The sequence below is a fragment of the Helianthus annuus genome, chromosome 11 (assembly GCF_002127325.2).
Source record: "Helianthus annuus cultivar XRQ/B chromosome 11, HanXRQr2.0-SUNRISE, whole genome shotgun sequence".
NCBI lineage: Eukaryota > Viridiplantae > Streptophyta > Magnoliopsida > Asterales > Asteraceae > Helianthus > Helianthus annuus.
The window spans coordinates 151,757,590-151,829,678 of NC_035443.2; the positions used below are offsets into that span (position 1 = coordinate 151,757,590).

A 72,089-nucleotide genomic window follows, 5' to 3' on the forward strand; every position below is an offset into this window, starting at 1 on the left:
CACAGTATTGTAAATTACTGGGTTTTATCCCTAAATTATGTAACGTGCAGTTTTAAATATTAAAAGATCCTGTTTTAAAAAGACTTCCGCTGTCGCCTAAATTAAATACCGCAGGATTTCTGTCCCGCGGCTCCTGGAACGGGTCAAACCGGGCCGGGGGCCGTGACAGAAATAAGGTGGTATCAGAGCCACTGATCAAGCCACTGATTTAAGCCAATTAAGTATTTAGAAAATACTTAATTTTTATTAATTGCTATTTCATGATTATGTGTTCTATTATCTGAATAAATGTGCCCAGTATGGACAAATCTTTATATGTTAGCCAAGGTAGCAGTTAATGCAAATTCTTAAATAATTTGACTCAAGTATTAGTACCTTTATTATCTACAGTCTAGAAGTCTTATTCGGGAAATCATAAGAATTACAAATAAAACCTAATGTGTTTTAAATTTTAGTTGTTTTAATAGTTACCCAGTATAAAATAATATTTCTATAAAATTTTGTTATAAATTTTAACGTAGTAATTATGTGTATTTTGATAATAAGCATGAGTAATTTGTCTGAGGCCCTTCAGAATTTAAATCTCTATCCAGTAAGAGTAGAAGTTTCCAAAGATTTCAATAGGTATATACCAGACATAAAAGAACCTATAGAATTCAACGTTTCACCTCTCGAAAAACCCGAGAAAATAGAAATTGGGGAAGGTTCTAGGCAAATGGAAGAGTTACCATCTCAGGAAGAGCTAGATTTTATAATGGCAAACTATAGTATTATTAATCCTGATAATGAAAATGTTTTTATTCATTCTCTTGAAACACAACTACCGATGAACTTAGAACCAGCTATTCCAATTTTTTCAATCCACTCGCAAATAGACGAATGGTTGACTAATGAAATACAGTTACAAAACCATCCCTATAAGCTTTTTCCTCAGTTCAAATCGAAACCTTTACCAAATCCACCAATAAGTAACGAGAATACGGATGAACTTCGCTGAAAAACTAATGGATACTGGGAATAGAATCCAAGAGATTGGGGGACAGATGAGAGGGAACGCCGTTACTAGAATATTATCTAACAAAAGGATAGGAGATTATGGAACTATGGTTATGTAATAGTAATAGTAAAATCAGTATGTGTAAAATAAATAATAAAATGGTTGTATATAAAAGTATGGTATAATCAATAAAACAAATGAAATTTTAGAAAATTTACAAATTTTGTTCGTTTACGTGATTATGTGCAATTAAGTGTAACCTTGGATTATTTCTTGTATACTAAATTGTTTATCTATAAAGTAGTTATCAGATGGAAAACGCTAATAACGAACCAGTTAACGAGATTAATCAATCTGAACGACGATCAGGGGAACAATATATGACAAGGCAGGATATAGAAAATATCGTTGCTCAAGGAATCGCCAACACTATTCCAACAATGCTTGCTCAAGGGATAGCCAACGCTATTCCAACAATCGTTGCTGCTGTTAAAAACCCAATAGAACCACAACAAATCGTTCCTAGCAAACGTATTTCTGAAGACAACTTCAGTAACAGCGTAAACGGAGGCGATGATCATGTTAATCATGATAATGAACCACGACAAGCTCCGCTCCCTAAGAAAATAAAAGCTGCAACACCTGGTTGCACTTACAAAGGATTCCTTGCTTGTAAACCATTTGAGTTTGCAGGCAATGAAGGAGCGACTGCTACACTACGTTGGTTAGAGAAAACTGAGGCAGTAATTGCCATAAGTAAATGTGCTCAGGATGATCAGGTCATGTATGCGTCAAATCTTTTCAAAGAAGGGGCGCTAGAATGGTGGAATACGGTGTTACAAGCAAAAGGAAGAAGGATGGCGTATGCTATGAACTGGGAAGAATTTAAGAGCTTTGTAGAAAGAAAATTCTGTCCCGAATATGAAAAGGAACAAATGACAAATAAGTTTCTAACCCACCGGATGGTGGATGTAGATTGTCGAGGGTATACTTCGACATTCTTCGAGTATGCTCGAGTAGTACCAACCCTGGCTTCGCCAGAGCCGGTACTTATTTCTCGTTATATTTGGGGATTGATTGCTGAGATCCGTAATATCGTCAAGGCTACGAAACCTCGCACAATTGATGATAAGGTAGATTTAGCCAATACTCTGACTGACGAACTAGTACGGACAAGAGAAGAAAATAGAAGAAAGGAAGTAGCCCAAAAGATTAACTAAGTATTCCATTCGGGTAACCATAACAATTTCAAGGAAGGAAGGAATGGGCAATCTTCCACTAGTCCATTTTGCAATTCTTGTAAAAGAAAGCATTTTGGAAGATGCAAGGGATATTGCAATTTTTGCAAAATTCCAGGGCATCAGGAAGAAGACTGCAGGAGGAAGAGATCTTCAGTCTGCTACAACTGTGGAGAAGCTGGACATCTTAGGCCAGATTGTCCAAAACTGAACAAACCATCTGACAATAAAGCCAAACCTACGGAAGGAGCAAAGAGGAATGTAAGAGCCTTCCAACTGACTGCTCAAGAAGCAGAACTCATTCCAGATGTGATAGCTGGTACGTTCTTAAGTTTACAACGGTTACACAAAAGTATTATTTGACTCTGGTGCAAACCAAAGTTTTATAAATACTTCATTCTGTCAAGATCTTAACTTACCTTTAATCAGCATTAGACAAATCTTTACAGTCGAAACGACAAGCGGAAATACCCTCATCTATTTCAGTAAATCTCGAGGACGAGATTTTTCTTAAGGTGGGGAGGATGTAACAACTCTCACTAAAATCCATCATTAGGATAATAATTATCTATTAAGAAAACCCTAATTGAGACACCCAAGTAATTCTGCACAAACCCTGAAAGTTTCAGAGCAATCGGAATCAGGATCAGGGCCCCTAAAACTCAAAGGGGGCAAAACCTAGTTGACGATTATCCTTATAAATTATTATAAAAATCGAATTTTATAAAACTACTGACTCATCAGGGCTAGTCCCGTAAGGAGCAAGCAAAAGAAATTTAGGTGTCCCTTACGGACCGTAAGGGGTCAGGCTTACGGTCCGTAAGCATGTCCCAAAAATTACTATAAATAGCCCACCTTGGGACTTGAACAGAGAAGTCGAAACGACGCACAAATTCTATCTGTACGTCGAGTTAGAGCTGTAATATCACAATTAAACACACACGATCACGAGGTGCTGCCGCAATCAAGGTAATCACTCAATCGTTATTACGATTCATTTTCCGACTGATCAATATATCCAATGGATGTTTAAGTGCCGCCCACATAGGGTTATACTTTGTCGTTCGTCGTTAAATCGATGGATGTTTAAGTATTGCACTTTGTCGTTCGTTGTGAGAATTTGATCTCGTGAGTTATCGTAAATGCTGTATTGATCACTAACCCGTTTGTGTGTATGCATTATTATTTGAATTAGGATAATCAAGGCTAATCAGTAGGCTTATACACTGCTCGTTAAATCTGCAATGTGAGTCCATTCTCTTTTCTCACAGTTTGTGAGTCATTCTCTTTTTATCAACTGTTTTACAATACTCCAAATTATTTTCAAGAATTATAATTACAGGGACTAAGTCGTGGATATCTTGAATTACTGGTTAGTTGGGGTATTGTGCACATTACTAATTTTCTCCCAGTTAGGTTCATTGGCCTACTTGGGATAATCACTGTTAGGTTCATTGACCTACAGGGATAATCATCACTATTTAGGTTCATTGATCTAATAGTGGTATGACCATCGTCACCATTGTGGCAGTGCCAGATAAAAATAAGATATAAACCATTGTAATCGCTCTTATGCTGTAATTAATAACTACGCATCATTTTATGTAAATAGAATGATTCACTCAGTATTTCCCGCTGACAAAACCTTTTTCAAACATGTTTCAGGTGAACTGTTGTGAGCTAAGAAAAGTGTCATGAAGCACTACCAGCTTAGAGAAGTGGCTCAATGTAAATAAATAAATAAACATGTTTTGAAAAATAAAGATTTCCATTGAAATCACAGTATTGTAAATTACTGGGTTTTATCCCTAAATTATGTAACGTGCAGTTTTAAATATTAAAAGATCCTGTTTTAAAAAGACTTCCGTTGTCGCCTAAATTAAATACCGCAGGATTTCTGTCCCGCGGCTCTTGGAACGGGTCAAACCGGGCCGGGGGCCGTGACAGGGGCGCAGACCGCAGTACACCGTGACGGTACGTAGGGGCACAAAAGGGCTGGAGGCGTGGAGCAGGTCGCATGCGTGGTGTCGATTTTCTATTTATTTGTTTTTTAATTATCAAATACCATATTAACCAATCATGTATAGCCACCTTAACCCACCATTACATTTCACCTCTCTACAACATAGAGTATTAGGTGTGAAATATAAAACCATTCAACGTCTATGTGATGCTTACGTGACGTTTTTTCTTTTTTTATTTATCTGACATTCATCAAAACATATCATAAAAAAATATTCCTATTAGTTCTCCAAGTTATCATATTATACTGTAACATAACTTAAAGGATAAAGTCGGTGGACTTTCCATCACCTTCTCCTAAGGTTTCATGAAAATGCATAATAGCCCCTTGCCTTATTACACCCATCATACTATTATTTAACTTTTAGAGTAAACTTCCGTTTTTCTTCCTGTGGTTTGGTCACTTTAACGGTTTTGCTCCAAACCTTTAAAAATAGCCATTTTACTCCCTGATGTTTCATTTTTTTTGCCAGTTTGCTCCCCGCCTCTAACTCCATCCAAATTTTTTGTTTTTCCATTTTGCTCCCCGCAGGGAGCAAACTGGCAACAAAACCAAAACATCAGGGAGCAAAATGGCTATTTTTAAAAGTTTGGGGTAAAACCGTTAAAGTGACCAAACCATAGGGAGCAAAACGGAAGTTTACTCTAATTTTTAAAGATATAATTCTAACCCCTATACTATTAGTACATTTTACACCCTCTCAAAAGTCCGCGACATTTACAATAACGATCCCTCCTTTTTCCACCGACCATAAAGGATAAAGTCGGTGGACTTTCCATCACCTTCTCCTAAGGTTTCATGAAAATGCATAATAGCCCCTTGCCTTATTACACTCATCATACTATTCTTTAACTTTACAGTAAACTTCCGTTTTGCTTCCTGTGGTTTGGTCACTTTAACGGTTTTGCTCCAAACCTTTAAAAATAGCCATTTTACTCCCTGATGTTTTGGTTTTTTTGCCAGTTTGCTCCCCGCCTCTAACTCCATCCAAATTGTTTGTTTTTCCATTTTGCTCCCCGCAGGGAGCAAACTGGCAACAAAACCAAAACATCAGGGAGCAAAATGGTTATTTTTAAAAGTTTGGGGCAAAACCGTTAAAGTGATCAAACCATAGGGAGCAAAACGGAAGTTTACTCTAACTTTTAAAGATATAATTCTAACCCCTATACTATTAGTACATTTTATACCCCTCTCAAAGTCCGCGACATTTACAATAACGATCCCTCCTTTTTCCACCCACCATAAAACTCAACTTTTGAAAATTGTTCTTTTAACCGCTACACTATTACTTTATTTTACAACCACCTTAACTTTTGAAAATTGCAATTTTTATCTAATCAAAAATAATCCTTAAATATTTAAGTAAGTTTTCTTTCGCTAATTTTCTTTTTAAAATACTAATAATTTGTCGTTGTATTTAAGAACTTTGTAAAAATATCATTTAAACCAACCCGAGTTTCTAAAGCCCTCCGACTTTACCCCTTTCGTTCTTTACTTAAAAAACTATTTTTACGTGCGTATTTCTATTTATGTGTTGGTATAAATTTGATACGTTTCTACATAAACTTTTTTGGCAAATTGGATTTAAATAATCCCAACTCACTGTTATTGGCCAATAATAATCCAACTCATTTAATCACCAATAATATTCCGAACTTTTCACTTTTGTTTGTAAAATACTCCCACGTTAAAAAACACTAACTTGGTTAAAAAATTGCTGATGTGGCTTGACATGTGTTGCTGATGTGGTTGGTTAATTATAAAAGAAACCCAACATTAAAGCCATCTGTGTATAAAGGTTTTCACCCCCAAATTACAACTATCTATCCCCAAATAACAATCGCAGAGAATCACGATTCCCTTAAACCCTAATCAATCGAGAGAGCAAATGATCAAGTCATTGTATTAGGTTTGTTTTTTAGTGCATTCTTCTTGTTTAACTGTGATTCAATCCTAATCCACTACTGAATACACTGCCGCCGGAAACGAGAACCCACTTCCTCTGCCCACCATCTCCGGTCAACAAGCCCGTGACTAAAAAGAAGAAATCAAATTCGTCAACGAGTCTGAGTTATATCATGTTACCTGATCGGAAGAAAACCAAGATGTCTTAGCGGAGTTGAAGTCCAAACGGTTCAGTGATCGATCGGACTGAGATATACGGAGGTGGTGGCTGGCTCATGGCGGTTCAAGAGCTGATTGATGGAAATCATAGATCGATGGGTTCTTTTAACCAAAAAAATATCAAAAACCCCAAAACCAAAAAATATACAAAACCCACCACCACAAACCACCCCTAAATGTTACTAAAATTTCTAAAGACACAAGTACAACTTTAAGATGTGCAAAGATATGCCTTTGTGATTCCGGCCACTATTATACCGCCGCCGCAAACTTTTGAATCTACAAACAACAATATGCCTTTTCTGAGATATTAGGTTGTTGTATGAGTGCAACGATTGGTAATAATGAGGAAAATTTGAGATGTAGTGGTGATGGTGGAAGATGATGGTTCTGGAACTAGTATAGGTAAAGAGAGATGGAGTAGAGAGGGAAAATGGGGCTTTTTAGAGAGAGAGAGACATGGACTGAGTTATATATTACTTTATTTTAAGATACCAGCCATGTCACTGCACCCATGTCAAGCCATATCAGCAATTTTTTAACCAAGTTAGTGTTTTTTAACATGGGAGTATTTTACAAACAAAAGTGAATAGTTCGGATTATTATTGGTAATTAAATGAGTTGAGATTATTATTGGCCAATAACAGTGAGTTAGGATTATTTAAATCCAATTTGCCAACTTTTTTAAGCAAGTTATGTCAAATATAATACGTTTTCGTGCTTATTTTATATACATTTTTAGTTGGTCTACATTTCATTGTAAATTTTGTTCTGAATCGAATGAGGTCAAATATAATACGTTCTAATTCGACAGTATAAATTTGAGTTAGTCTACGTTTCGATCATGTCGCAACGTGCTAGGGGTAAAATTTCTACCGTTGATGTGAATATGTTTTTTGAGTACACGTGTCAGTTTTCCCTTTATACACTTTTTAAGCTTTGTTTTGTACGTTTCTTATGTATGAGTCGGATCACATATAAATACGTTATGATTGTACTGTATAAATTCGATTACTTTACATTGGATCCAATCACAAATGCTATTGAGTTAAATCAGATATGTTAAAGCGCATGTTTTTAAATTATGTATGCATCACATAACGCTTGAATTAATTCATTCAATGTTTGCAAAAGAACATCAGTTCGGTATCGATATTTATTTTTATTGTTTTTTCTTTCAATAAACTGACATCGTATTTTTAACATACGATGCATATATTCATTTTTATGGTTTCTGGTTTCAAAAGTCTTTCATTTTTACAACTCTATTTGTGACGATAAATGAATATCGGTACTAGTACCGTGACAATCTGAATTGAATCGTACCGGTACTGTAACGAACCGAACCGATACCAACGCCTACAGTAACATACCATCACAATGCACAAGAAAATAACTTGGAATGTTAAAAAAATAAATAAACATAGATATAGACTTAGATTTTTTTATTTGAAAATTTAACGAATGTACATTATTACTAAAAAATCATATTAAATGCTAAATAAAATATTACTGTTAAAAGATTAAAAAAATAAATATCTAAAAATCATCTATTGATATCAAATGAATAATAAATTGTTTGTTTACGTTTGAAAAAAAATATGTAAAATCAATTAAAAGAATGATAATAAAATAATTAAAATTTAAAAAAAAAATAATACTAAAAAATCTACAAACACTATTCATGGCAAGTTTGTATCAATATGTATATATATTGGTAATAGTCCGCGCGTTGTGGCGGTACATTACCGACACCGTGAGCGTTTGATCGGTATCGGGTCGGGTCGTTATAATACCTGAACAATACATGCACTTAGTATAGAAATCAACACCTAGTTTACATCGACAGAAAATGATTAAAGTGAACATCGACACCAGCACTCATGTTTGATATAAAAGGCAGCACATGTTTTACATCCATATAGAACGATAAAAACAACAAACATTAGTACCAACACCAAGTTCGATAGAGAAATCAATACGTGTTTTACATCGACATAAACAATTAAAAACGAATATCGGTACCAGCATCGATGTTATTCGAATGATATCGATCGAATTTGAGAGACTAGTCGGTTCCAACTCACATGTATTCTTATAAACAATACCCATAAAGACAGTGGCGGACTCATGATTTTTTTACAATGGGGTCCATTTTTTCGGTGTTCAAAATTTTCATAAAAAAACGTTAAAATTTTCGGGTCGGTCATTAATTGGGTTGGGTTAGAGCGAGGTTTGAATTAGATTTAAAAAAAAAAACAGGAAAAACGGGCTATACAAGGATTGAACCCATGACCTCTTGTTGATAAAAAGAAGGGTTTGTCACTACACCAGCTTTCTATTTCTTTTAATGGCATCCACCTAATTGTATTTATGATGTCCTTATAAAATTTAATATATCGGATCTACTAATTTTTTAAAAAACATTGAGATTCGGAAAACTCGACCCGTTCAATGTGGGTCCGCCCCTGCATAAAGAATATATGAGAGACTAGTCGGTTCCAAATACAAATATCCGCAAAATGCAAATAGTTTCCTTTTCTACAAATGTTGATGTGTTTTCCAAGACTGGTGGGTTTGGATTATTCATTTCAAGAAAAAATTAGGGTGACCCGAACACGTTTTTTTCCCTCCTAGACTACCCACTATGGTGATCAAATTGCACAAACGGTTGCCACATGGCAGATAGGACAAAATTATAGGAAATTATTTTAATTAAATAATTGAAATTGATGGACAACCAGGTTGGTATGGCAACCAATGGTTGCAACCAACAACCAACATAATATTAATTCTTTATTCTTTTTTCTATTATTTAATTCTATTTCTTTATAATATTTAATTCTTTTTCCTTTTTTTATATAATAAAATTTTAGTTTAGGTTGGATTGTGATAGTGGATGAAAAATTGGATTGGATTGGGTTGTGTAGGTAGAAGAGAAAGAAATTAGTATTTTAATATAAGATTGGGTTGGGTTAGGTTGTGATAGTGAATAGTCTTACCCCCATCACCTTATGTGACATTCTTCGACCATTAAACAATAAAATATATTTTACATATAATTTAGGAGTTAAAAGGAGCAAATAGACATGCCATGTTGAAAGTCGTTTAATGTTTATTCTAGTCGAATTATTGTAAGCTATGTATATTTTATTATTTTTGTGTAGGGACTAGGGACGTGGTTTTATTATATTAGTATTGTAAAAATAAAAATATTAAAAAAATAGCGAAGATGCTGTTATAGTGCTAGTGTTAGACAACCTATTTAAAAAGAGAAATCATGTTTTCATATGTTTTTAATTTTTGTTATGATTTGTGAGTCATGATTATGGGGTGATGAAGGAATTATAATTAGAATCTAGTTAAAGTGTTTTTGCAACAAACTCGGTTTCTAAAGTGTATACAATCTTATTTAATTATCAGGGACTTTTCTCAATTGTTAAATACTTGTATGTTATTTTATTATTAATCTTTATTATATTTTTATAGTTGATTACACGTATAGTAGTACCACGCATACCAGTCACATTTAAAATCTGCTTTTAAAAAGCTCAGTTAGACCATCTTTAGGTGAACTTGAATGTTAGAAATTCAACGGATGAAAATAAAATATTATATTTCTATTTATATTTTTATACCATACATTAAATGAGTAGATCAATTGAAAACGTGTTATATTTGACCCGACTCGTTAAAGAATGAAAATACCGGGGAGGGGGGGGGGGGCTTGAAACATTATAAAATCAAAGAGGTGAAAATGACATTTTATAAAGGCTCATTCTATACGCACCCCCCTCTCTTCCTGATTACACCCCCCTTTGTGAGAGAAAAACTGTCGGTCTCACGCAGGCCCCACCTGTAAGTATGTGAGAGGAGGGGGGTGAAAAAAGTAAATAGGGAGTGTAGAAAGTAGCACCCTTTATAAAGTCCTTAGAAATGTACGGTTGATCAATATTAAATTTCAAAGTTTAGTGGTTGTTTTAAAAAGGTAATGTATAAACATTACAAAAGAAAAGCTTAGGGGTGAAATTGTAAAAGCAAAAAAAACCAAGGGGTGAAAGTGTAAAAGCAAAAAAAAAAGGATGTGAAACTTAATAAGCACCGAAATTCATATTTAAAATATTGAGTAAACTGTTATTTTGGTCCCTGTGGTTTGGTCAATTTTGTCACTTTAGTCCAAAACTCAAACTTTTTGTATCTGGGTCCCTGTGGTTTCATTTTTATTGCCATTTTGGTACAAAAATGAAATTAGGTCATATTTGTCTTATAAAATCCTGTTATTTTGTCATTTTCCGCAGGGGCAAAATGATCATTTCTTTTTTATAAATAAATACCATATTTTATAAGACAAATATGACCTGATTTGCCCATGAGGAAAATGGCAAAATTGCAGGATTTTATAAGACAAGTATGACCTGTTTTCATTTTTGGACCAAAATGGCAATAAAACTGAAACCACAGGGACCCAGATGCAAAAGGTTTGAGTTTTGGACTAAAGTGACAAAAGTAACCAAACATCAGGGACCAAAATGGCAGTTTACTCTAAAATATATATAATGGTGATGCAACTGCAACACATATGGAGAGAAGAAGTGGTGGGTTTCGTGGATTGTTTGGATATTAATTGACTACTTGTGAAAGGCTGGTCGGAGTTTAGTTGTTTACAAATGCGTTTTTGACGCACTGATTGTGGAGAAGATGAAAACTCCATCTTCTAGGAAGTCTCTACTTAGGTAAAGTTTTCTGTGGGTGAAACGAACAATATTAATGATACGAGAGGTCGGATGTTACACTTATTACTAATCGTAAATCTCGCTTTAGTCATCTCATCACAATAAAATAACATCAAGAGTATGTGATATGAATCATGTAAAAACTCGTTACCTATGTAAAAATCAATAACCAAAAGCCTTTTAGCCTAGTAGTACCAAGATGTTGAAAAAAGTGTTACTCGTTAAGTGATGGGCGGTCAGTCAAGTCCTACGTATAGGGGCGAAGGTATAGTATTAAGAGGGGTATCACGGCCTACGGCTCAACCCTCATCTTCGTAATGTAATTGTTTTTTTTTTTATATAAAGGATACCACTTAACAAATACGGGAATACACCTAAAAAATAGGATACATTAATTTATTATAAGCTCAAACCTTTTTACAACACCAGGCTTGTATAATAATTAAACGCAAATGATAGAGTTAACCAAAATTAAGTATAATATAATTGAAAGAGACTCAATTGACAAACATAGCCCAAACCGCAAAACAATAAAATATCTTTTTATTTTGTGTATGAGCGGCAATATAAGAAACAAAACGTCATAGAATTACGATGTGATGGAACAATTTCAAACTATAAAAATAGAAGACGACAAGTCTGTTAAGTATTTGTTTTATTTTATCCACTATCTTTTTTTATTATTGTACGATTACACGATAAAAAAAAAGGTTGAGACACGCCTAAATTAATGGGCTATCTCTACCACTGCCTACGTAGACATAAAATATAGGTTTTAAAGTAGTATAAGATATAAGGTGTGTGTTAGTAGTTCTATGAAAATTAAAAAAATAATAATTAACCAAATCGAGTCTTATTTAACAGAGGGAGGAGAAGGAAAATGAATTAAGAGAGAAAAGGAATGAAAAGATGTGATTTTTTTCGTGTTCCTGAGTTTAATGAAAAGTAAAGGAAAAGAGAAGAAATCAAGCATTTTATGTGTTCCCGAGTTAGGAGGAAAAGAAAAGAAAGGAACAATTTTACCATTATACCCTTTATACATAAAACATTTTAATTAGATATGAGGGTAATTTAGTAATTAACAAGATTTTCTCTCCTAATCTCTCCGATTTGGGAGGATAAATATACTTGCAAATTTTCTTTAATTTTTCCTCATTTCCCCTCCCCTTCTATCCTTAAGGTTTTATCATATTTTCATCTCTTTTCTTTCCTCTCCCCCCCCCCCCCCCCCTAAATGAGACTTGAGAACAGAAAATTCAGCTACATTTAATCGATGTCTCGCATTAAACTACCTTTAAAAAAATAGATGGCATTCTCAACGTTTTTACGTGCTATTTACAATTCTACAAATTAACCCAATAGACGATGGCATTATAGCCTAATGGCATCTTTGGGGTGAGATAAGGCTTAGAGACCATTAAGTCCTGAGTTCGATTCTTACAAGTGGTTTTTTCAGATTTATTGGATTTTCTCCTGAATTGATGTATAAGCATTATTGCCTAGTGTAGATGGATATAATCGGGTAGCTCCGCTGATAGCACGATTATACTTTAGTGGTCCGTCACTGATCCAAATTTGTTGTTAAAAAAAAAAAAAAAAAAAAAAAAAAACCAATAGACATAAATGTGAAAAACGTTGCAAAAACAACCGCCTAAATTGAAATCAATTTTTTTTTGTTTGCTTTCTAAGCATTTATTTGGTCAATAAGCACGTAACCATTTAACTTTTAGCTATTTAATGTATATTTATGAATTTATCGACTATCAATTTATACTCAAGTCAACCAACATATTTAAAACGCTTCATTTAATATCTATAACTTAACACTATAAAATAGCAAAAACCATGTGAAGAAAAATGAATTATTCGCTACAATAATAGGGCGGATAATATTAAGAACTAAAATTCAACCATCTTAATATTATGTATAAAATATTATTGAACAAATCAGTCGGGATGTTAAATGTTATAATCTAACTCGAATTTAAATTCAACCAGAGATATGTTTTCAGCATGGTAAGTTAACTTTTTTTAACGGCAATTTTAGATCGCTGACGGACCACTGGAGTTCTGAACCAAGGGCGTAGCTCTGTAGGGGCTCGGGGGGGGGGGGGGGTGACCCCCTGAATTTTTCGCTCAGTAGTGTCTGGTATGTAGTTTTCGTATAGAATTTTTTAGATATATACGTTTTCTAAAGGACCTAATTAATTTATGCCTTATCTCTAAATTAATTTATTCCTTCTTATCTTTTGTTGATAAACTCAGAGATAGGGATTAGAGATAGGGATTAGTTTGTTTGGTTTTAGAGATAATAGGCATCCCTTTTCTTATTTAAACCCATCTGTACGTTTTGTCTATGCATGAATGAATGAAGATTTGAATGTTCTTTTCTCCTAAGCTACTGATTACCAATTTGTTCATGGTATCAGAGCAGGGCATTCAAGATTAAGATCCTAAAATCAAAAACTCTCATGGCAGGTGAGGATGGGACGTCAAAACCCAATGAATCGATCGACCCAGCTTCACCACTATACTTGCATCCTTCAGATTATCCAAGGCAGATGCAAGTCAACGATAATCTGACGGACAGCAACTTCAACGACTGGGTTCAAGAGATGACAAATTTCTTGTTCGCCAAGAACAAGATAGGCTTTGTAGATGGAAGCATTGCCAAGCCAGAGAAAACAAGTAAAGACTACATGCCATGGATGCGATGCCATGGTAAAGGGATGGTTGACAACGGCGATGGACAAAGAAATAAGGGGGTCGGTCAAATATGCAAACACTGCATCAGAAATCTGGGCCGACTTGAAGGAGCGGTTTGGTAAAGAAAGTGCACCGAGGGCCTACGAACTGAAGCAATCGCTTCATGTTACACGACAGGAAGGAACAACGGTATCTGCCTATTTTACACGCTTAAGAAAAATCTGGGATGAGATCAATATGGTACTCCCTGCGCCAAGATGCACCTGCAGTGGATGCAAGTGTGAGGTCGGGAAAAAGATTATCGAGCTAAAGGAAAAAGAGAGGTTATATGAGTTCTTAATGGGACTGGATGATGAATTCAGTGTCATGCGAACACAGATCTTGGCCATTAAACCGACCCCGTCACTTAGCAATGCATATCATATGGTGGCCGAGGACGAACATCAAAGAAGTGTTACCGGGAAGAAGCAAACTAATGATGCAGTGGCTTTTCAGGCGGTTCAAGCGAATCAAAAGGATGCGCAGCAACGGTCGAAGAAAGGTTGGGAAAAGAACGAAAAGGCAGCCCCCATAACCAAAACGGACCACTGCACCTTTTGTGGTAAAGACGGACACAATAAGGAAGGATGCTTCAAACGAATCGGGTATCCCGAGTGGTGGCCAGGAAAGGCAAAAAGAGAAGCTAGCAAGCCCAAAGCAGCCTATGCCGAAACCGCGACAAGTCCTGTACCAGGCATGAGCAATGAGCAATACAGCTTATTCCTAAAACTATTTGGTGGTAACAAGGCACAAGAAGAATCGGCTCCTCAAGCAAATATGGCAGGTATGTGTAAAAGCGATTCGATTTGGGGTATAATGGACTCAGGGGCAACGGAACATATGATCTCACAACAAGAGGTTCTCAAAAACGTTGTCACTGAATCCAATCAAACTCCCGTCACCGTTGCAAACGGTGAAGATGCCCCGGTAAAAGGATGCGGGGATATTCTCCTAAAAGGGGGAATAGAGGTGAAAGGAGCGTTGTTTGTACCTAGTTTTAAATGTAACTTGATTTCAGTACGACAACTAACAAGAGATTTGCATTGTGCAATCACTTTTTTCCCCGATTTCTTTGTAATACAGGGATTGAAAACGAGGAGCTTGATTGGAGCCGGTAATTGCGTAGGAGGGCTGTACCGAATGGAGGTGATGAAGACTGAAAGGCAAGCTCTAGCAGTCACTTCTAGTACGTGGCATAACAGATTAGGTCATACCCCGTTCGATAAATTATCGCATATGGATTATTTTAAGGATGTTCGTTTTGATTATTGCAATAACAACGTTTGTGATTCTTGTCAACGTGCTAAGTTCACGAAATTGCCTTTTCCTTTAAGTTCAATAAAAACGAATGATAGTTTTGAGTTAGTGCATTGTGACATATGGGGGGGGGATACAGAACGCCTTCTTTAACCTGTGCTAATTATTTTTTAACATTGGTGGATGACTATAGTCGTTCAGTTTGGGTATACTTGATTAAACACAAAGATGAAGCTAGCGGGTGTTTAATCAATTTCTATAAAATGGTCGAAAGACAATATGAAAAGAAAATAAAAAGGTTTAGAAGTGACAACGGGGGAGAATTTGTCTCAAATCGAATGAAAGCCTTTTATGCAGACAAAGGCATTGTTTTAGAGACCTCTTGTCCACACACCCCACAACAAAATGGGGTGGCAGAGCGTAAACATCGCCATATCCTAGAAGTGGCACGAGCCCTTCGTTTCGAAGCCAACTTACCCGTTAAATTCTGGGAGAGTGCATTTTAACAGCAGTTTACATCATCAATCGAATACCCTCGACCACTCTGAAGAACAAAACACCATATGAAGGTTTACTTGGCACAGCCCCCACATACGATCATATGAGGGTTTTTGGTTGTTTGACATATCACTGGAATTATGACACAAAAGGTGACAAATTTGAGCCACGGGGTAGACGAGGAATTTTTCTTGGTTATCCATTTGGAACGAAGGGCTATAAAATTTATGACCTGGATGAAAGGAAAGTGGTGGCATGTGAAGTTCTTTGAAACTCACTTCCCCTTTGAAAATGAAAAACTCAACAAAACACCACAAGTATATGAAGAGAAGGAGAATATTGAAGATGATTGGTTGAGAGGGGAAGCCCACTCAGAGGAGAAAGGTGATGAAATTGAAATTGGTGGGGCTGAGCAACACATTGAAATTGGAGGGGTTGACCAACAGGTTGAACATGATTTGGGCCCACATGATATTGAAGTTGTCGATCCAGCCGATGACAATCAAAATGACAGCCCCCAACTTCAAACGCCACTGCCTCAAACGACAACAACACGTGTTCCGCGAACCAGAATTCAACCGCAACGCTACAAAGATTATTCGGTACAGCTTCCGCCCTCCATCGATCACGCAAACCCGGCTCCTGAACAAGCTTCCTCAACGGTACATCCTTTGGCTTATTATCTTTCATATGACAGTTTTAGTGCTAACCACAAAGCATTTTTATCGGCCATCGACTCTTGTCATGAGCCAAAGAATTTTGTTCAAGCATCACAGGATCCTAAATGGCGCGAAGCTATGGAACAAGAAATTAAAGCCCTCCAAGAGAATGGAACGTGGACGCTTGAAAAACTTCCAAGCGGAAAGAAAGCGATCGACTCGAAGTGGGTTTATAAAGTAAAACATAAACCAGATGGTCAAGTGGATCGATACAAGGCCAGACTCGTGGCAAAAGGATACACGCAAATGGAGGGGGTGGATTACCACGACACCTTTGCACCGGTTGCAAAACTGGTAACCATGCGAACACTTTTGGCTCTCGCTGTCAAACAAGATTGGATCATACATCAACTAGATGTAAATAATGCATTCCTACATGGTGATCTCGATGAAGAAGTATACATGAAAGTGCCACAAGGTTTCATGATGAATAATGAAGATCGGGTTTGTCGTCTGCGAAAATCCATGTATGGTCTCAAACAAGCTTCCCGTAATTGGTATTATAAATTCACGCAGTCCTTGGTTAGTATGGGTTACAAACAATCGGTAGCGGATCCTTCCTTGTTTATCTTCACTAAAGGAACCGTCCACGTGTCGGCTCTCATTTATGTGGACGATGTAATAATCGTTGGGAATAACATGGACAAGATTAAAGCGACCAAGACGTTGCTGCATGAACAGTTCACGATCAAGGATCTAGGAACCTTGAAGTATTTTCTTGGGATAGAAGTTGCTCGGACCAAAGAAGGCTTGGTCTTGAGCCAAAGAAAATATACTCTCGATATTTTACGGGACATGGGATTGGAAGGATGTAGACCCAGTTCGTTCCCGATGGAACAAACCTTGAAACTCGATCGAGCAGAGGAAGAACCAAAAGTTGATGCCGGCCAGTATCGCAGGTTAATAGGGAGGCTTTTGTATTTGCAAGCTACAAGGCCTGACATCTCATTCTCTGTTAACTTGCTAAGTCAATTTGTGGCTGACCCAAGACAACCACACTATGATGCGGCTATTCGGATTGTTAGGTACTTGAAAACAACAGTCGGTCAGGGGATTTTGTTACCAAAAGAAGGGGGCACTAACTTAGTCACATATTGTGATTCCGATTGGATGGGATATCCTTTTTCTAGACGGTCACGTACGAGATACATGCTCTTATTTGGTGGGGCACCTGTCTCTTGGAAGTCTAAGAAACAGTCTGTGGTTTCACGATCCTCAGCAGAAGCGGAATACCGGGCTATGGCAACTACGGTTAGTGAAATTTTGTGGATTCGTTGGCTGCTCAATGAACTCGGTGCACAACAATCTACTTCTACCATTTTGTTTTGTGACAATGAAGCAGCTCGTCATATCGCCAATAACCCAGTGTTTCACGAGCGTACCAAACATGTTGAAATGGACTGTCACTTTGTCCGAGAACGAGTAGAGTCCAAAGAAATATTGCCAATGCATATTGAATCGGCAAATCAAATAGCAGATTTATTGACCAAACCATTGGGAGGACCTCAGCTAAAGACTTTATTGGACAAGTTGGGCATTCGGAACCTACATGCTCCAACTTGAGGGGGAGTAAAGGACCTAATTAATTTATGCCTTATCTCTAAATTAATTTATTCCTTCTTATCTTTTGTTGATAAACTCAGAGATAGGGATTAGAGATAGGGATTAGTTTGTTTGGTTTTAGAGATAATAGGCATCCCTTTTCTTATTTAAACCCATCTGTACGTTTTTTCTATGCATGAATGAATGAAGATTTGAATGTTCTTTTCTCCTAAGCTACTGATTACCAATTTGTTCATTTTCGACCCCCGGTTTATATTTTTTTAAGTATATACGTTTTCGATCCCTCGGTCGAAAATCTCAAGCTTCACAAAGTAGCCAATGAGAATTTTAAATCCAAAAGATTACACATTTCAAATAATATGCATACAAAGACACAAACAAACTAACAAAATGTCACAGACTCGCGTATACCAACATCATATGCACTCGTATGAATTGATGTAATCCTACAAGCAATAACCACACAAAGAAATCTGGGAAACCGATCGGTTCAAAAGACGAGAAACCACAAAAATGAAAAGACCAAAATGACAGAGAATGTAAAACCTTAGAAAATGTTACGAAAGGAACCTTAAAAGCGGTAAACGTTCTAAAAGAAACACCGATATTAAATGTCAAGTCAACAAGTTAATCATGAGTGTCTTACAATAAAAAAAAAAAAAAAAAAGAAAGAAACATAGAATATTATACGATACAAAGGCATGGCTTGTAACACATGATTTTTTTTTTTTTTCAAATGTATTTCTTTTTTAGTGAAGACAATAACCCTTAGAATTTTAATTGGCCTCATAATCTTATTAGGGCTTCAGTTGGAACTTATGAATTCCGTCACCACATACTTATATGAGACATTTGAAATTGACATCTACATAAAAATCCATAAAAGGTTAAAAGCGACTGAATCGTTAATTAAATTAGCACTCCGAGATATGTGTGCTATAAAGCTCAAGAGATTTTTTATGGTTTCAAGCAATTGATCGCATGTCCGATTTAATCAACCCAAGTGTCTTTATCAAAGGACCACACTCAAAATTTAGTAGGTTATAAGTTAACGTAGATGATTTGAACGTCGTGAAATCTTCTAAAGAGATAAGGATACGTGTGCTAAAAACTCAAAAGATCTTTTATGGTTTCAAGTCAATTAATATCAATTGAAAATGAATGGTGCATGTCCGATTTCATCAACCCAACACCCAAGTGTCTTTATCAAAGAATCACTCTCAAAATTCAATACATTATAAGTTTACGTAGATGATCTGAATGTCATGAAATCTTCTATTTTTCGACCATAAAATAATAAAATAATTTTAATACTACTTTCAGAATTAAATTAATTTAAATTTGAAGAATAATAATATAATAACAGCAAATCGACATGCCATGTTAAAAGTCGTTTAATGTTTATTCTAATCAAATTATTGTAAGTAGCATATATTTTGTAGGGACGTAGTTTTATTATATTAGTATTGTAAAAATACTACAATATAACCAAAATAATGTTGATCAACCTATTTTATTACATCTCATAGAAATTTTGATTTCTAAGTTTTTTTTTCTAATCTATATTTTCTAAAAAAAAAAAAACAAAAAAAAAACAAATGACGCTGACATCACACTGCTGAGTTGGCAATCAGATAGATTATCCAACAATGCCTATCTGATGTCATTATTGCATCATAAATGTTAATTTAAAATCTTTTAAAATATATTTTATCTATACATAATTCAAACCCTTGCCCACTATTCAAAATTCAAAACCTCTGACCACATTTAAAATTCAAAATTCTGGCTCCACGTATATAACATACATGATTCAGGCTCCACATTCAAAACTCAAACCATACTTTCAATCCATCTCTCTCTAAAATCCAGAGCTCTCATGATTCAGCCAGTTAATCTCCGATTACACATCAATGTTCAAACATTTTCATTGCTCGATTCTTCGAAATCTCTATAAAGAGATATGTTTTACTGATTCCGTTTATACATCATCGTTCCAACATCATCGTTCCAACATTATCGTTCAAACGAAGCTTACAATTACACGTCATCATTCCAACAAAGCCTCGAAATCGCCAGCTAATCTCCAATTACAAATCATCGTTCCAGCATCATCGTTCCAAAGAAGCTTCCAATTCGTGGAACTCTGAAACTCTAATAGCCCTGACCGTCAAAGATAACCACAAAAACCACCATCTGCGGTTGACCATGTGCTAGCTTCTTTGATGGGAAGGTTGCATGTTAGGTTTATAGCTTATTTTTTTTACTGTAGTTATACTTATTTAAGTTGATTATGAAGAAACAAGTGTTGATAATTTTTATTAACACTCAAATTTAAGAATATGTTAATATGGATATTGATTTTATTAAATTAAATATAAAGAAAGATTAAAGACAGAAATATGCATAAAATATTACACGCTATAATTAACATTTCCTACAATTTCGACGACTCTCGCCTTCTTCCACGCGATTTCATTCTTTCTTTTGTTTTGCAGATCGGCTAGCATGTTACAGATTTTCTGATCCTGTTTCAGTAAATGTGTGATAAATTCTTCTGCGTTGTTCTTGAAATCTGATGGAGGAGAGTGGAGGACTTCATCAAGTAATCCGATGATGCTTTAGGTTTGCTTGTAATTGTTATCCCTGATGATGCCGACTTTTCTGTTTAGTTCTTCATCTGCTCTCTTTTCTTCGAGCGACCATCTAGAGAATTGTGTTTTAACAGCGCTGCTGTCTGACCAGTGGTAGAAGCATGTGTTTGCCATCTAGATTATTGTTGGTGTTGCTCGATTTGGTTTGGTTCCTTTTTTTTTGACAAACAGATTTTCAAAAGACAATTGCTGATGTTTTCAGTCAAACAAATCATCAACCTTTTATAGTGTTTAAAATGGTAAATGAAGAGGTTAATCGTAATTATGATAACCTGTTTTTTTAGGTTTAAATTTTGTCCTTTGGGTTTCTTGATATTTAATTTTATTAGCGTTGCCATGAAAACTTATTTTTGAAAGATTTTGCATTAAAACTCCGCTGTTTTTAAATATAAATGTACATGTTTATATTGAATGTACACGTTTTTCCCTCCTAGATTATTAAATGTACAGGGAATTTAAATCTGACCTTTAGGTTGTTAGATATTTCACTATATAATATCATTGCCAATTCATCTGTTTTCCATCACGTTTTACTACCAACTGATGTGCTAAAAGTAGTTTAATAAAATTAACTAAATTAACCTAATTCTAGACTCTAAGTAATACTCTAGACTCACTAAGACACACTAAACTACTAACCGGAAAGTGTACCGATCGACTCTAGTATAGCTAATGTAAGTCCGGATATCGAACCCATGAGACTCTATTGAATTACGCTAATTACTCTATTTAGACTAGACTAACACAGACTAAACTATTTTGTTTGTTTGATTGGAAGGGGGGTTTCTAAAAATCCTAAGAAAGCAATTAAACTAAAAAACTAAGTTAACTAAAACGAATTACTTTGGGTTTTTACTCAGACGGTGGAAATACTACCTAGACTCGAATCCTGGTTGCTTTTAGTTATGGATTTTATTTGAAAGTTGATTATTATGGATCGGGATCGTAAGATGCTAAACCTCTCGAGTTACCAACTAAGCTTCCTAACCCTTCTCAAGAATACATTAGGGCACCCTAAAGGCTGTTATGATTACCGGTAAATTAGACTCTTTGTCCGGACCTCTAATGATTTATGAAAGTACCCTACAAGACTCTCTCCGTTTCGGGACTCGAGTAAAAGATAAATTTGGGTTCTTAATTAGACTTGTTAGACAGCAGCTTATAGGTTAACTTCCTAAGAAGGACCCACCTTTCGGTTTAATCGCTTAGACCTAACAATAACCTCGCACCTGTCAGCTATTGAGAGTTAGTAGAACACTTGATTTTATAAGATTACCGAATATTACTCCGCAATTTCACCCTAAAGAGTTAAGATTTATTATGTAATATCGACAGTCACCAAAATCTAGAACCTAACACAACTCTATTATGTGATAAAGATCGTCACCAAGAATTATGTAAAGCAAGAAACGATATTCAAACACAATCAAGCATGCATACACATCTTACCGATAGAACAAGTCGCCTACAATTCATAAATAATCCATAGAATTCATAAATCCATAATAAAAATCAAAACTTTAGCAATCATTCATCCAAGTCTAGGTAGTATAAACAATTTAGCCAATCATAGTCTTTGAAACAAACATCAACAAAGTATTTTTAAACAAACGAAACATAATCAAAGAGAAAGAAACGTAAACAAAAACACCCGGATGTTAAAGAGACGACCCGAATGATTCTCCGAACTTCCTACCTTCAACCGACAGCTTCAATTGCTCAAAAACGCTCCTAATGCAACTCCAAGATCGCCCAAAGTGTTGCTAATTCGTAAGTTAGGGTTTTATCAAAGTTAATGATGATTATATAAGTTTTCCAATTCAAACCCTAATTCAATTCGAAGATGTCTGACGATATTACTCTCTCGTCGGGCGCGAGAGAGATGCTTGTGCAGGTCGCGGCCCGCCACCTTGCTACAAATCCTTTCAAAACCTTTAGGTCTCTCGCCGGGCGCGAGAGACTCTTTTTACTTAGTCGCGGGGCGCCAGAAAGCCATTTTCTAGAATTTTAACTTCTTTTCAGCTCCCCAGCTCTCCAACACGTTCCAGGACTTGACTTATTCATGTCTTCACTCGTTTAATGCAATTTCCAGCCGTTTTAACCACAAAGACCTGCAAAACGCAATTGGATCAACGGTATGCACATTCTAACGAAAATTAAACTAAATCTGACGGAAATTATACAAACTATACACGAATAAAGGATGTATTTTACAATACATCACCAACATACCTTTCTTTCACATCAGATGAGTAATATATAACATAAAATGGCGTCATACACTTCTACAGAGTCTGATGATTTAAAGCAGCGCTTTATCAAGCAAGTTGAGGAGCAAGTTTTTGCGGATAGGGCTACTCTTCAAGAGCTGAAGAGGTGTTTTGATGGACTACACCTTGGTCTGTTCACTAGACACCAGGTTTTTGGTGTTTCCAGAAACCTGATGGCGATGCCTTCGACTTCCGTTCGTGACCTTTGTGTTGTCAGTAATATAGAGTGCGGTGATAAAGACGTGGAGTTCAAGGCGATGCTCAAGGATATACATCGAGAGGTTCAGCACTCAATGGAGTTGAAGCTAAAATTTCTTAATTCATGTTGTTAGATTTTTAAATTTATGACTGTTATTGTTAGAATTGAAAGTTTCTTAGTTCAGTACTCGATGTAGTTGTTACTCTTTTAATGTCATAAATTTTAATCGTTTTAAATCTTTCTTGTCACATTTTACTTTTACTTATTTTAGCAAGCATAAGTATTATTATATAGTATAGATATAGAATCTGAGGATTGCAGATCGATATTGATGTTGATGTTAAATTGTGTCTAAATTTGATTTAGGTTATGTTGATGTTAAATTGTGCCTGAATATAAAATTGCAAACATGAAAGCACTGTTGAAGAAGAAGAAGAAGAATAAGAAGAAGAAGAAGAAAAGTCCCTTCAAAGGGCAACGCCCTGTTAGAGACAAGTCACAGATATAGAATTCCAAACGTCTATTTAAGCCTGAACAGATGTTTGGTAAGTCAACAGAGGTTTAAATCCCTCATGTTGGTTTAAGGTTGAATAGATGTTCAAAGGGCTGCTAAAAATCTAAAGCTAGATGTAAAGCCAGTAGTATTACTTGTGTTGGTTCCAGTGGATCTTGATGTGTGTAAAATGCAACATATAAATTACATCAAATGAGGCATAAAACTAACCCTTTTTAAGTACTAATGTTGGAAAAAGTATGTTTTTGTCTTCCTTTTGTATTTTCAGGATTAAATGAGCTCAAATTAACAAAAGAAGCAAAAAGGCAGCTAAATCTAACATAAATACAAGAAAAGGAACAAAAGTGGATTGCCCGACCCCTCAACAGCATCCTCCCAAGCAAAACAGAGAAGGCAGAAGACTGAACACACCCCGTGCTCAGCGAGCACGGGGCCGTGCCCAAGAAGCAGCAGAAAAGACAAACCTGTAGAAGCTTCTATTGCTCACCACGGGGGCGTGCCCAGTGAACACGGGGGCGTGCCCAAAGTACTGCAGGCGCATTAATTGTAATTGCGAATTACAATTAATGAGGAGAGATAGTGTCAGACAGGCACGGGGCCGTGCCCAGGCCTCTGTTCAGCCTATAAATAGGAGTGCTTGGCTTCATTGCAACTCATCCCTTGGCACACCACCTCTCTCACACTTCATCCACCACCCACCACCATCACAACACCATCATCCACCACCATCATCCATTGTCCATCATAGAGTGTGTGAGTCGCCTTGGGATCCAAGATTGATCGTAAGAGTTCTTGACAATCAAGGCCATGTTTGCCTAAGTCTCTTACATCACTTGGTGGAGACAAGTGTTTAGTATAATACTTTTTATTTTTAATCTTTTGCACTTTTTATTTGGTTTTGTATTAATGACTTTAATAACTAGTTGCTTATGTTGAAGGTGACTTTTCCTTATCGTTTGTCCGTGGTGTCTTGGCATTATTTTACTGTCTATATAAAATAAAAGATTTTCACCATTCATATCTCCACGGTCTATATGGAGGTATGTTGGCTACCTGGTCGGGGGTTAAGGGAACGGTTTGGTAAGGCTCTTGCCCTTGTTCAGCGTTTAGAGGTCCTGCAAGGGACCTGGGTCAAATTTAGTAGGATCTCCTTCAATACCCAAAGGTATTGGATGGCGGGGATCCAAACTCTTTGACCCCCTCATAAGTTAACTACTATAAATACTATAACCCGGCTATTTAGGACTGTATCCCTGCTGACTCAGACTACTTAGTCGAGGGTAACGTCACCTCCAAAAGAGGGGCCTACCATAATTTGCATTAATAACTTAATTCATTATCTTTCAATAATCCGACCCTTTAGGATTGTATACTTGCTGACTCAAACTACTGGGTTGAGGGTAACGTCGCCTTCAAAAGAGGGGCCTACTACAATAACTAAGATAATCTCTTAAACAAGTGTAAAAGTGCGAAAATAATCAAAGGTTATACTAATACACGAGTCGGATCCAAGTGATTTATCTTGTCTATCTGTTTTTATTTTTATTTTATTTTTCAGCATTTAGTTAGTTTTATTTTCTTATTTTGAAAATCTTTTCTAACATTTTGATTTGGTTAGACATTGAGGATAAACCGGTACTAAAAGCTCTTGTGTCCTTGGACGACCTCGGTATCTTACCAACACTATACTACGTCCACGATGGGTGCACTTGCCCATATGTGTGTTTAGTGTTAGTAAATATCGTGTTTTATAAATTTAAAACTTGGCTAAAAAGTGTAAAAAGGGCTTAAAATATATATCTAAAATATATAACACCTCGCACACATCAAGTTTTTGGCGCCGTTGCCGGGGACACAAGGATTTTAAGAAAGTTAGGAATCAACGTCCTAATCAATTTTTTATTTTCTTTTTATTTTTTTTAGGATTTTCTTAGTTTTTCAGCTTCTGCAGAGCTCAGCACGGGCCGTGCCTGGTCGGACACGGGCCGTGCCCAGCGTTGTTACTGACAGTTTTTAGTTTTCCAAGTTACAGAAGGCTGACCACGGGGCCGTGTCGGTGCAACACGGGGCCGTGTCCAACTCTCCAATAACTGGGATCTGGAAAACAATCACTGTAACTCCGACCACGGGCCGTGTTCACTGAGCACGGGGCCGTGGTGAACCTTCTGACCAGCATTCTTTTCTGTTTTTGTTGTAGGACTTGGAACCAGACGCCAACCCTACATAGTGTATGAGCTCCAGTTCTAATAAGGACATAAAAGAACCTCTAGAAGAACCCAAATGCTTTCTCAGAAAAAGACTAAAAGCCAAAAACCAAGAGAAGGTTTCGTGGAACCCACTTCAACTGGCGGACCAACGTACCCTCATGGATTATCTACGACCCACCGTAGGTAATCTCGGCGCCGCTATCAATGCACCGAATGTTGAAGCCAATAACTTCGAACTTCGGCCGCATTTGATACAGATGCTTCAGAACTCCGCAACCTTCCATGGGCTTGCGGACGAGGATCCCCATCTACATATTACTAATTTCTTAGAAATATGTGATACCTTTCGGATCAATGGAGCATCAAATGACGCCATCCGCCTCCGAATGTTTCCTTTTTCACTAAAAGACCGAGCAAAAGCTTGGCTTAACGCCCTCCCAGCTGGTTCGGTAAACAACTGGGATGAACTAGCCCAAAAATTTCTATATAAGTATTTCCCTCCCGCTAAAACGGCTAAATTAATGACTGAAATTAATACATATTCACAAGAGGACGGGGAATCCTTATATGAAACTTGGGAAAGGTTCAAGGAGCTATTGCGAAAGTGTCCACATCACGGCCTTGCGATATGGCAACAAGTGTCCACTTTTTATAATGGGTTGTTGCCACACACAAGGCAAACACTGGACTCTAGCTCCGGGGGACTTTTAGGTAATCGTCGCCCGCATGAAATATATAATCAAATTGAGGAAATTGCTCAAACCAATTTTCAGTGGCACACTCCCCGAGGCAATAAATCCATTGCCCCGGGCGCCCATAAGGTTGATGAAAGCACTTCTTTACAAGCCCAAATCGAGGCCCTTTCTTCAAAAATAAAAGAATTGGAAATGACAAAAACGGTCTCGGTTATGGCTTGTGAAGGGTGTGGTGGGCCACATGAAAATTGGAGTTGTATGAAAGAAACAGACGAACAACAAGAATCGGTAAACTACATTGATAATAGACCTAGGTTGTCGGGTCCTCCAACGGGCACCTACAACCAAGGATGGCGAAATCACCCTAACCTTGATTGGAGAGAACCCGGCAATGGTAGTAACCAACAAAACATAAACCAACGAACAAACTTTCAACAACCAAGAAATGAGTCACAAAATTTCCCTCAACAACAAGGTGGACGAGAAAGGCTTGAAGATACTATATCTCGCCTCATCTCCGACACTGAAAAGAAAAACTCGGATATGTTTCTACAATTAGAATCAAATTTTAGAAATCAACAAGCTAGTATTCAAAACATCGAAAAACAAATAAGTCAACTAGCACAAAATTTCTCCGAGAGACCACAAGGCGCGTTACCAAGCAATACCAAAACAAACCCAAACGCGCAAGTTCATCTGATAACACTACGGAAGGCCCGCCGCCTACCGAGGAGACCGTAACACCGCACTTACAAGAGAAAGGTTCCCCTCCCTCATCAGAGCCTACCAAGGCTCCTCGAGTTCCGTACCCCGGTAGGTTAATCCGACAAAAGACCGATGAGCAATTCGCAAAATTCGAAAGTTTTCTAAAACAATTGCATGTCAACATTCCTTTCATTGATGTCCTAACCCAAATGCCTAAATACTCTAAGTTCATGAGGGACTTCCTCACTCATAAAAGGAAAATTGAAACATTGCAATTAGTTAACTTAGGCGAAGAATGCTCTGCCCTCGTACTCAACAAACTCCCCCAAAAGAAAATCGACCCCGGAAGCTTCACAATTCCTTGTTCAATCGGTGACTCCCCCGTTCGTAATGCACTCACCGACCTTGGGGCTAGCATTAACCTCATGCCTTCATCAATGTTCAAAAGACTCGGCCTAGGAAAAACGAGTCCCACAAAAATGAGCATACAACTTGCTGATCGATCCGTCAAATTCCCGCAAAATGTCGTTGAGAATATTCTAGTCAAGGTCGATAATTTCGTCTACCCGGCCGACTTTGTCATACTTGATATGGAAGAAGACACCGAAGTCCCCCTCATATTAGGGAGACCATTTCTCGCCACCGCACAAGCAGTGGTAGATATGAATGACGGAACACTCACTTTGAAATATGGGGATGATGAAGTAAAGTTCGGGGTTGGGAAGAGAATAGAGGACGATGACCCGGTCAATTACATGAAGGTTATTGATTCGAGTTTGGATGATGCTCTCCAACGGTGCAACATAGGATGCAAAACATCCCGCTCAGAAAACGTATAGCCTTGCCTTGGGTCTAGCCAAGGACCCTTATAAACGTGGCGCACCACGGAGGCAATCCGCGGAACTATCCTTAGATTAAGTTTAATATTTTAGTTTTAATGTGCAGGAATAAAACACACTCATGGTGGTCAAGGATGAAAAGGGAAACGAGAAACATGGCCCATGCACAAAAACAAGGCCACCCGACAACAATTTCTCCATTACAGTAAGTTCAGCACGGGCCGTGCCCAGCCAACACGGCCCCGTGCTGAACACCCTGCAGACAAATGCCCAGTTCATGTAACTGGACACGGGCCGTGTTCACCGAACACGCCCCCGTGTCCAGGCTTCTGTTTCTTTTCTTTAATTATTGTTACTGGCACCTGAACACGGGGCCGTGTCCAGACTACCCGTAACATAAATTTTTGCTTTTAACACAATGTTACACATTCAATCAACCTAAAAATCTATTTTTGGGACACATTGAGGACAATGTGTAATTTAAGTGTGGGGGGGGGGGATGCTAAAACCTTGAATTTTGCAAGTCCTAATAACAAGCCTTACACAAAACTCTATTGGAACCGCTAATCACCCCAAATTTTTTCAAAAAAAAAAAAAATTCATTTTTTTTTACTTGTCTAAAGTTTAAGTTGTGAATTCTAAGACTAACAAGGTTATATTTTTACAAGTTTACAACCGATAGCGTCGTGATAAAAAGAACCAACATAAGAAAATTATGAAACGGCATGACAAACCTAGTTAAAGTTCGATTATATATACTTGATCACATAAAAACCCATTCCCACAAAAGTGAGTTTTGAGCCTTTATTGAGCATACAAATACACATCCTTACGCTAAATGCTCATTTTTCGTTTCTTGTGTGAATAGCCGCTTGGTTCTTACAACTCTAGAACTTGCCACGACAATTCATTCCCGGTCCTTACCAACTTAAACCCAAGTAAGTAAATGATGGAGACATTAGGACTAACCCTTTTTCTTTCAAAACCATTATTTTTATTTTTCTTTTCACCTACCCAAAAACTCCCCCTAGTTAGCCCCTTTGAGCCTAAACCTTTTCATTTCTTAACCCAAAACCCTTTTTACCCACAAAAAAAAAAAAAAAACCCTTTTTATTTTTACCATTTATTTTAGTAACAAGCTCGGTTTTCGTGTGACTAAAAAAAGAAAAAAAAATTTACAATGAAGTTAGAAATAAACAAACAAAGCTCCTCAAACAAAAGCTTGTTTGAAGAAATACTTCATTAAAAATAAAAAGTCACAAAAACAAAATGTTTTACGAAAACCGACGCTTTTTACGACTTTCGCCCTTTTCTACTAACCACTAACCCAACTACCCACCTTTAGCCCAAGCCTAACCCTTCACCCAAAAAGTCCTCTTGATATTTACAAAGGTATAAAGTTAAAAAGGAGGAGGATTGATTGCTTGGCAAGCTTATGGTAGGAATAAGTGCCATGCCGCTCTCGAGTGATTCACTAAAAATACACCTCCGGCCGAGTGTGAGTGATTTCTCCCGTGAGGTATGTGAACTTGTATATAAATGGAATTTTAGAAAGGTATGTTATGCCTTAATAAATAATTTACCTTATGAAAAGTTTCTAATAAATCATGACGAATAGGATTGTAAATAAATAAAAATAAAACCCAATAAAGATCTTGGATTCCCGACACTCTATGACAAGCCAAAACCTTCTCTTCTACCCATTCCATTTGGGAGTGTAAGCCACATATTAAAGAGTTTTGCTTGAGGACAAGCAAAAGTTCAAGTGTGGGGATATTTGATGTGTGTAAAATGCAACATATAAATTACATCAAATGAGGCATAAAACTAACCCTTTTTAAGTACTAATGTTGGAAAAAGTATGTTTTTGTCTTCCTTTTGTATTTTCAGGATTAAATGAGCTCAAATTAACAAAAGAAGCAAAAAGGCAGCTAAATCTAACATAAATACAAGAAAAGGAACAAAAGTGGATTGCCCGACCCCTCGACAACATCCTCCCAAGCAAAACAGAGAAGGCAGGAGACTGAACACGCCCCGCGCTCAGTGAGCACGGGGCCGTGCCCAAGAAGCAGCAGAAAAGACAAACTTGTAGAAGCTTCTATTGCTCACCACGGGGGCGTGCCCAGTGAACACGGGGGCGTGCCCAAAGTACTGCAGGCGCATTAATTGTAATTGCGAATTACAATTAATGAGGAGAGATAGTGTCAGACAGGCACGGGGCCGTGCCCAGCGGACACGGGGCCGTGCCCAGGCCTCTGTTCAGCCTATAAATAGGAGTGCTTGGCTTCATTTCAACTCATCCCTTGGCACACCACCTCTCTCACACTTCATCCACCACCCACTACCATCACAACACCATCATCCACCACCATCATCCATTGTCCATCATAGAGTGTGTGAGTCGTCTCGGGATCCAAGATTGATCGTAAGAGTTCTTGACAATCAATGACATGTTTGCCTAAGTCTCTTACATCACTTGGTGAAGACAAGTGTTTAGTATAATACTTTTTATTTTTAATCTTTTGCACTTTTTATTTGGTTTTGTATTAATGACTTTAATAACTAGTTGCTTATGTTGAAGGTGACTTTTCCTTATCGTTTGTCCGTGGTGTCTTGGCATTATTTTACTGTCTATATAAAATAAAAGATTTTCACCATTCATATCTCCACGGTCTATATGGAGGTATGTTGGCTACCTGGTCGGGGGTTAAGGGAACGGTTTGGTAAGGCTCTTGCCCTTGTTCAGCGTTTAGAGGTCCTGCAAGGGACCTGGGTCAAATTTAGTAGGATCTCCTTCAATACCCAAAGGTATTGGATGGCGGGGATCCAAACTCTTTGACCCCCTCATAAGTTAACTACTATTAATACTATAACCCGGCTATTTAGGACTATATCCCTGCTGACTCAGACTACTTAGTCGAGGGTAACATCACCTCCAAAAGAGGGGCCTACCATAATTTGCGTTAATAACTTAATTCATTATCTTTCAATAATCCGACCCTTTAGGATTGTATCCTTGCTGACTCAAACTACTGGATTGAGAGTAACGTCGCCTTTAAAAGAGGGGCCTACTACAATAACTAAGATAATCTCTTAAACAAGTGCAAAAGTGCGAAAATAATCAAAGGTTATACTAATACACGAGTCGGATCCAAGTGATTCATCTTGTCTATCTGTTTTTATTTTTATTTTATTTTTCAGCATTTAGTTAGTTTTATTTTCTTAGTTTAAAATATTTTCTAACATTTTGATTTGGTTAGACGTTGAGGATAAACCGGTACTAAAAGCTCTTGTGTCCTTGGACGACCTCGGTATCTTACCAACACTATACTATGTCCACGATGGGTGCACTTGCCCATATGTGTGTTTAGTGTTAGTAAATATCGTGTTTTATAAATTTAAAACTTGGCTAAAAATTGTAAAAAGGGCTTAAAATATATATCTAAAATATATAACACCTGGCACACATCAGGCCCCACAAAAGAACAGATGATTGCAAAGCCAAAATAGTCTAGAATATCTGATCATGAATAACATCTTTCAAAATAGTCAAAGTAATTCAACAGATGTTGCTCAATAGAGGTTATCAATGTAACAGTGCTTAGGGTAATAGCAGATGTTGGGAGTTTGTTAGGCTGTTAGATGTTGTTGTCTAGGTGACATCCGCTTAGATGCTTTAGATGTTTGATTTGTACTATAAATAGAACAATGCATGTACTGTTCTATTTTTCAATTTCCTCTTGACATTTTGTACGAATAGGTCGAGGGTGAGTTTGTACTTCTCATGCACACGTAAACATTGTAATTGCAGTCTTTATAAAAGCATGATGATGAAAGCATTATTCTCATTGTTATGAGAAAAAAGTTTATTATTCTACAGCATATTTCCATTTCTGTTTTATCTTCTTCCATTGTTATCATCTTAACTGTCACAACAATCAAAATCAGATCCTAACAATTGGTATCAGAGCTTGATCAATCAAATTCGATCCCAGCAAATCCTGTTGAATTAGTCAATCAAAAGCCTGTTCAAAAATCCTTAAAAGTCTGTTCAAAACCACTGTTTTTAAAACCTCTGTTCTCATAACCTTTGTTTATCCTAACGACTGTCGACTTACCACTGTTCTCAACCTCTGTTGTTACCCAACAGAGGTTTCCAAACAACTGTCATCCATTATCACAACAGAGGTTGCCACGTGGACAGATGTTAGCCATCACATCTTGGTAACTGCTACCACATCTGCATTCAGTTTTTCACCCTATATAAACCCTGTTTCATCCCCAAACAGAGCTTTCACTGTCGTCTCGAATTCACAATTCTCAAAAGTGGTTTCCATTATCACCTTCTTCTCCGATCATGGCTCTGAACATCAAAAACCCTCACAACTACCTCCCCATCTTCGAGAAAACTATAAAAAATACCAGCTTTCACTCAATAATTGACGTTTTAACATCATCAAAATATAAAGCAATCCTTACTGCTTATGCTCCAGTTCATATCGAAACCCTCCGACAATTTTAGGCTAACGCTGAAATACAGTCTGAAAATAAACAGCCCTTTGCCGTCATGTCTAAAGTCGGAAAAAGTCTAGTTCGAAATCCCCATCTACGATTTCCACTACATTTGCATTGGCCTTTATGTTTTACCCTTTATGTTTAAAAATCAAGCACGTTTTACCCTTTATGTTTAAAAATCAAACACGTTTTGTCCTTTATGTTTAAAAAATCAAGCACGTTTTGTCCTTAAAAATCAAGCATAAAGGACAAAACGTGCTTGATTTTTAAACATAAAGGACAAAACTCGTCAAATTTAAACATAAAGGACAAAACTTGCAAAGTGGCCTAAAGATAAAGGACAAAACTTGAAATTCACTCTTATACGTCTGTTTGAGGCAATTGAAATTCAGACATGAATCAGGCCCTCTTACTCACCCATTATTGAGAGTACACTTCCACAAATGACTGAGTCTGAACAACTTCAATCTGTTATCCCACAAACAGCTGAGGAGGCTGCACCCCCTGAGTTTCAAGAAACTCTTGGTGGTAGTTCAAGTGGAGCAGTCACTACAACTGTTGAATCAATTGGTTTACAGTTATTCTTAAGACTCCCTTGAAGACAACAACTGTTAAGGCTACAATTGTATCCTCTGCTGTAGTTAGAAGTCCCCAGTACCAAGACAAAGGAGTATTTGTTTATGATAATTGGGAGACTACTTCTATTATCAAAACAAATAAAACTACCACAGGTAGGGATTCAGATGATCCTATTAAATGTCACACCCTTGCTTTGCGGAAGCGTGGTTAATTTGGTGTGACTTCTTAATACCATAGCTTAATCATAACAAGCTATATGAATTAAAATATGCAAGATCATCCATTGATAATAAAATGGTAAAACATTGTCTTAATGGGTTAACACCCAACAATCATAACTTTGTCTAAACATTACAAATGCAAACTTAAAGTAAACATGGTTCAGGGACTGTGACTTGTCCAGGAAAGAGTCACAAGTCTCGAACCCTGGATGACCTCGGGCCTAATGCAGCGGAAAACAAGCCATACCGCGCCAGATCGCTAATTTCCTGAAATACATGTAAGTTGAAAAATCAACAATAATGTTGAGCGAGTTCATGCAAAAGTGCGTAAACAAACCTTTATCTTTATCAAAAACCTGGTATGTAGCAAATAAGGAAAAAGAGATCACCAATGGTTTGCAAGGCCATTGATATGTGTGAAGTGCAAGTAGGGATGACTCAAACCTAGCGGATTTATGCGTCGGGCACTAAGTCACCCCGAGGTCCGTTCAGCTGGACCTGGGGCTGGGCTCGCTACACCCAGATAGATCTACCGCTCCTGTCCCTCGGTCCTACTATGAGGATTAATGGCCTCAAGTTTCCGCCTACCCACTCACATGATCTAAGTAACAAACCTCCTTACGCTAATCATACCGTGTAATAACATATTCATAATCATTGTAACATGTATTTCACCCCCGCAGTTTATAAAACTGAAAACAGTTAAGAGAAAAGGGGGACATGAACTCACAGTGAGTGCGTCACAATACCAAATAATCCAAATGTCCGAAAGCTGTGCAACGACCTACATGTGCTAATTCTATTAGACGGATGGCCGTGCTTTAGCTTTATAGTTTAATTTTCGGGAAACAGTTAGACAACTGTTCCTTGTACATAATTGGTAGTTAATTTCCTTCCCAAGGATGGGGGAATTAATACATGTGCGTTTATAATATTAAGTCTCACTTAATACAATTTACTTCTCATTCCAAAATATAATTATTTTTCTCAAAAATAATATATTTTCTCTTTACATAATACTTTCCAAAATAATACGTCGACAAGATACGCATTTATGAATATTTCTGTATAAGGCGTAAGTTACGTTTTGGCGATTAAGTGGTAATAGTAATTACCGTTGTAACTTATATGTTTGTCGTGTAGGCGTTGGTATTATTTTGGGTTCGTCACAGTTTGTAAATATTATTTTTACTCTAAAAATAATATTTATATATTTTCACAAAATAATCATAAACAGTGTGGTGAAAAATATATTTATCGAATAAATATTTACCACGTTTAGTTTTGTGAAAAATCCCACCTCCGATTATTTAATAAATAATAGTCATGGCGAAATATATTTTGAAAACATTTCAAAATAGTTTAACACTTGTAAATCATTCTAAGTGTTGGGTTTTTAGAAAAATTTCGCCAGAGTTTCCCCTGTAACTGGAGGTGGCCACGCTTTCAAGCGTATCATTTTCTTTTACAAAATCACTCCAACACTTCTTTAAATCAACCAATCAATTTCCGATACTTCAAACTAGTTTCAACACATCAAATTTGTAGACTAGTATGTAAAATCACATTGTTACATGAACTTGTAATTTTCCGAAAATCATAGTGTAGATCACCTTATATTTAGTGGATCTATGTATAAAGTAGTTTAGTCTTGCAAAAACCCCGTTTTTGGAACAAATCATTCTTTACAACTTCCCGACAATTTTTGTAAAAATTGTTATTTTGTCGGATCTTTCGTTTCACAAGTGTTTATATACTTGTAGTTTGTAAAATATCATATTTGTTAACATGTTACCCAACTTTTAAAAACATGATTTTCTCGACACTTGGTTCTACGAATATACCACTTGTACATACGTAGATCGGCTCGTTTTAAATACTATTTTACAAGTCAAAATACTTTTACACAAGTTCATGTTTCTCGTGTGGTGGAGTTTCACCTTTTAACCCTTGTACCGACAAAAACAAGCTTATGTCAAGATTTGTGATCTTAACAAAGTCGGGTTAAACGATGATAAGAGCCACCACAACGTAGATCGGGCCTCAATAATCAACATATTCGAATACTACGACTTTTACACGCGTTATAAGCTTTTAACCAACAATATTCGAGTTTTAGTAGTCTTTAAAGATTCAAAACGTATGATTCCGACTTTTAACCGTTAAAAATCATATTAACCACTTTAGATACGATCAAGAGCGAGTTTTAAACATTATACCTCTAGCTCGGGGCTAGGGAAGAATCTAGTCGGAAATGGCGTGGATAAAAGCAAATGAACGAGGTCCTTCAACTTCCGCTTGCTTCAAGCTTCCTCGTACGTGATCCTCGATACTTGTATAAGCTTGGAATGGCAAGATCAAAGCTCGAAAATGGATGTGTGGGTGTGTGTAGTTACGGCCGAGAGGGAGAGAGCAAGAGGGAGAGAGTGATGGTGAGATGTGAGGTGTGAGGTCTTGTGAGTTAAGTGTGCATTTTATAGACAAAAACTTGATCATCGTCCAACGGTTTCTTATGTCTCTAGATATCCACGAAATCTAATATAATAATCAAAAAGGTGTACTCTTTGGTTCCCTCTTGTTGGCCGAAACCTTTGGGGGGTGGGGTATCCGGTTGGATCTCGATTGTTCAGTTAGAGTTCAGTTACATAAAGTTGGTTACTTTTAGAGATTAACCCCGTTAGTTGTTTGACGCGTTATAAAGCGGGTGTTAGGGTAATCGGGGACCCTAACTGGCTCAGAAAAAGGCTAATAATATTTCTGGCAATATTTTTATGTTCCGGGTATAGTCCGGTTGTTCGGTTGGATAGTAATCCGTTAAAGTGCTTAAGTAATCCTTTAAGCGTCGTAATTAATATTTTTAGCGACACAATTTATTCTGCAAAGTGTCAGGAATATTTCCCCATGTTTTGGCACTTTATTAATTAGCTAGAAGCTAGTGTGTTGATAAAAGTGCTGTGTTTTGTGCTTAGAGTACGTTTTAGGCACATCCAATCTCTGTATCTTATTCCTAGAGACGCAATTATACAACCCTTGTATCCCTACACACACTATGGGTGTAGTAAAATATTTCTGGCTCATTCAGGCCTTTAGAGGCAGTGTTTGCCTGATGCTGGCTATATCAGCATGTTCAATAGGTTATCCGTCCAAATGCTACTGTGCTTTTGTGCATCATGTTTGTCACTAGAGTTCAGTAAGTAAATAATGTAGTGACGGAAAAATCAAAGTATGATGCAGATATGTACAAGTATCAACAATCAAGTAGCAGTCTACCAGAAATCTCAGTTAAGCACAGTAATTAGGCAACAATTAATAGTTAATTAAGTCGTACGGATACCTGGTTTTGTGAGGGTTGTCACATTCTCCCCCCGTTAAATAAATTTCGTCCTGAAATTTTTAAATTCTGCTTGTAGAAGCAGGGTTCTCAGGAAATAAGTGGGGGTATTTCTCTTTCATTCGGTCTTCACGCTCCCAGGTGAACTCAGGACCATGTCTTGCATTCCAGCGAACTTTGACGAGCTTGACACTGCTCCGGCGGGTCTTGTTTACTTTCCAATCCGTGACCTCGACAGGTTCTTCAACGAAGTGGAGCGTGTCATTAATATGAATTTCGTCGGTAGGAATGGCAACGTTAACTTGAGTTGGACTTCTCTTCAGATTGGATACATGAAATGTATCGTGAACATTATTCAGTTCTACAGGTAGATCCAACTTGTATGCTACGGTCCCAATTTTTTTCCAAAACCTTGAAAGGACCAATGTAGCGCGGATTCAACTTCCCACGCTTCCCAAAGCGTGCCACACCCTTCCAGGGTGATACCTTCAACAAAACCATATCCCCAACCTCAAACTCCCGAGGTTTCCTTTTCAGATCTGCGTAGGTCTTCTGACGGTCACGAGCCGTACTAATGCGATCTCGGATTTACGCGATCTTATCTGTAGTTTCTTGAACTACATCGGGACCTACCAATTGTCTATCACCTGCGTCAGACCAACAGAGCGGCGACCTGCACTTGCGCCCATATAAAGCTTCGAATGGCGAGGCACCAATACTGGTGTGGTAGCTGTTGTTGTATGAAAATTCAACCAGGGGTAAATGCTTATCCCAGCTACCGCCTAAATCCATCACACATGCTCTCAGCATGTCCTCCAACGTCTGAATCGTCCGCTCACTTTGACCGTCGGTCTGCGGGTGAAAAGCTGTGCTCATATTCAGCTTTGAGCCAAAAGCTTCCTGGAAGGATTGCCATATCCTCGATACGAACCTCCCGTCTCTATCAGAAATAATCGAGAGAGGTACTCCATGGCGTGTAACGATCTCTCTCATATAGATTTCAGCTAATTTGCTTGTGTTATCCTTCTCGCGGATAGGTAAGAAGTGTGCTGACTTCGTTAAGCGATCCACTATCACCCAGATAGTGTCATGGCCTTTTAGCGTTCTTGGCAACTTCGTAATGAAATCCATGGAGATTTCTTCCCACTTCCACTGGGGAATTTTCGGTTGCTGCAGAAGTCCCGAAGGCTTCTGGTATTCCGCCTTAACTTTGGCGCAAGTTAAACATTTGCTCACATAAACTGCAACATCGCTTTTCATCCTAGGCCACCAGTAGTAATCCTTAAGATCCTGGTACATCTTATCCGCAACAGGGTGGATAGAGTACCGCGACTTGTGGGCTTCATCAAAGATAACCTCCCTTAAACCACCAAACAGAGGAACCCAAATCCTTTTCTCAAAACACAACGTTCCTTCCCTGTTTGGCACCAAAATCTTCTCCATCCCACGGAGATATTCTTCCTCAAGGTTTCCCTCCTTGAGAGCTTCCTTCTGTGCTGCACGAACGCGCGAGGAAAGGTCGGTTTGAATTATCATTTCCATAGCCCTAACCCTTATGGGCTTGATTCTCTCTTTACGACTTAGGGCATCAGCGACCACATTCGCCTTCCCTGGATGATACTTGATCTCGCAGTCGTAATCGTTCAACAACCCGACCCATCGCCTTTGCCTCATATTCAACTCCTTCTGATTGAATATATGCTGGAGGCTCTTGTGATCTGTGAAGATTGTGCACTTTGTACCGTAAAGGTAGTGTCTCCAGATCTTTAAAGCAAAAAACCACTGCACCTAGCTCCAAATCGTGTGTGGTATAGTTCTTTTCATGCACCTTTAGTTGGCGTGATGCGTAGGCGATAACCTTTTGACGTTGCATCAACACACAACCCAATCCTTGACGCGATGCGTCGCAGTACACCACAAAATCATCAGTGCCTTCTGGTAGAGCTAAGATTGGCGCGTTACAAAGCTTATCTTTCAATATCTGGAATGCTTCATCCTGTTTGATTCCCCAATCAAACTTCTTATCCTTCTGCGTGAGGAGTGTCAATGGTTGAGCGATCTTTGAAAAGTTCTCGATGAACCTTCGATAATAGCCAGCCAAACCCAAGAATTGCCGGATCTCAGTTGGCGTCTTTGGCGTTTCCCAATCTTTGATCGCCTCGATTTTGGTGGGATCCACGTGGATTCCATCACCGTTTACCACGTGCCCAAGGAATTGCACTTCTCTTAGCCAAAACTCGCACTTAGAAAACTTGGCGTACAACTGTTCTTTCTTTAGCAGCTCCAAAATAGCTCTAAGATGTTGTTCGTGCTCAGCCTTCGTCTTTGAATAAATCAAAATGTCGTCGATGAATACAATCACGAACTTATCCAGGTATGGCTTACAAACTCGGTTCATCAAATCCATGAACACTGCAGGTGCGTTTGTCAACCCAAACGGCATAACGAGGAACTCGTAGTGTCCATATCGAGTTCTGAAGGCTGTCTTCGGGATACTCTCCTCCTGTATCCGTAGCTGATGGTATCCAGATCGAAGATCGATCTTTGAATAGAAGCTCGAACCTTGAAGCTGGTCGAATAGATCATCGATTCTTGGCAGGGGATACCTATTCTTGATCGTCAGCTTGTTCAACTCTCTGTAGTCAATGCACATACGGAAACTACCGTCCTTCTTCTTCACAAACAAAACTGGAGCTCCCCAAGGCGAGAAGCTTGGTCGGATAAAACCCTTGTCTAACAACTCTTGAAGTTGTGTCGACAGTTCTTGCATCTCAGACGGAGCAAGTCTGTAAGGTGCCTTAGCCACAGGCGCGGCGCCTGGAACTAAGTCTATGCGAAACTTCACTTGCCTTTGAGGTGGCAAGCCAGGCAAGTCTTCTGGAAAGACTTCTGGGTACTCCCTCACGACAGGGATGTCTTCGATCTTCGGCTCAGCAGCCTTTTTATCCACAATGTGTGCCAGAAAAGCAACACATCCTTTCTGCAAACACTTCCTTGCTTTCAGGCAGCTAATCATCCTTAACGGCGTCTCACGCTTCTCCCCATGAACAACAATGGTCTCACCATCATCGGTCGGGATACGAATAATCTTCTCGTGGCAAACTATCTCTGCCTTGTTACTCGATAACCAATCCATCCCTACTACCACGTCGAAGCTTCCCAACTGGACTGGTAGTAGGTCGAGAGCAAACTCACGCTCTCCCAGTTCGATTACGCAACCTCGAATCACCTCGTTTGCTTCTACTAACTTCCCATTCGCTAATTCAATCGAGTATGGGATATCTAACTTACTAGCGGCTAAACCAAGCATATTCTTAAATTCTAGTAACACGACGCTATGATCGGCACCAGTATCAAACAAAATAGATGCAAAAGTTTTGGTTGTTAAAGAACGTACCAGTAATCACGCCTGGATCCTGGCATGCTTCACAAACTCCGATGCTGGGTGTTCTCTCACGGTCTTGTTTCAACTCCGGGCATTCTCTCTTAAGATGTCCAATGTCCCCACAATGGAAGCATCCTAGCACTCGGCCATTTCCTTTCCTGCTTCCATCTTGAGCGTTGTTACGATTTTCTCCTTGTTTGGGACTCTTCATCCCACAACCATCCTTGTTGTGCCTTTTCCTCCCGCACCTAGGCTTCCGACATCCACACTCATGGTGATACTTGCACCCAGCACGTCTTGCTTTAGTTTCCAAGCAAATCTTATCATTGGCCTGTCTGTTGTTAGGGCAATCTTTCTTGAAATGCCCTTTGTCTCCGCAGTCAAAACAACCTCGAATAGATCTTTGTTCATCATTATTTGTTCGGGTATCTTCGGTAAGCTTCCTTTTGTTCTTTCCAGATGACTCTACCTGAGTCTCCCTATCAGGGTTTGCAAGTTTTTCTAGTCTAATGGCTTCCGTAACGAGTGCCAAACCCATCTTGCTTGCAGCAATAGTTGTTGGTGGCGTAGATGCTGCCATTAAGCTCATGACTTCTGGTGCCAGTTCCTAAATGAACTGTCCCAATTTCCTCATTTCTGGTTCCGCTAAGTGGGGAATAACTCGTGCCAAGTCATGAAGTCTTTGCATGTATCCCAACATTTTTGGACCTTCCAACTTCTGGGTTTCCTCTTTGGAGCAATACTTCTCATGCATCATTCCCTTCAGTTCATCCCATGATAATGCATATGCTGCGGTTTCGCCCTTCATTTGAACCTGAAGGTACCACCATAGTCGAGCTCCATCTTGAAACAACCCAGAAACGTATAGGACTTGTTGTTCTGGCGTACAACCACTCATTCGAAAGATGGAATCCATACTTTCAATCCATTTCACAAAAGCTATGGCACCTCCAGTGCCGTCGAACTTCGGAGGCTTGTAGTTGAGGAAGTGCCAGTAGGGACAACCGTTATTTTCCGAGGTACCTCCGTTGCGCTCGGAGTGATGGGCCTCGTATTGTGCGATGACTGCAGCAATGATCTCCTGAAGTTCCGCCTCGTTGGTGGGTATGCGCATTTCGCGTCTTGGTGGCATCTTCTAAAAGATGTTTCACGTAGGTTAGGTCGTAGCAGGTAAAATGTACGTATGTATTCAACAATATCAGCACATAACATCTCATGCTATAAATAGATCAGCCACATAACATCTCATGTCATAGAACAGAAACAATAGATCACTGCGATTGCACTGCCACAAATCGAGACCAAAATGTAAAGCTTACAAGTACACAGCTGTATCATACAACATCAATGACTTAGTAGGGGACGACCCCAGACAAGCCGTGAGATCGCTGGACGTATTCAGGAATCCTTGGTTTGTCCATCTTCAAATTCCAGAACTCCACCTCAAACTTTTGGATTCCATTCCTAGAACCACATTTCTTCTCAATCATTTCCTTGAGCTCGTCCCAGCTCAGTGCATAAGCAGCATTCTGTGCCAAGGCCTGAACCTGATGGTCCCACCATGAGAGTGTGCCATCTAGAAATGTCCCCGAGGTAAAGGTAACACTCTGTTGGGGTGAACAGTTAGTCATTCTTAGAATGAAGTCAATCTTTTCGGACCAGCGAACAAATGTAACGGCGCCTCCTGTTCCGTCGAAGTTCAAAGGCTTGTAGTTTAGGAACTGCTTATAGGTGCGGTCAGCTAGGGATTATTTCCAATAGTGCCATTGCTGTGCTAAAAGCGGAGAGCTTCATGTCGTGCAATTGCCTGTGAGTTGCGTTTTTTTTGCAGCTCGGCTCCTATCCTTGGCAACATACTGGTGTTTGTGTCACGCCTGGGTGGCATTCTCTTCTGCCGGAATGGCATGAAGTGGGTTAGACAACTTTCCAATTGTCTTATGAGATACATAGCACCGTAAGCCATCATGTACTCACCCAATTTTACACATAAATATACTCAATGTATGGGTGGGGAAAATAAATTTTCTGAGCCCTCACATAGGCTTGCCAATTTGGCTTGTTGCTTGAAATAGAATGAAGTCGAGGCTTCATTGCCTTGGTCATTCGTGTTCGAGTTATTTCCTGCTACATTGGTTTTCATTAGCTTGGCCCGCAGAGTCCACCAGGATTTCTGTGCACTACAAGTCGTTATTACGTGGGCCCCCGTAATAATAAATTGTCTTGCATAGTTACCCCAAATTTTCTCTCGTCCAAGCAGATGATCCATCAAGGAGTAACAGCAGGTGCATTGGCATGAACAGGGTCATGCTCCAATGCGGTGTTAGGAGCAACGCCTGGCTCAGGGGCCATGGCTGGCTCCGGATCAACAAATTCCATCTCAAAATCAGCTGGATTAACCATCACAGGGGGTTACAGGATCCTCCAAGGGCTGGTCTAAGTGTATGAACTAGGTCATGGTCTGGATCAACACCAGGTAGAAGAACAAGATCACCATCAATACTGTGATCAAACTCAAGCTGTGTGCGGGAACCGGTGCAGCTGATGATGCCGTATCAGGGTCGGCGTCGAGTGAATGGTGCTGCACTCCCTATATGTGCGAAAATGCAGATGTCAGAAATTCAAATGAGTCTGGGACAGGGGAATGGGCATAAGTTTCCCATGCAGGAGCGTCCGCAAGCAGTAGGTTAATACCAGCAGCAATAGGGCCTCGCCCTCAAATGGGTCCTCTTTCTAGTAGATCGTTATCGTTGTCAGAGGCCACGTCAGGGGGGCATATCAACAATAGGGTAAGCGGCAAGGGGCACAGGAACAGGGATCACCGCGAATGGCAAATTCCCAACAAGATGGCCATCAGTAGGCTCTGCTACGACATTCAGGCAGCGCAAAAGAGCTGAGAGTCGTCATTGTCTGTGCCGGTAGTATCGGGAACGTACACCTCGTGCTCCGATGAAACTATGTCGTCTAATACTATGGCCATGGGATTCGTAGTGTCCATCTTTCTAGTACATGATGAAGGCATGCCGTGTGTAACACAAACACACATATGTATAATAATCAATCATATATTCATATAAACATGTAAGTCAACAATAATCAATCAAATAATTCTCCTAGTCCCACTAGCCTCCCAGTCTCCTAGACTGACATTCCTAGTCCCACTAGCCAAATTCCTCCCAGTCTCTAAGACTGCTCTATCATCCACCTCGACCTCTTAGATCGAGCCTCGGCCTCCAAGACCGAGCCTCAGCCTCCAAGACTGAGCCTAAAACAACAAACATCTACCTCGATCTCTAAGATCGAGCCTCGGCCTCCAAGACCGAGCCTCAGCCTCCAAGACTGAGCCTAACATAAATAACATCTACCTCGATCTCTAAGATCGAGCCTCGGCCTCCAAGACCGAGCCTCAGTCTTCAGGACTGAGCCTAATAATGAATAAATGAAATGTGCTCAACATTTGTTTGTAAAAACGTTTTGGATCTGGACTTAAGTGGTATGCAGAAAATGTTTTCGTGAGAGCCCTAGTGATCATAGTCTAGACTCGAGAAGGAATCCTAGTTCGCTATGATCAGAGCTCTGATACCAAGCTGTCACACCCTGGCTTTGCGGAAGCGTGGTTAATTTGGTGTGACTTCTTAATACCATAGCTTAATCATAACAAGCTATATGAATTAAAATATGCAAGATCATCCATTGATAATAAAATGGTAAAACATTGTCTTAATGGGTTAACACCCAACAATCATAACTTTGTCTAAACATTACAAATGCAAACTTAAAGTAAACATGGTTCAGGGACTGTGACTTGTCCAGGAAAGAGTCACAAGTCTCGAACCCTGGATGACCTCGGGCCTAATGCAGCGGAAAACAAGCCATACCGTGCCAGATCGCTAATTTCCTGAAATACATGTAAGTTGAAAAATCAACAATAATGTTGAGCGAGTTCATGCGAAAGTGCGTAAACAAACCTTTATCTTTATCAAAAACCTGGTATGTAGCAAATAAGGAAAAAGAGATCACCAATGGTTTGCAAGGCCATTGATATGTGTGAAGTGCAAGTAGGGATGACTCAAACCTAGCGGATTTATGCGTCGGGCACTAAGTCACCCCGAGGTCCGTTCAGCTGGACCTGGGGCTGGGCTCGCTACACCCAGATAGATCTACCGCTCCTGTCCCTCGGTCCTACTATGAGGATTAATGGCCTCAAGTTTCCGCCTACCCACTCACATGATCTAAGTAACAAACCTCCTTACGCTAATCATACTGTGTAATAACATATTCATAATCATTGTAACATGTATTTCACCCCCGCAGTTTATAAAACTGAAAACAGTTAAGAGAAAAGGGGGACATGAACTCACAGTGAGTGCGTCACAATACCAAGTAATCCAAATGTCTGAAAGCTGTGCAACGACCTACATGTGCTAATTCTATTAGACGGATGGCCGTGCTTTAGCTTTATAGTTTAATTTTCGGGAAACAGTTAGACAACTGTTCCTTGTACATAATTGGTAGTTAATTTCCTTCCCAAGGATGGGGGAATTAATACATGTGCGTTTATAATATTAAGTCTCACTTAATACAATTTACTTCTCATTCCAAAATATAATTATTTTTCTCAAAAATAATATATTTTCTCTTTACATAATACTTTCCAAAATAATACGTCGACAAGATACGCATTTATGAATATTTCTGTATAAGGCGTAAGTTACGTTTTGGCGATTAAGTGGTAATAGTAATTACCGTTGTAACTTATATGTTTGTCGTGTAGGCGTTGGTATTATTTTGGGTTCGTCACAGTTTGTAAATATTATTTTTACTCTAAAAATAATATTTATATATTTTCACAAAATAATCATAAACAGTGTGGTGAAAAATATATTTATCGAATAAATATTTACCACGTTTAGTTTTGTGAAAAATCCCACCTCCGATTATTTAATAAATAATAGTCATGGCGAAATATATTTTGAAAACATTTCAAAATAGTTTAACACTTGTAAATAATTCTAAGTGTTGGGTTTTTAGAAAAATTTCGCCAGAGTTTCCCCTGTAACTGGAGGTGGCCACGCTTTCAAGCGTATCATTTTCTTTTACAAAATCACTCCAACACTTCTTTAAATCAACCAATCAATTTCCGATACTTCAAACTAGTTTCAACACATCAAATTTGTAGACTAGTATGTAAAATCACATTGTTACATGAACTTGTAATTTTTCCGAAAGTCATAGTGTAGATCACCTTATATTTAGTGGATCTATGTATAAAGTAGTTTAGTCTTGCAAAAACCCCGTTTTTGGAACAAATCATTCTTTACAACTTCCCGACAATTTTTGTAAAAATTGTTATTTTGTCGGATCTTTCGTTTCACAAGTGTTTATATACTTGTAGTTTGTAAAATATCATATTTGTTAACATGTTACCCAACTTTTAAAAACATGATTTTCTCGACACTTGGTTCTACGAATATACCACTTGTACATACGTAGATCGGCTCGTTTTAAATACTATTTTACAAGTCAAAATACTTTTACACAAGTTCATGTTTCTCGTGTGGTGGAGTTTCACCTTTTAACCCTTGTACCGACAAAAACAAGCTTATGTCAAGATTTGTGATCTTAACAAAGTCGGGTTAAACGATGATAAGAGCCACCACAACGTAGATCGGGCCTCAATAATCAACATATTCGAATACTACGACTTTTACACGCGTTATAAGCTTTTAACCAACAATATTCGAGTTTTAGTAGTCTTTAAAGATTCAAAACGTATGATTCCGACTTTTAACCGTTAAAAATCATATTAACCACTTTAGATACGATCAAGAGCGAGTTTTAAACATTATACCTCTAGCTCGGGGCTAGGGAAGAACTAGTCGGAAATGGCGTGGATAAAAGCAAATGAACGAGGTCCTTCAACTTCCGCTTGCTTCAAGCTTCCTCGTACGTGATCCTCGATACTTGTATAAGCTTGGAATGGCAAGATCAAAGCTCGAAAATGGATGTGTGGGTGTGTGTAGTTACGGCCGAGAGGGAGAGAGCAAGAGGGAGAGAGTGATGGTGAGATGTGAGGTGTGAGGTCTTGTGAGTTAAGTGTGCATTTTATAGACAAAAACTTGATCATCGTCCAACGGTTTCTTATGTCTCTAGATATCCACGAAATCTAATATAATAATCAAAAAGGTGTACTCTTTGGTTCCCTCTTGTTGGCCGAAACCTTTAGGGGGGGTGGGGTATCCGGTTGGATCTCGATTGTTCAGTTAGAGTTCAGTTACATAAAGTTGGTTACTTTTAGAGATTAACCCCGTTAGTTGTTTGACGCGTTATAAAGCGGGTGTTAGGGTAATCGGGGACCCTAACTGGCTCAGAAAAAGGCTAATAATATTTCTGGCAATATTTTTATGTTCCGGGTATAGTCCGGTTGTTCGGTTGGATAGTAATCCGTTAAAGTGCTTAAGTAATCCTTTAAGCGTCGTAATTAATATTTTTAGCGACACAATTTATTCTGCAAAGTGTCAGGAATATTTCCCCATGTTTTGGCACTTTACTAATTAGCTAGAAGCTAGTGTGTTGATAAAACTGCTGTGTTTTGTGCTTAGAGTACGTTTTAGGCACATCCAATCTCTGTATCTTATTCCTAGAGACGCAATTATACAATCCTTGTATCCCTACACACACTATGGGTGTAGTAAAATATTCCTGGCTCATTCAGGCCTTTAGAGGCAGTGTTTGCCTGATGCTGGCTATATCAGCATGTTCAATAGGTTATCCGTCCAAATGCTACTGTGCTTTTGTGCATCATGTTTGTCACTAGAGTTCAGTAAGTAAATAATGTAGTGACGGAAAAATCAAAGTATGATGCAGATATGTACAAGTATCAACAATCAAGTAGCAGTCTACCAGAAATCTCAGTTAAGCACAGTAATTAGGCAACAATTAATAGTTAATTAAGTCGTACGGATACCTGGTTTTGTGAGGGTTGTCACATTAAATTAGGTGATGAAATGAGATACAAAGAATTAACGGATAGAATGACTTCAATGGAATCATCAATGGCTGAGATGAAAGATATAATGAGGCAGATGATGGAGCATTCTCAAAGTTAGCCTAGCACTCAGCAAATTGCCAATGAGCTGTGGAAATCTTTGAACCTATCATGCAAGCTCAAAGGAATTTGGCTGACATCAACCATAATACTCACATGGAACTCATCAGGAATATGTTCGAGGCTAGGTACAAGGTAACACAAGCAGACATAAAGGCCATCAGGGAACATCTGGTCAAAAAAACTGGTTGTGCCCCTGCAACAGTCCTTCCAGATGATGATGAGGATGATGATGTCAAAAAGGGGGAGAAAGATTAATTGAGAAAGTTGCAGCCTGATTCAAAAGCAAAACCAAAACCAAAGGTGCAACAAAAGCCAGAGTCTACTCAACCAAAATCTTCTACAAAAGCATCAGAGGCTGGAAACAAAAAGGGATTGATGAGACCCTTAACAAGAAAGCTGAAGAGATTTCTTTGGAAAAACAGAAGAAGCAAAATACAAAAGAAGCCAAAGCTTCCAGTTTGATAAAGCAAGAACATGATGAGCAGAAGAAAAAAAGAGAATACTGGAACTTCATAAAGGAGGAAGTCTTCAAGAAATATAAGAAAGCCAATCACCATCCCTCCTAAAACCTCTACTGAACCTACTAAAACTATATCTTCTGCTAAACCCAAAACCACTGCTGAACCTAAAACCTCTTAACCTGAAGTCAAACCTTCACCACAACAACCACCACTAAAGAAGCAAAAGAAAGCTTTACCACCACCACCATCACCAATCCACCCAACAGATGTTGGTACAACAAATGTATCAGTAGATGTTAGTCAAACCACTACTGATACACCAGTTGTTTCAGCAGCTGTTAGCGAAACCTCTGTCATGGTCATTTTCTCTACACCACCAATCACTCAACCACATCCATCAACAATCCACCCTACATATGCTGGTACAACAAATGTATCAGCAGATGTTAGCCAAACCACTGCTGATACACCAGTTATTTCAACGGCTGTTAGCCAAACCTTTGCCACATCCTAGCTTGATTCCGGCAAGTAGCGCAAACATCCTAAACACCTGTCACATACGTTAAAATAGAGGTCAATACACATAGTGTAAGATGAGCATACAAGTTTAATAGTATAGTAGATAGCGAAAATCGTTTACGCATAACCAGCATGTAACATGTAGCAAAGTGAAGCTTGTAGGTTATCGACAAAAAAGTATGCACAGACGTGACTGCGAGTTGTAGAATGCGCAACACATATCCCCACTGGGACACGTGAAGTAAAGCCCTTAACAACCACTGTCCACGACAGGTGCTGAGTCTAAACTATAGTACTATCGTTGCTAAGGTGTCAGGCAACAATCACTGTGTTAACATAACATACAAGCATTCATCGAGTAACACGTATAACATACAGTAATGGTCAGCTTATAAAAGTGTTTGCGTTGTGTTTTGATTGTGATTTGAATAAGTAACGTATGTAACACCCAAAAGTGCGTAAAGCAAAAAGGGTTCGAGTATACTCACATATCGTGTTTAGTAAATAAACACTCTCTTGGATTAAAGGGAGCGATGAGTAATTAGCCTGAACAGTTAACGATAGCATAAGCGAAGAACAGCGCGTTAAACGATGCAAGTGAACTAAGTGACGAATGGTCATTTGATCGGATGACAATCCGAACGGATGGTCATTTGATCGGATGACAATCCGGTCGGATGGTCATCCGGTCGGATGGCCATTCGGTAGGATTGCCACTCATTTGGGATGGATGTGTTTGTGTATGATGGCTTTGAAGTTTTCTTTGTAGCAATTGAAAATCAGAGAAGTATCTCTACCTTTCAGGTCGTTCGCTCGAACGGTCGTTCGATCGGATGGCGATCCGTCCAGCGAGACATTTCTTGGAGAATAAGTTTGTCACACCCCCAAAATACCACATGCGGAATCACCGCGAGACGTGTGACGTACCAAGATCCAAGCCACCAATCACATTGAACCAATAATAAATATTTAAATAAAACATTCGATTCATTTCATAAGATAAAGCCAAGTCATAAGTTTAAACCAAAGAAAACATTCAGCGGAAGCATATAGTAAATAGTTAAACAACTGTTTCCAAAATAAGTGTTCAAAACTAATGTATCAAATATATCCAAGAGTCTCGATCCATGACCACTCTAGCACTCCCAGATAGCAAGTCCATAATCAGAAATCTAACGACTTGCAAGCATGCAGACAAGTGTGTCAGACGACGCTGGTGAGTTCAAAGTTTGTTACACGTATTAGTTACCAGATATAAGTATAAGACGATTCAATGATTTGATGATGTAATAACTCGTTTACCGCTGATGGCTTAAAGTTGTTTTGCCCAAACCCCATTGCCTCTATCAAAGCAATGGTCAAGACTGGGATCATTAGTTCACTCCCGACCTCCCCGGTACGGTGTGAGGTGACGTGCTGTCGTAGGTACACGCAAATTTAATCCCAAAAACAACTATAGATAGTGGTAAGAGGGTATCGAACTCAGGGAGTATGTGGAAAGTATGTCGATTGTATAGCTTTGTAATTAAAATACAATTACCTAAAATGCAGAAATTAAAATTCAAGATTTGATTGTTTTGGTTTTAATAACTAAAGTTAACTAATTAAATTGTAAATCAAAGGCGTAGTTTGTAAACAGATTAAGAACAAGCGACCATCCTAAATTTCCGGTTTGCTTTGGACAATTGTGTTTAAATTCACTAGAAAGAATCACATAGACATGATTCGTGTGTAAGTGTTTGTTGTGATAAAAGGGAACTAAGTACTCGGATTATGACAATGCGAGGTTGTTACCCGATAACCAATTGACTAATATCCAACCCTAACCCCTCCCGTGATATCTCGATTGTCAACGACACCAAGAACGTACGGTTTAGAATATGAGTATAACATCAATCAACAATTTACAATCAAACATTCACACACCATAATAAACAAACAAACATTGCATGTCTATTATTCTAGAAATACGAATCCAAACACAAAAGTCTTAAACAAACCTTCAATTCAGGATGATCACCATGAGTTTAGCCACACATAGCTTGGTGAATCATCATAGCATAAAGTTTAATGTTCATACGGATCGAAAACACAAACGAAATGTTTAGACAATGTTTACAACCAAGCCAGATCACCAAAATCGCCCCTAGTGTCTCTCAAAAACGTCCAATCATCATAATAACCCAAAAGACACCCCAAAACTGCATAAATGTGGCAGTTACACTTTTTCCGTCAGTTCCACCGTAAATTACAGTATCACCGTAATTTACAGTGAGTTTCAAATTGCTACGGTATGAAGAGACTGCTTTACGGTGGAGGCCAAATGCATTTCAGGTCCACCGTAAATTACGGTAGGACCGTAATTTACGGTGGAAGCCTGAGTTTTATGTTTTGTTCATCTTTTGCTCCGCACCTCCAACCCGTTCGACTCGAAAGCTTTCAAAGCTGCACTTTTCCTCTATTTAAGCCACCAAGCCGTACCTGAGACATAGACAACAGTAGTTATCTAATTCAAGATAATTACACACATAAATGAGGGATAAACTTGTGTTTTAGCATTGCAAAGGGTTGTCCAATGGACCACCCGTCACATCCCCACACTTGTTTCAAACACGGATTTCGAGAAAATACGGCAATTGTGCGAATTATACAAAACAAAACAAAACGAAACACTACTATGTACACTACCAAACCTGGGCCTCTCATGGTTGTTCCTCATTGACCGGGCGCAAGATGTAGCCCGCTTTGTCAAGTTCCAAGTTGTTGATGTCGTTCCCCTCCAAGTATGGCTTCAAGCGGTGACCGTTCACCGTTTGTTGTTTCAATGTTTGCTCGTCTTGGATGTCTACATCACCAAATCTCCCAACTCTTCGAATGACGTACGGACCCATCCATTTGCTTTTGAGCTTGCCCGCGAACATCTTCAATCTTGAGTTGTACAACCAAACTTTTTGCCCCACTTCAAACGTTTTCTTTCTCAATTTCGCATCATGCACCTTCTTGAGTTTATCTTTATAGGCCGATGCACATTCGTACGCCTCATCCCGAATCTCTTCTATTTCGCTTAATTGCAACTTCCTCAACTTCCCCGCCTCGTCATAATCCGCGTTAACCGTTTTAATTGCCCAATGTGCTCTATGCGCTAACTCCATTGGCAAGTGACAACCCTTACCATACACCATCCGGTAAGGCGTTGTGCCAATAGGAGTCTTGTAGGCCGTTCGTATGCCCACAATGCATCATCTAACTTACTCGACCAATCCTTTCTATCCGTTCTTACCGTCTTCATGAGAATCTCTTTGATTTGACGGTTGGACACTTCAACTTGTCCACTTGTTTGCGGATGGTAAGGTGTAGCAATTCGGTGATTCACGCTATAACTCTTCAACAATTTCCCAAAGTGTAACACCCCAAATTTCGTATGTCATAGTATAATATTTTACTCGTGATGATTTAATGATAAAGAGTAGTGTAACACCTCAAAAGTTTAACTATGCAAAATAATTAATAGAGACTTAACTTAGTTGAAATATATGTGAAATGTTGACAAAAGGATGAATGATATCTAATGATGTATAATTATATAAAGTGGAGGGACCAAACTTGAACATTTAGAAAGTAAATTAATAAAAAAAAAAAAAACAACACAAACACATACCTGTGTTGTGTGGAACGACCCAAAGCAAAGGAAAAGGGGGGAAACCCTAGAAATCTGATTTAGACAAAAAATTGAAGAAGATAATCAAGAATTTACTTGTGCATGAGCCTGAATAGAGATCATCTAAGCTTTCCTTTCAAGTGGTAAGTTGAAATTTCCGATTTGGTGAATTGTAGGAAGTGGGTTTTGACCCAATCATGAGTTCATATGAAGATTGTGGTAATTTTGAGTTAGGATCTTACCATAGAACGTGATTTATGCTTGAAATTTGGATGAATTGATGATTGAAAGTGGAAGCTCACTTAAGCTAGAGCCATTGTGTAGTGTAGAGATGAATTATGTGCAAATTGGTGTCATAATCATGTATGAAGTTACTTACTATGAGTATTTGTTGGATGAAATTTGATTATGAATGAATGTTGTATGAAAATTTGACGAATTAGATGATGTTGATATGAACTAGTGAAGATGTGCATATGATACTTGTACATTATGCTTTATTAATGTTATGCACGCCATGTGTTTGATGAAATGCTTGACTATTGTCTATAATGCAATTTCATAAAATATGATGAAAAATGAATAGGATTGGTGAAATGATGAGTTAGTAACTCACTAGGTAGATGTAAATATGAAATAAAAAAAACGTGAGATTAAAAGAATGTTGAATATGTAACTTGGAGGAGTGAAGGAAGAAGGTACGAGCCAATCCGGATCGCAAGTGTCGCAAAGTAAAGGTAAGTTCATATGAACTTTATTTACTCTATTAGCAGATTTATGAATGATATTATTTGGTACTATGAATTAGTGTAAATTTCCATTATGGATCATGATTGATTAGATGCAAAGAGCTTATATTGTGAAATGTTCAAAAGATGATGTTGTAATGAATATGAAATGACCCATCTAAATGGGTTGGAATGATAACTGAAATGATTGTTGGAATGTTTAGAAATTGACTTGTTTATAACGGGTCAAATGATGTGAGTAAGTCGAAACGTATGATATGTAGCGATTCATTATAAATGAGTCGGAAAGTGGTATGTTGGATGTTTCCAAATGAAAGTAAACATGTTAGTAAAGTACCATGCCATGTTAACGGGTCGAATAATGATAGGTAATTAAAGGATTTGAATTGTTATGTATTACGACTAACAAATGTTTTGTTGTTATGAATGATAGGTAAATCCCATGTTTTAGTGCGGCGCGCTCGGACCGAACACACACACAATGTCGACTATTATGCGCTTCCGGTTTAAGTTGTTTATTTTGAATGAGTCAAATTACCATTTTGAGTAGTAAATGTTTAACTAGTAACTAGTACAATAGTAGTAGTTTGAAGTTTAAACTTTGTTTTGAATAGTTCCGATTTAATGTTTTGATGAAATATGTAAGGTTCTAAATCTTAGTACATTTTGTAAGTGTCGTAGAATGTATTTTGATTTATTATGTTAAAAAAAAACAGGAAATCGTCTTCTTTACGAATGGGTCATGTCAAAATTTTTCTAAAACTGGTATGAAGTTTATGTTAATTATTAAATGTTGAAAAGTGGGCGTTTCAAGTTGGTATCAGAGCCTAGGTTTGAGGGATTTAAGCATCAAGTGCTTGAACTCAAACTGAAAGCTCGTGAGAAGGGTGTGTTCGATCCGCGGCGCAAAGTAAGTAAGTGTTTTAAAAGTTGAGATTTTTGCATTTCAATATAATTAGTTACGGAACGTTATGGAATAGTTATGAGATGTTGTGGAAAGATATGGGATGAATCGGATCAATTTGGGGGTTAGTACAGGACAAAATGGGGTAAAAAAAAAATAATAATAATAGTTCGCTGGGCGCCACCGTAAGTTACGGTGGTACCGTAGCTTACGGTAGCACCTGGGAGAAAATGGCCACCGTAACTCAGTAGCCCAGCACCGTAAAAGAAAAAGGGGCCACCGTAAGTTACGGTAGCCACCGTAGCTTACGGTGGAGGCCAATTTCAGCCAAATTCAAATATGTTGTTCTGTTGGATGTTTTTGGCACACGTGAAGTATATATAAAAAAAAACATTGTATTAAGACTTAAAAAAAAAGGTGATACCAAGGTATATGGGATAAAGAATGCTATGATGTAGATTGTCGGAAATGTTGAGTTTCCAAGTAAAGTTTAAGTATGATTTAGACGCGAGTAATTACTATTATGTATTGGAAAGAATGAGAGCTACGTATTACTCACTTGGTTATGTGATAGAAAGAACGAATGAGTACGAAATAAGTGTAAAAATGAATGTATGTTTCGATTAACATGTCTAGAATGTTCATAATGAAGGATAGTATGGTTTTATGACCTACGGAAATGAATTATTGAAAGCAAATAATGCATGAATGATAAAGAAATGAATTATATGGTATCTAATAAAGTATGTAATAGTAGATGGCGAGCACAGTGAGTGTAATGATGATGATAATGATATTACCAATAATGATAGTAAAGATGATGCCTTATGATCAATGGTATGCGGTGAGGTCAGGAAGTGACCGTTAACACCGAGAATGATGAATGGTATGCGGTGTGGGCACGAAGTGACCGTTAACACCGAGGATGATGAAAGAAATGCGGTATGGTCACTAAGTGGCTATTAACACCCGGAATTATGAAATCAAAGCATGATAACCATAATTAAAAGGACAAAGGTCAATAAGACCTAAGCATGATGGCATGAAGTAACATATAACAAAGTAAAAAGTATATAAAATTAACGTATGTGTAATAAGTAAGAGAATGAAAGTTATTGAAATATGTTAGGCATATTAACATATTTCCTAAACTATGTTGTAGAATATTTCTTAAGGCAAAACCAATAGTTTCGTTAAGTTTCCGGAAATGCAACCTATGATAATCAGGATCCTCTAAATGTCAACCGGGTCATGTTGAAATGTTTCAAAGTAAGAACGTATATGATTAGAAGGTTGTGAATGAAGCTCTAGTTGGGTTTATCAACCCTATAATGAGAGATATGTGGTGTGGCCATAAAGGAGCGTTAACACCTAGCATGAAAGAAAGGAAAGTATAAAAATTTAAAATGCTAGAATGAAATAAACATGACCAAAGAATAAATTTTAATAATGATCTCGAATGATATAGTAGATGGCTGATGAAAACGAAGAAAATTGTTAATATAACATGTTCTGAGTAGCGGATGGTGCGAGAAAGTAAGTAAGAAGGATGAGGGATTCTATTCCCCTATGAACAAAAGGCATGCATGATGTGGCCTATCGTGATCGATGTTGATGATGATGTACAACTGTACAAGTGGAATGAAAGTTGTTGAAATATGATTATGAATGCATCAATGTAACTTAAGATGACATGGAAATTATATGAAGTAATGAATGTAGAAAATGCTTAAGGTAGATGACGGACGAAGGAAATACAAACGATAACAAATGGCACGTTAGGAAGGAAAAAAAAAGGGGGCAATGATTACGGAAGAGGATGGTATGGTCCTAGAATGTAATGAAAGGTAACAATGATAATTAAGATTAAGCTTAGAAGATATTGAACATGAAAGGATGATGGAATTTCGAGTATATACTATGGTCCTAAGGATGAAAATTTTGTCAAACGAAAAGTAAATGTTAGTAGAATTAAAATTTTAAAGGAAGATATTTATGTGGTGAGCATGGGTAGAGCCTTAAGAAAGGGTTGTAGATGGATGAAAGTAGAGTCGTTAGGTAGAAAGAAAAGTATGAAAGCAACTGAGGAGATGCTTTTTCTCCACCTAACTAAAGATAAGTATAAACATAACAAGTAAGTGGCACAGATAGCCTGGTTGGTCAAGCATAATGTAGGACAAAAAGAACACACACACACACACACATATATATATATAAATAAATGATGCGTATGTGAACGTATGTGAGATGTGTTGCCGGTGGTTGTGGGAATATGAGTAGGGATATGTTGATAGTTAATCGCCGTAGACCTAAACGGGATATACGAGTGAGGGTAAAACATATGACAAATGTGGTAACATGTATTGTGTAAGTAATTATATATATACATAGAAAGATGTTGAGGTAATAAGATTATGATGAAAGAAGTATGCTCTGAACACGTTGCGTATTAAGCATGTGATGATCGACTTATGAGGACTAAAATGAATAATGGGCTAAGACCTAGATGGATGATTTAAGCACTGACGAGGATAGAGATTTTTGTAAGAAATGGTAAAATGATAATAAGTATGTCTAAAATCAATAAGGAAGTGCAAATATGTGAATTACTCCATACTGTAGGAATGGATTAACAAGCAACTAATAGTAATAGAGTCACTAAATGTTGAGGCAAGTATATATATAGATATATACACACACACATACTTTAGTAGCCAAAGTTTATACGTCACAAGAGGGGGGTTGACTAGGAAGAATGATGATATTAATAATAGAGAAATCAAATAGTAGGCTCATCGTGAGCATTATTGTTTCTAACGGCATAGTGAAGGAACAAGTATGGTTAGTAACCTGGAAGGCAGAAGTAAATGACTCATAATGCTAGTATATAAATTATAATCTTCATATCAATACATGGAATAATGGCGGCTCTAAATTCTTGTTTATTGTAAAGTATAGTTATTAGATATCTTGAAATGTCATGATGGAAAGATGGTAAGAGTCGACCCGTATATCGGAAAATGGGTAATAGAAAGGAAAGAAAAGCGAGGAACTGTTAAGAAAGCGGAGTACATGCTTAGTATGCCAAATTTAGAATAATTAGAAAGAACTTTATGGAAAATGTGAAAGGTTAACGTTGAAGGAAGCTAGAATGAAAACATAAGAATGCGTAACTGTTAGAGGAGGAATGTTACATAAAGAGTGGTCAAGTGGAATGTAAAATATGATGAATATTTGAATGGATATTTGAATAAATCTTACCCTCTGTCGAGTTCCTATCGTATCTGAGGAATTATTAGAAGATAAACCTCTAAAGAAATGTTCGAGAGTTAAAGTTTTTATACGCATGATTCTTGGTTCGTATTATAAAACAACCCTACGTGGTAGAGTGTAATCTCAATTATCGAATGAACGGTTGTACCAAGTTTTATGTAACTCAAACTTGAAATGGAGTGGTATATGTAATAAGCTTATAATCTCGTATGTAGCGGAACCTAGGTTGATAAGAATTAACCCTTTGAGGTACAATGTTAGGTAATTGCCTTAGTATTACAATTGCTAGAAGGAATGATGTATGTATGACGGCTATGGAATGTGATGACAAGTATCACTGAGTATGACACCTCGAGTGTATATGAGTTGCTCAAATGTAAGTATTGATTACACGATCATATTGATAGCGTGATTAAAGGCTTATGTTGGCCCTTGTAACCTAGGGATAGACGGTAAAGAGGTTAGAGCAGTATAATATGTACACGATTTGTATAAACGTATACATTAAGTTGTGGTTAACCATGCAGTTATGATAGATCATCAGTGGAAGAAATATTGGTTTCGGGTAAAGATTATACGAAGATATTACAAGAAACGTATGAAAAGACCTATCAAGCAAATGACATGAAAGAAATTTTGCTTGATATTGGCCTTGGAAGGATGAGGAGTATGTAGAAACTAAATAGTTAGAAACTATTGAATGATGTTTGATTTGTGATTATCATGAATGAATAGGAATGAAAAAGTATGAATATTATGATAATTATTTCCCCTAAGTGGATGTTAGAGGTATGCGGGAATGAATAATATGACAGATAAGTTTTAAGAAATCAGCTTGATCAATTGAATGATAATCATGAAATAATGTAATAGGATCTCTTTGATTCATACAAGATTGAATTACCAAATGTATTAGACAAGTTTAGAGTAGTAACGACTGATTCATCAGGAGGGATGATCGAATGAAAGCATGTTATCGAAGTTCGAGGTATGTTATTACGAAGGGATACATATAGACTCGCAAGAATGTATGTATTCAGGTTTCGGGGACGAAACCTTCTTTAAGGGGGGTAGACTTGTAACACCCCAAATTTCGTATGTCATAGTATAATATTTTACTCGTGATGATTTAATGATAAAGAGTAGTGTAACACCTCAAAAGTTTAACTATGCAAAATAATTAATAGAGACTTAACTTAGTTGAAATATATGTGAAATGTTGACAAAAGGATGAATGATATCTAATGATGTATAATTATATAAAGTGGAGGGACCAAACTTGAACATTTAGAAAGTAAATTAATAAAACAAAAAAAAACAACACAAACACATACCTGTGTTGTGTGGAACGACCCAAAGCAAAGGAAAAGGGGGGAAACCCTAGAAATCTGATTTAGACAAAAAATTGAAGAAGATAATCAAGAATTTACTTGTGCATGAGCCTGAATAGAGATCATCTAAGCTTTCCTTTCAAGTGGTAAGTTGAAATTTCCGATTTGGTGAATTGTAGGAAGTGGGTTTTGACCCAATCATGAGTTCATATGAAGATTGTGGTAATTTTGAGTTAGGATCTTACCATAGAACGTGATTTATGCTTGAAATTTGGATGAATTGATGATTGAAAGTGGAAGCTCACTTAAGCTAGAGCCATTGTGTAGTGTAGAGATGAATTATGTGCAAATTGGTGTCATAATCATGTATGAAGTTACTTACTATGAGTATTTGTTGGATGAAATTTGATTATGAATGAATGTTGTATGAAAATTTGACGAATTAGATGATGTTGATATGAACTAGTGAAGATGTGCATATGATACTTGTACATTATGCTTTATTAATGTTATGCACGCCATGTGTTTGATGAAATGCTTGACTATTGTCTATAATGCAATTTCATAAAATATGATGAAAAATGAATAGGATTGGTGAAATGATGAGTTAGTAACTCACTAGGTAGATGTAAATATGAAATAAAAAAAAACGTGAGATTAAAAGAATGTTGAATATGTAACTTGGAGGAGTGAAGGAAGAAGGTACGAGCCAATCCGGATCGCAAGTGTCGCAAAGTAAAGGTAAGTTCATATGAACTTTATTTACTCTATTAGCAGATTTATGAATGATATTATTTGGTACTATGAATTAGTGTAAATTTCCATTATGGATCATGATTGATTAGATGCAAAGAGCTTATATTGTGAAATGTTCAAAAGATGATGTTGTAATGAATATGAAATGACCCATCTAAATGGGTTGGAATGATAACTGAAATGATTGTTGGAATGTTTAGAAATTGACTTGTTTATAACGGGTCAAATGATGTGAGTAAGTCGAAACGTATGATATGTAGCGATTCATTATAAATGAGTCGGAAAGTGGTATGTTGGATGTTTCCAAATGAAAGTAAACATGTTAGTAAAGTACCATGCCATGTTAACGGGTCGAATAATGATAGGTAATTAAAGGATTTGAATTGTTATGTATTACGACTAACAAATGTTTTGTTGTTATGAATGATAGGTAAATCCCATGTTTTAGTGCGGCGCGCTCGGACCGAACACACACACAATGTCGACTATTATGCGCTTCCGGTTTAAGTTGTTTATTTTGAATGAGTCAAATTACCATTTTGAGTAGTAAATGTTTAACTAGTAACTAGTACAATAGTAGTAGTTTGAAGTTTAAACTTTGTTTTGAATAGTTCCGATTTAATGTTTTGATGAAATATGTAAGGTTCTAAATCTTAGTACATTTTGTAAGTGTCGTAGAATGTATTTTGATTTATTATGTTAAAAAAAAACAGGAAATCGTCTTTTTTACGAATGGGTCATGTCAAAATTTTTCTAAAACTGGTATGAAGTTTATGTTAATTATTAAATGTTGAAAAGTGGGCGTTTCACAAAGTTGAAGTTCTTGAAATGCGAACCACCATCACTTATAATAACCCGCGGGATTCCAAAGCGAGAAAAGATGTTGGATTGAACAAATTTACAAACAACCGAATGGTCATTTGTTCGTGTTGCAATAGCTTCAATCCACTTCGAGACATAATCCACCGCTACCAAAATGTATAGGAAGCCATTCGAATTCGGGAAGGGACCCATAAAATCTATACCCCATACATCAAATATCTCAACAACCAAGATTGGTTGTAACGGCATCTCATCCCTCTTCGATATACTCCCCATTTTTTGACAATTTATACAATTTCTAGCAAATTCACATGCATCCTTGAAAATGGTGGGCCAATAAAACCCACATGAAAGAACCCGATAGCCTGTTTTGTGCCCACTAAAATGACCCCCACATGCGGACGAATGGGCATGGGTCAAAATTTCCAACACTTCCGTTTCGGGCACGCACCTTCGTATAACTTGATCCGGTCCAATCTTGAAGAGATCCGGTTCATCCCAAATGTATTGCTTTACTTGGACCATGAATTGTTGTCGACGCTTTTTGGTCCAATGGCTTGGAATGGCACCCGTGGCTAAATAGTTGACATAATGAGCATACCACGGTGCAACGAAAGTGGAAACGGCTAAAAGTTGCTCATCGGGAAAACTTTCATTGATTTCACTCACATCATCGGTTCCTTCCACCGGAATCCGAGACAAATGATCCGCCACTACATTCTCACTTCCCTTTTTGTCTCGGATTTCTAGATCGAACTCTTGTAACAATAAGACCCACCGAATCAAACGAGGCTTCGCGTCCTTTTTCTCCATCAAGTACCGGACCGCGCTATGATCCGAATAAACCACCACTTTGCTCCCCCAAATATACGAGCGAAACTTATCCAAAGCATACACCACCGCTAGTAATTCCTTCTCGGTTGTGGTGTAGTTAAGTTGTGCTTCGGATAAAGTCTTACTCGCATAGTAAATCACCACCGGCTTTCTATCAACCCGTTGACCCAAAACTGCACCAATAGTGGTGTCGCTTGCATCACACATTATCTCGAACGGCTTTGACCAATCCGGTGGTTGCAAAATAGGAGCTTTGACCAAGTGTTCCTTCAAAACAGTGAAAGCTTGCATACACTCGTTAGTAAAATCAAATGGGACATCTTTTAATAACAAATTGCATAAGGGTTTGGTGATAACACTAAAACCCTTAATGAAACGTCTATAAAAACCCGCGTGTCCCAAGAACGACCTTACACCCTTAACATTTTTCGGAGGTGGCAAAGATGATATTACCCGTATTTTTGCTTTATCCACCTCCATCCCCCTTTCAGAAATCACATGACCCAACACAATGCCCTCTTGCACCATGAAATGACTTTTCTCCCAACTTAGCACTAAATTTTTCTCAACACATCTTTTTAACACTTTTTGTAATTCATTGAGACAAGCATCAAAACTAGTGCCAAAAATGGAGAAGTCATCCATAAATACTTCGAGCGACTCTCCAACCATGTCCGAGAAAATACTCATCATACATCGTTGGAAAGTTGCCGGAGCATTACACAAGCCAAATGGCATTCGCCTAAAGGCAAAGGTGCCATATGGACATGTGAAGGTGGTCTTGTGTTGGTCATCCGGGTGTATGGCGATTTGGTTGTAACCCGAATACCCATCTAAAAAACAATAGTATTTTTGACCCGATAGTTTCTCAATAATTTGATCAATGAATGGTAGCGGGAAATGATCCTTAGAAGTGGCGGCATTCAATTTCCGGTAGTCAATACACACACGCCACCCGGTAACCGGTCAGGTGGCAATTTGTTCACCACTTTCATCCTTGACTACTTGAATGCCGGCCTTCTTAGGCACAACTTGGGTGGGACTCACCCAAGCACTATCCGAAATCGGATAAATTATTCCCGCATCCAACCATTTAATTACCTCTTTCTTAACTACCTCCCGTAGGTTCGGATTCAATCGCCTTTGAGCCTCTCGTGTCGGCTTTGCATCTTCATTGGTAATGATCTTATGCATGACAATGGATGGACTAATTCCTTTGAGGTCGGCAATCGTCCATCCAATAGCTTCCTTGTTCTCTTTTAAAACCTCCATCAACGCTTGCTCTTGTGCCAACTCCAAATTAGAGGCAATAATGACCGGTAAAGTGTCATTTTCCCCTAAAAACACGTACTTCAAGTGGCTAGGCAAGTCTTTGAGCTCCAACTTTGGCGGTTCCTCCAATGATGGTTTCGTATGTAACACCCCAAAACCGGGTTTGGTAAATTAAAACCCGGTTGGTAAAAAGAAAAGAGTTTTAATCCCTCACATAATCAAAATGAAACTAGAGGGACCAAAACCGTTAAGTGGGGAAACATGAAATTATAAAAATAAAATTAAAACACCACACACACACATGGTGTGTGTGTGTGTGTGTGTCGATGGTCAGGAAGAAGAAAAAGGGGTTCAACCCTAGTTTCACAAAAATCATCAAATTGAGAGGGAAATTCAGCTCGGATCTAATGCATGTACATGAATTCATGATCATCTAGCCCTATAAATCACTTGGTAAGTTGTAATTTATGATTTGGAAATTTCGTATGAAGTGGGTTATGATGGAGTCACGAATTAGTATGAATTGGGTCTGAATATATGTTATAAGCATCATATAGAACATGAATTATACAAGATTTTGATGTCATTTGATGCTTTGACATAAAACCCACTTGTAGTGGTAAGGATGGTGATATGAATGAATTATCCATGTTCAATTCTTGTGTAATTTTGATGTATGATGTGGTATATGATAAATTCTTGTTAGATAAATTGAGCATGATATGAGTTACTTGATGTTTAGTGGTGTTGATGAATGAAATCATGAAGTTGTAAGTGAGGCATGAAATACTTGTACATTATGCTTAGATAGTGGTATGCACACCAAGTGTTTGATGAAATGTCTAGGTGAGATTTCTAGATGAGATTGAATGCATGTAATGGATGAAAATGTATAATATTTGGATGTCATGTAATTGGTTATAATTGAACATGAGAAATATATTTTAGATGAAATACATGTATGATTTTTTGGTTGGTTATATGATTTGGTAAAAGGTGTGCATTAGAAGGTTGTACTCTAGGCTGAAGTGGTATGATGTTCACCATATGTTTGAATAATTTCTTAATTGAAATCATGGAGTAATGTACACTAAATGTGAAGCATATGAGATTTGTATAAAGGAGTAATATTGGAACGATATTGGTTTAGCTAATATGTGTTATAGTGTTAGTTGTAGAGACATGAAAATGCTAGTATGAATGAAATGTATTACATATATGTGTGTGTAAGTAATTATATGCGCGTACGTGTGTCCTAGAACATGAGTATGAAATGCATATAGTGTTATTAGTATGGTTAACTTTATCAACGTAACCGTATCGTTATAAGGATGAGAAATTGCACATTTAATAGTGGACTTTCTAGAAAGTCAACGAATGTGAGAATAGTATGGTAGGCTTCCTAACACGAATATAAGACTTGAGAACTCATACGGTACATGTTATATCATTATGTGTTGTGTATGATGACATGTAGAATTATACGAGCTTGAAAAGATGTGATTGTTGATCTATGCCTTATGTTGTTAAAAATTTGATTAAATGAAAGTCTAATGTAAGGTATGAATTAGAAATGATGGATGATATGTATGAGTTTGTATGCTAACAAAGAATATGGATGTGGTGACATGAAAGGATAGGAACTACATTAACACGTACTCAAGCATGGAAGGCTAACGGGTCAAGATGAGGCAAGGAAGCGGCTACGAACACGGTTGCACAAGGTAAGTGATTTCCGGAATCACTTCTTAATTTGTTAAGTAAGGTTACATTCTAGTTAATTAGCATAATGGTTGAGACAAATAATGGATGGGTGGTATGAAACCAACGATTTTGCTAAGTAGATGTAATGGGTCAAAATGAGGTCTTGATGTTATGATGAAACGAAGAATAAGAAATGTCTACGGAATGGTAACCGGGTGACGGGTAGGATTGGGCATAAGCACGTTAATGGGTGATTGGAAGTGCGGATAATGTAAAGGTTTTATAGCTATAATGTTCTTGTAAGTTCTGGGCTAAATCGAATGTGTTGTTGAAGAAAATATGAACGGGTCAAACAAGTCATAAATGAATAATAAGTCGATAGTTCACAAGTTAAGAATTTCCTTAATTCGGATATGGGATTTCAAGTCCACATGGTAGAAGGCGAATTTACAAGCATGTAGGAAGAAACGGGAGGTTAAACGGGTAAACGGTTCAAAAGATACGCACGTTTTAGTGCGTACGGACGACGAAACGAATCTGCAGAAAACTGCAGATTCTAGAGGGCGTCGCCGACGGGTGGGGGGCCGTCGCCGACGGGTGGGGGGCCGTCGCCGACGGGTGGGGGGCCGTCGCCGACGGGCAAGGGAAAAACCATTTTTGTGCTGACGGGTTAATTTCCTGTCTACGGGTTTTTGGGCTACGGGTAAATGCAAGGCCCGTCGCCGACGGCCCTAGGGGCGTCGGCGACGGCCTTCCCAAGTCCCAAAAGCTGAAACTTCGTTATTTAAGTTAATTGACGTACCGTGGGCTTCGGTTTGATATCCGTGGACTACGGCGGACTTTCCAAACATGATTCTGAGGGTTCTTAAATGTTGATAGGCCAAAAAGCTAAGACTAAGACCCATATTAATAACATATGATTATGTAAGAGGTACGTGTGATCTAGTACATGATCGTTAAAGTATGTGCGTATGTATAAAGATAGGTATAAGTATATGCATGTGTGTAAAGATCGCAGGGAGGTATGTTCATATGTAGATGTGTATGTATGCATGCAAGTAGAGACATGAATGTAGGTACGTATGTAGAAGTGTATAGATATGTACGAGAATATGCACGTATGTAACAATGTAGGAAGGGTATGTATGTGTGTAGATGTGTACATACGTATGTATAAAGGTATGTATAGAATATGCTTGTATGCTAAGATGTAGGAGAGATATGTTCGTATGTAGATGTGTATGTATGCATGTGTGTAGAGATGTACGAATGTAAGTGCGTATGTGGAAGTGTATGTATGTATATATGTGGAAGTATAGAAATGTGTGTGCGTATGCAAATGTGTATTAGTGTATGTATAGGAGTACGTGTGATCGTAGACATGAATGTAGGAACGCATGAAAGTAGGTACATGTGTAGAAATGTATTGGTGAATATATGAAGATACGAATGAATGCAGGCATGTATGTTTTGAGGTATGGGGGTATGCGCGGGTACATGTAAGTATGTATGTACGTATGATGTGTGTGTGTAGTATGTGACCAAAAGTGCACGTACGGATGTGCGTAGGTACGATGTAGTATTAATTGTACATGAGGGAATGAGGCTAGTATATATGTGTACATAGCCTTAATATGTTTGAGCACTAAGTTACTAATCATGTGCCTTGAGAATGAAATGAGATTTGCAGGTATGCTATGGTAGTCCATCGTGAAGTTTTGAGGAATTGGAATGCAAGATTGTACTCGGAAGGATAATCGAAAAGTCTGGCACACATAGAAAGATTGCGGCGTGGTCAATTAATTATGTATGATAGATTATGAATGTAGATTATCAAATTTTAATGATGTGCATGTTTGTGGTGAATGTAGGTTACACGGTCTATCGTCAGTTAAAAGCATTGGAGGACTGAAGATCGAGTCAAGAGCAAAAATTGTACGGGAAGAGTAGTCACGTAGCTCAAACGCGTATATGTAATTGATGTGAAAATTCAGAACGAACGATGTAAACCCTTTAATTAACTTTAAAAATTTCTAGTAACGAACCCCAAGTATGATACATGACTAAGATAGAAAGAAATTTTAAAGGCCCAAATTTTCCGCTGCGTCATTTTAAGGTATTACGTTTTAGGGCGTTACAAGTTGGTATCAGAGCCCTGGTTTGAGAGAATCAAGTAATAGAAAGTAAATGCTTGAACTCAAACCGGTGTGCTCTCGTAATCAAGAACCCGTACAATCCAAGACTCGATCGAGGCCTAAATGCAAAGGCGAATGTAAGTATGTATTAGATTATGTATTTGAAGGAACTAATAGTGTGTTATGTGCAAGGTAAGCTTAAGAGTTTAAAGAGGATGATCCGTGAATACAGAATAGGATGAACGCTAAGGCGGGCAAAGGTGCAAATAGGCAAATTAACCCCAGGTATACACTACTAATATGTATGAGTACCGATGTCAAAAGAAAAAGGAAGGGGTCTCCTTGGGAGGGTAATTATTAAACGAAAGACAATGATGTGGTCTTGGGGAAGTTTTAGAAATGTGCACGAAACTGAAACCCATTTCTCGGGCATAAGTCGATGATTACACGAAGGCACGAAACTAGTGTGTGAATTGCGCACCTGGCCAGTACGCAAGAAGCATATGACGTTCGTGAGACCGTGGCAATTATTGCAGGTATGTCCGGTAGAACTGGGTAGCAGGTGGGCGCTATGTTGTAGCGAATGCGAAATAGCAAATCCATTGCGGATTTGGTTATGCTAACGAAGGTTATGAAAAGTTATGCGAGTCGACCGGTTCTAGCGAACAAGTCGAATAAGAATAAGCTACCATCCGTTTTGAACGGGTGATATTGAATGCTCTAATGAATGCTAGAAGCTTAATCCGTTATACGGATTGAAAGAAGAAGTTATGATTAAAAGCGAAAGACCCAATTATTTGGGTAGTGGAATATGTATGCTTAACTCTCGTTGAGAGTGTTTATGCCAAACCCAATTATTTGGGTAGTGGAATATGTATGCTTAACTCTCGTTGAGAGTGTTTATGCCAAACCCAGTTATTTGGGTAGTGGAATATGTATGCTTAACTCTCGTTGAGAGTGTTTATGCCAAACCCAATTATTTGGGTAGTGGAATGTGTATGCTTAACTCTCCTTGAGAGTGTTTATGCCGAAACCCAATTATTTGGGTAGTCGAATGTGTATGCTTAACTCTCATTGAGAGTGTTTATGCCGAACCCCATTCACTTGGGTAGTTGAATGTGTAAGGAAGAAGAAAACTCATATATGGATAGAACTAAAATGAAGTAATTATGATTCGACAACTAAGATGACTAACCTTAAAACCTAGTTGCTGAAGGTAGGTAAAACCTTAAGTTTTTGTTAAACACATGTAAGAAAGAAAAGGTACGAATGATATGTTTGAAACCGCTAGATGGATTCAAACATAGAAGGAATGAAGGGTATGGAAGTTACGTTTAAATCCGTGGGACGGATTTAAAACATAAAAGGATGTAATGGTTGCCTTTATAAGTAAGCATTAGTATAAGTTTGAATATATAGGGACGATGAACTTTTACTAACCGGTCAAGGAAATGAGAAGGTTACATGGAAGTATGGCATGGAAAGCATAGATTTGATAAGAAGAAGTCAAACATAGATTTGTGTATAAACGAAAATGAGAAAGGTTTCGGGGACGAAACCTAATTTAAGGGGGGTAGACTTGTAACACCCCAAAACCGGGTTTGGTAAATTAAAACCCGGTTGGTAAAAAGAAAAGAGTTTTAATCCCTCACATAATCAAAATGAAACTAGAGGGACCAAAACCGTTAAGTGGGGAAACATGAAATTATAAAAATAAAATTAAAACACCACACACACACATGGTGTGTGTGTGTGTGTGTGTCGATGGTCAGGAAGAAGAAAAAGGGGTTCAACCCTAGTTTCACAAAAATCATCAAATTGAGAGGGAAATTCAGCTCGGATCTAATGCATGTACATGAATTCATGATCATCTAGCCCTATAAATCACTTGCTAAGTTGTAATTTATGATTTGGTAATTTCGTATGAAGTGGGTTATGATGGAGTCACGAATTAGTATGAATTGGGTCTGAATATATGTTATAAGCATCATATAGAACATGAATTATACAAGATTTTGATGTCATTTGATGCTTTGACATAAAACCCACTTGTAGTGGTAAGGATGGTGATATGAATGAATTATCCATGTTCAATTCTTGTGTAATTTTGATGTATGATGTGGTATATGATAAATTCTTGTTAGATAAATTGAGCATGATATGAGTTACTTGATGTTTAGTGGTGTTGATGAATGAAATCATGAAGTTGGAAGTGAGGCATGAAATACTTGTACATTATGCTTAGATAGTGGTATGCACACCAAGTGTTTGATGAAATGTCTAGGTGAGATTTCTAAATGAGATTGAATGCATGTAATGGATGAAAATGTATAATATTTGGATGTCATGTAATTGGTTATAATTGAACATGAGAAATATATTTTAGATGAAATACATGTATGATTTTTTGGTTGGTTATATGATTTGGTAAAAGGTGTGCATTAGAAGGTTGTACTCTAGGCTGAAGTGGTATGATGTTCACCATATGTTTGAATAATTTCTTAATTGAAATCATGGAGTAATGTACACTAAATGTGAAGCATATGAGATTTGTATAAAGGAGTAATATTGGAACGATATTGGTTTAGCTAATATGTGTTATAGTGTTAGTTGTAGAGACATGAAAATGCTAGTATGAATGAAATGTATTACATATATGTGTGTGTAAGTAATTATATGCGCGTACGTGTGTCCTAGAACATGAGTATGAAATGCATATAGTGTTATTAGTATGGTTAACTTTATCAACGTAACCGTATCGTTATAAGGATGAGAAATTGCACATTTAATAGTGGACTTTCTAGAAAGTCAACGAATGTGAGAATAGTATGGTAGGCTTCCTAACACGAATATAAGACTTGGGAACTCATACGGTACATGTTATATCATTATGTGTTGTGTATGATGACATGTAGAATTATACGAGCTTGAAAAGATGTGATTGTTGATCTATGCCTTATGTTGTTAAAAATTTGATTAAATGAAAGTCTAATGTAAGGTATGAATTAGAAATGATGGATGATATGTATGAGTTTGTATGCTAACAAAGAATATGGATGTGGTGACATGAAAGGATAGGAACTACATTAACACGTACTCAAGCATGGAAGGCTAACGGGTCAAGATGAGGCAAGGAAGCGGCTACGAACACGGTTGCACAAGGTAAGTGATTTCCGGAATCACTTCTTAATTTGTTAAGTAAGGTTACATTCTAGTTAATTAGCATAATGGTTGAGACAAATAATGGATGGGTGGTATGAAACCAACGATTTTGCTAAGTAGATGTAATGGGTCAAAATGAGGTCTTGATGTTATGATGAAACGAAGAATAAGAAGTGTCTACGGAATGGTAACCGGGTGACGGGTAGGATTGGGCATAAGCACGTTAATGGGTGATTGGAAGTGCGGATAATGTAAAGGTTTTATAGCTATAATGTTCTTGTAAGTTCTGGGCTAAATCGAATGTGTTGTTGAAGAAAATATGAACGGGTCAAACAAGTCATAAATGAATAATAAGTCGATAGTTCACAAGTTAAGAATTTCCTTAATTCGGATATGGGATTTCAAGTCCACATGGTAGAAGGCGAATTTACAAGCATGTAGGAAGAAACGGGAGGTTAAACGGGTAAACGGTTCAAAAGATACGCACGTTTTAGTGCGTACGGACGACGAAACGAATCTGCAGAAAACTGCAGATTCTAGAGGGCGTCGCCGACGGGTGGGGGGCCGTCGCCGACGGGCAAGGGAAAAACCATTTTTGTGCTGACGGGTTAATTTCCTGTCTACGGGTTTTTGGGCTACGGGTAAATGCAAGGCCCGTCGCCGACGGCCGTAGGGGCGTCGGCGACGGCCTTCCCAAGTCCCAAAAGCTGAAACTTCGTTATTTAAGTTAATTGACGTACCGTGGGCTTCGGTTTGATATCCGTGGACTACGGCGGACTTTCCAAACATGATTCTGAGGGTTCTTAAATGTTGATAGGCCAAAAAGCTAAGACTAAGACCCATATTAATAACATATGATTATGTAAGAGGTACGTGTGATCTAGTACATGATCGTTAAAGTATGTGCGTATGTATAAAGATAGGTATAAGTATATGCATGTGTGTAAAGATCGCAGGGAGGTATGTTCATATGTAGATGTGTATGTATGCATGCAAGTAGAGACATGAATGTAGGTACGTATGTAGAAGTGTATAGATATGTACGAGAATATGCACGTATGTAACAATGTAGGAAGGGTATGTATGTGTGTAGATGTGTACATACGTATGTATAAAGGTATGTATAGAATATGCTTGTATGCTAAGATGTAGGAGAGATATGTTCGTATGTAGATGTGTATGTATGCATGTGTGTAGAGATGTACGAATGTAAGTGCGTATGTGGAAGTGTATGTATGTATATATGTGGAAGTATAGAAATGTGTGTGCGTATGCAAATGTGTATTAGTGTATGTATAGGAGTACGTGTGATCGTAGACATGAATGTAGGAACGCATGAAAGTAGGTACATGTGTAGAAATGTATTGGTGAATATATGAAGATACGAATGAATGCAGGCATGTATGTTTTGAGGTGTGGGGGTATGCGCGGGTACATGTAAGTATGTATGTACGTATGATGTGTGTGTGTAGTATGTGACCAAAAGTGCACGTACGGATGTGCGTAGGTACGATGTAGTATTAATTGTACATGAGGGAATGAGGCTAGTATATATGTGTACATAGCCTTAATATGTTTGAGCACTAAGTTACTAATCATGTGCCTTGAGAATGAAATGAGATTTGCAGGTATGCTATGGTAGTCCATCGTGAAGTTTTGAGGAATTGGAATGCAAGATTGTACTCGGAAGGATAATCGAAAAGTCTGGCACACATAGAAAGATTGCGGCGTGGTCAATTAATTATGTATGATAGATTATGAATGTAGATTATCAAATTTCAATGATGTGCATGTTTGTGGTGAATGTACGTTACACGGTCTATCGTCAGTTAAAAGCATTGGAGGACTGAAGATCGAGTCAAGAGCAAAAATTGTACGGGAAGAGTAGTCACGTAGCTCAAACGCGTATATGTAATTGATGTGAAAATTCAGAACGAACGATGTAAACCCTTTAATTAACTTTAAAAATTTCTAGTAACGAACCCCAAGTATGATACATGACTAAGATAGAAAGAAATTTTAAAGGCCCAAATTTTCCGCTGCGTCATTTTAAGGTATTACGTTTTAGGGCGTTACATCGTACCCGAATCGATCTCCGCCGGTAGACCTTCAAATTGATGAGTCCATGGCGGTCTACCTTCTTTCAATGCCATCGCATCTTGTGTTTCCTCTTCAACCCGGAGTGCATAAGCATGTACCTGTTCAGAAAAATCACACAGGCAAATATCCAAACCATCCTCCTCATACTCATGCGGGTTGCATCCGTCAACTATATCTGCCATGAAACACTCATCAACACCATTAGCATTAGAATTGTTAGTAAAAACATTCAAACGCATTTTTCTATTTCCAAAAGCCATATCAACTGTACCAAATCTACAATCGATAATAGCATGTGCGGTGCTCAAAAATGGCCGACCCAAAATTATATTTTGTTGTTGCTTAGGGTCCGCCGATGAGTAATCCAAGACTAAAAAGTCAACCGGGTAGTAAAACTCATCAATTTTTACAATTACATTTTGGACCATACCCCGAGGTAGCTTATGAGACAAATCGGCCAAAACAACCGTTGTCTCCACCCTTGCTAACGGACCAAAGTCATATTGGTCATATAAGCCCCCCGGTAAAATGCTAACTCCGGCTCCAAGATCTAGCAACGCCTTAGCCATTTGAAAATTACCAACTTGTATATTAATCAATGGCGTGCCCGGATCTTGGAGCTTAGGAGGAAGCTCCCCATTCAAAACCACACTCACTTGTGAACGAAAAATTGGAGCTTCTTGGAGACTTTTGGGGAGTGAAGAACACTAGTTAATCTCTTGTTTTTATGTTTGTGATTTCTATGAACAATAGAACTAGTATTATGATGTTGCTTCAAGCCATGCGTGGCTAAACACTCTATGATCATCCTAGGTTGAAGGTTTGTTTAAGACGGTTGTGTTTTGATTCCATATTTCTAGAATGATAAACTTTATCTATGTTTTGTTTATCATGGTGTGTGATTGCTTATTTGTAAATTGTTGCTTCTTATGATTTTCTAGTTTGAAACCATACGTTCTTGGTGCCGTTGGCAATCGAGATATCATGGGTAGAATTAGGATTGGGTAAGGTTTGATTGGTCATCGGGTAACAACCTCACGTTCTAGGAATCTGAGTACTTCGTTCCCTTTTATCACAATAAGTAATTACACATGAATCATGTCTATGTGGTTCTTTCTAGTGGATGATAGCACAAACGTTGAAGCAAACCGGAAACTTAGGATGGTCATTTGTCTCCAAATTGTTTACAAACTCAATTCTCATTTCGCAATTTAATTAGTAATCTTAGTTTTTAAAAACCAATTCAATCAATCAAACTCTTGAATTTACTTTTCTTGCAATTTAGTTTAA

General features: G+C 37.9%; 1 long non-coding RNA gene and 1 other non-coding gene across 4 annotated transcripts; one reads left to right on the forward strand and one right to left on the reverse strand.

Annotated features, from left to right (window-relative positions):
• Positions 1-26,256: 26,256 nt before the first annotated feature.
• On the reverse strand, positions 26,257-26,363 carry LOC118484503. The gene has a single exon (XR_004873614.1). It is a non-coding gene; the product is annotated as a small nucleolar RNA R71 (small nucleolar RNA).
• Positions 26,364-51,792: 25,429 nt separating this feature from the next.
• Positions 51,793-59,407, forward strand: LOC110928267. 3 transcript variants are annotated; one of them, XR_004871125.1, is made up of 4 exons: positions 51,793-51,900; positions 52,441-52,494; positions 58,702-58,755; positions 59,201-59,407. It is a non-coding gene; the product is annotated as an uncharacterized LOC110928267 (long non-coding RNA). The 3 variants fall into 3 exon arrangements; XR_002586249.2 differs by lacking the exons at positions 58,702-58,755; positions 59,201-59,407 and adding an exon at positions 52,940-53,155; XR_002586250.1 differs by lacking the exons at positions 51,793-51,900; positions 52,441-52,494 and adding an exon at positions 58,052-58,160.
• The last annotated feature ends 12,682 nt before the right edge of the window (positions 59,408-72,089 follow it).